We start from the raw sequence: 72,089 nt of genomic DNA, 5'->3' as shown, positions 1-72,089 counted from the left end.
CTGATGACACAGTTACTCCTGACATGAACATTGGTGAAGCAGATATTGTAAAACCTCATCAGACCGAACAGTCTTGCTCTAAAACTCAGCCAGCTGCCACCCACCAGCAACTGGAAAGTGGCAATTTCTTGCTTGAAGGAAAGGCAGTATCTACATGCAATGTAAATAGCTTAGTAAGTAAAGCTTGTGTATGTAAATGAAGTGAATTAATTATGACCCTAGTGATTTTATTCCTCTCCCCCTCTCACCCCCTCCCCATTCCATTTCCCCATTCTTTTCATCTTTTAAAGGTTCATTGAGTACAGCCATATGAGCATTGGTGTGCCTTACCATATACACACATGAATCTCTTCATATATATGCTGAATTTAGGGGATTGCTGAATGATAATTGAACAGCTGCCCTTTTCTCTTCTCAGCTGTGAGGTGTTGAGGACAGTTTTATAGAAAACCACCTTCACATTGAAATCTCACAATTCAAAGATTGAATTTGTGCCAATCTGTTCTACCTGCACAGCTTGAAGTCATGTTACCTTGACCGATCAAGAAAACCAGAATTAGTGAAGTTGTGAATGAAAAGTTCCAAGCAGTTCAATAGGCAGGCATGATTGTACTTCCATTTCCTAAATCCTTGTTATGTGTTACATTCTGGTGGCTCTTTAAGTTCTCTTTTCTGTTCATTCTTTGATGAATCCACAAGGTGGTGCTGTAGACAGTCCAGTCATTCTTGGATTAGTCATCTTGACACTCCTCAATGTATGATAAAATGAAAAATGACTAGATAAGGTCTCCAGCTTCTTAACAGCCTGCTAAATGTAAACAATTTACTTTTACAGACTCTGATAAGTGTGTGTGTGTGTTAGAGAGAGTGAGAATTATACTCATTTAACATTTTCTTTTCTTTTTTTTTAATGTCAGGAATCTGAATCTGTGTCATTGAAGAGCCACACCACAAAATCTGCAAGTGAGATGCCACTAAATAACACCTCGTTCTGTGTTGTGAAATCTGCAATGCCAGTGAGTAGTAACTTTTTCCCACAATTTTGGGGCATCAAGAAAGAAATGGTACAAATTTTAAAAATGTTGTTAAAGGAACCAAAAGCGACATGGAAAAAGGCAGTGAGTGTTTAAGGCCTGGAATGAACTATGTGAATGTGTGGTGGTTGGAGGTTCAACAAACACTTTCAAAAGAAGATTAGATGATCATTTGAAAAGGAGCAATATACAGGTTTGTGGGATAAGTCAGAAAAATTGTGGTACATTAACAGCTCATTTGGAGAGAGTGCAGACAGAATGGGCTAAATAGCCTCCTTCTGTATTATAACAGTCTTGAGAACTTGAGAAATATTCCACTGTGAAGAACCACTTTAAAAGTTCTGACTTTCTGTTTTGGCAGACCAATAATTAAAAAAAAATTCACTTAGGTCTCAAAATATACAAGTATACTGTGCACTGGGCGGCATGGTGGCACTGCAGTTAGCACTGCTGTCTCACAGCGTCAGAGACCCGGGTTCAATTCCCGCCTCAGGCGACTGACTGTGTGGGTTTCCTCCCACAGTCACAAAGCTGTGCAGGTCAGGTGAATTGGCCACGCTAAATTGCCCGTAGTGTTCGGTGAAGGGGTATGGTGGGTTGCGCTTCGGCGGGTCGGTGTGGACTTGTTGGGCAGAAGGACCTGTTTCCACACTGTAATGTTCCACACTCTAATCTAATGTTGATCATTGTCGGTGCTGTATCAGTCAAATGTGGCTCGTGGCTCAGTAGTCCTTATATGAGCTTAAACTGTGCTTGTTAAGCATGGGATATTATAGCCAAATCTAATCATTCTCTTAAACGTGATGTGTATGCTAAGTATATATCCACTATGTGGATATTGCACTTAAATTCATTGACTGAAATGGAAGGAAACATTTGACGTTTAAAAAGGCGATTTTAAAAAAACTTTTTTCAAGCGCACCAGCAACGCCATTAGAAAATCAAAAGTCCGTTTGTATAATTGGATTTGGAAACTAAATCAAAAAAAATTTATAGCAGGAAAAATGTGAAAACAGTTTAAAATGGAGAAAGCAAGAACCATAGCAATTTATGACCAATGGCATATTTTTGGGTGCCTTGCTCTCTGAGGGAAATTTCTCCTTGCAAGATAAAATTGTAAACTTGTTCATTATGAACACATTTATACATTTGTTGCGTGATTTCCTCCATTTCTGTCTTGGGATAGTACTCTAAAAGCTGTTTTAGAACAATTTAAAAATGTTTTATTAATAGTGTGGTTCTTGAACAAGGCAGGTCAACACTGGGAGGCTAGTTCCATTTTCCCAAAATCCATCATCAGCTTCTGTCTAATTCACAATCCTTGACCAGAAACTTTATTCAAATTAAACAATCTCACTTCAGAGGATAAATTATGGGGAAGGAGTAGAGAAATTGAAACTAGCATGAATCACATTGGGTGACAACACCAAGACTGGCTAGACTAGTTTCTCCCTTCCAACTGAAGGAGTTCACAGCAAACGAGGGGAAACCAATCTAATGTTTATGGTGGAGGTTTCTTTCACTCTAAACTATGAAATTAAGTACAGTAAGAATCTTGATACTACTGAAGCATTGCTATACACGGGTTTGATGCTTTTCTATGTGTAACTTAATGTTAGATGAGTTTTGGCATTCTAGGGAGTCTGGGTCATATTAAATGAGAAAAATATTGTTTAATTCTTAAGTACAGAGATCAAAACCAGTTTGAATTGAGGTGCCAGAATTTTCGCTTGGGCAACTATAAAATTTCAGTCCAGCTATTAGTTCGGAGTAGTTCATAATGTAATATTGTCCATAATTAGATCCAATCTAAGCAACCTTGCACAAGGTGACTATGAGGGGAAGAATAGATGTTATCCAATGTCTGTCAAATGCCAGACTTGAAGCAAATTATTGGTATTTTCCAATGAGAGCTCTGAATATATCTAATTTGTGTAATAGTTATTAAGAATTCTAGATGGGTAGAGTGGATGGCATTGCATTCTTCAGCATTATCCATTTAAATTCGATGAAACCAATTCAAAATCACCATCCTTTCTACATTGCTTGTTGTTTATTCAGATGATCTTTACCAATGAGAATTTTATGAAGTGTAAGGAAACAAAAAAGATTTATTCCCTTCAAAATATTAAAGTGAGAAAATAGAGAAATGATGGTTTGAAAACTAATAATGTAATGGATGGGTGTGAAGACTGAATTGATCTGTTGTTATTGCATTCACATGTAATTAGGTCTTCACTCCGAGCTTTTTATCCTTCTTAGTTTGAGTTCAAACTGCACCTCTGCCACCTCCAACCTTAGCATTCAAATTCCTTAGGAAGGGCAATTAAAAATGGAGATGCACATTACCAAAGTATTAATATACAGTAAACTGATTTAAAAAGCTATTATTTGAAATTAATTCAAATTTATAGTGTTTCTTCATTGTCTGCTGTTGTATTTAATTATTTATTTTTTAAGAGATCTGATTATTTATGTTTCTGTTAAATGTGTTGTTTGAATATCACCTTCTTGATTTTAATTTTTGCTTTTCTTTTGCTTTCTTCTTTTGTGTTTCATTTTATTCCCTCACATTTGTACCTGATTTTCTTACTACTTCATTCCTGTCTTGATCCTAACACTCCCGCCAAGATGCCACGCATTATCCTTACTTGCCCTTCATCTTCAGATGAGGAATTGGATCAGTTAACACGAGAACAAGATGCCTATGGTCCAGAAGAACTTGAAAACTCAGAGCGCAGTGACTATTCAGGCTATTTAAATAGACCATTTTATCCCCTCTAATCACTTGCTGTGAAGAGTAAAGATTTCCCCCAAATATTCTCCCCAAACATTCACCATCTTCAAGTAGACAAGATGGCCTTACTACTTATATACATAATTAGTTAAAGGGGCCCTTCTGCAGGAGGCAAAATGACCACTTAGCAGTAAATGGATGGTGACATTGCACTTCAATCATGGTTTTTGTTTTCTGGAAATTTGGTCGGTCACGTATCAAAGTAACAAAAATGGAAACTGGCAAATTAAAGCATGTGACTGCCTGAAACATGATAAAGTGCAGTGTATGCAAATCCCCACGTATCTCCTGGTCAGGAAACGCACTGCCTTATTTGTAATTGTGGAATATAGGCCTGGAAGATCCTTGATCCTTGTTTGTTCACAAATCTCAGGCCAGTACTGAGATGCATTAGTTGGACTCTGTTATCAATGTATCAGAGAAAATTTGTCACAAGTTCCTCTGATTGCTTACTGTCTAATGATGTTTACTGGAAACCTGTGGTTTGTAGCCATAAAGTGAGGACAAGATTACTTCTGACATTCGCTACCCTGTCACCACTGCCAAAAAGCCTGCCAAACTGAGCAAACTTACCTGAAGAATGGGTATTATAGAGATAGGGAAAAAGTTTGAGTTATGATAAATTCAGATTACAAGATAAACCTAGCAGTTTTAATCAATAAATCACAAGCAAAATATGAATGTAATGGGAATTATGGACTATTCCTAATTTCTTTCTTCCTAGGATATTGTTCCCTTCAAAATTGAATGTTGTCTTCTTTCAATAAAATGTAAATATCTAAAACATTGACTCTGCCTTTAGTGTGAAGTCATTTGAAAATGATTTCTTTTCTAATTAGTTTATGATTATCTCCCTGGCACCTGTACAGAAAGTTCCTTTCCTATAAAGCTGACAAAGATCTGTTTTGAGAGTTCAAGGCAGTATGGAATTGGTGCTATATGGTTTATGATTTCAAAATAAAGAAGCAAGGCCCTAACAGGAGGTAAACAGTGACATGTTGTAAAGTCAGGGAAGAAGAATCAAAGTGTATGGGATTATAAAATTGCCACCAGTGGAATTGAACTGCGATAGAGTCTTGACACTTGCACCACAAACACTAATTAAATTTAGGAGGAAGCTGAACTCATTCCTGTTTCACCAGGATATGGAAGAGGGAAAATCTGAAAAAAAATTAGTCAGCATGTATCCTGAAACAGGAGCTGGAGGAAGGAGCAAAGTGGATGGTTTGAATTAGCCTCTCATTCCTCTGTTCTTATGTTATGGTTCAAATTCAGCTAGTAACCAACTGTGTATACACAAACAGATATTGGCTGCACTAAATAGCTCACCAGATTTTTCTTTTATGAGTTCTAAGAATTATTTTCATTGCATAAAGAATGGCATGAAGTAACTGAGAATAAAGCAAAGTAAACGTCCTTCGCTCAAGGTAAATTTACAGGCCTGATATGCACCTGTGTCACACTGAACAGGCCCCAAAGTTCAATGTTCTGTTTTCTGTTGATTTAGCTGATGTCAGTGCCCCATTATAAGGGCAGGGAAACTGAACCTAGCAATCATTCTTCTGATTCCTGATGAAACGCGCATGTCTGCCTGTCGATCTTGAGTAAGGAGAGATTTGGTTTGAATTATGGTAGTTGATAGCCTGCAACCTGTCCTGTGAGTGAGGACAGTGATTCCCATTGGAACTGATCTGCACAAGTCACTTTGAATGATAGGACAGTCCAGGAAATTGTAAATATAAGATAAATATAAGAAAAATCTTTTGCCAACAGAAAATCCACTAATTTGATTCTGATCTTTAAATTGCTCTTGACAAAATAAATAACGTTATTCTTGAATGTAAAGACTAGCACATGTCTGTGTTCTAGATTTGGGCAATTACAATCCAAACTGCATCTATCGCCTTCCTTTCTGTTGTTCTTGGATGATACCTTTTAAATTTTTCACTTAATGTTTCAATAAAATATAAACATCAAAATAAAACTCTGTCATTTTATAAACTGATTTTTAAAATGACTTACTCTTAATTTGCATTTTTCATTAATATCAATAATGTGGTAAAAATGTATAATTTGCAAAATCATTACAAGAATGAAAGAATGGGGTTAACATCTAAAGATGCTACAAGTGAAATTCAGTTTGAAAATTTCTTTGGATTTTGTGTGAAATGAGAACTGACTAGGTTGCAACACCTAGATAAGAATTTAATTCATTCCTAAATCGTCAGGGATTTGCGTGTGGGATACGGAAAAATTGAAAATGGTCATGTCTGGATACCAACGGGGAGCAACCTGTTCCTCTGGTTTAAAACCAGTTCATAACACACAATGCATCCTAAAACAGATGTTGGCAGAGTTAAAAAGCTCACCAGATTCTTTTTTTGTGATTCTTAGAATTGCTTTTCATGACGTGAAGTAACTGAGAACAAAAGCAAGGTCTTTCCTGTTGGCAATCATACGACCCTAATGTGGAACTCAGCCAAACTGAGTACAAAGGACATAGCTGCTAGGCTGGGTTTGTGGCAGGTGATGAGGGAACTAAAAAAAGGGTAATACATACTTAACCTCTTGCTTACCAATCTCCTGGCTGCAGATGCATCTGTCCATGACAGTATTGATAAAAGTGACCACAGCTCACTCCTTGTGGAGACTAAGTCCTGCCTTCATGTTGAGAATAATTTCCTTTGTGTTGTGTGGTGCTAACGCTGTGCTAGATGGGATACACTTCAAATAGATCTAGCAACTAAATAGTGGGCATCCATGAGGCAATTTGGCCATCAACAGCAGCAGAATTGTACTCCAGCATAATCTGCAACCTCATGGCCTAGTCTATGCCCCAGACAACAATTATCAGTAAGCAAGGGGATCAACACTGGTTCAATGGAGAATGCAGAAGCGCATGCCAGGAGCAGCAACAGGGCATACCCAAAAATGAGATGTTGACCTGACGAAGCTATCAAGTAGGAATACATGTACGCCAATGACGTACACAACAAATGATAGACAGAGCTAACAATCCCAAAACCAACAGATCAGATCTAAGCTCTGCAGTCTTGCCATAACCAATCATGAATGGTAGTGGACAATTAAACAACTCATTGGAGAAGAGGCTCCACAAATATCTCCATCCTCAACTGTGGAAGAACCCAACACTAGTGCAAAAGGTAAGGTTGGAGCATTCACAGCATTTTTCAGCCAGAAGTGCCAACTGGATGATCTGTCTCAGCCTCTGCAAGCAGTCTCCAGCATTACAGATAACAGTTGTCAAACGATTCGATTCTCTCTGCAATATATCGAGAAACACTTGGAAGTGCTGGATACTGCAAAGCTGTGGGCCCTGGTAACTTTTTTAGTAATAGTACTGAAGACTTATGCTCCAGAACTTGCCGTTTCCCTAAGCTGTTCCGGTAAAGTTGCAACACTGGCATCTATCTGACAATGTAGGAAATTGCCCATGTCTGTCCTATACACAAAAAACAGGACAAATCCAATCCAGCAATCATCACCTAATCAATCTATCCCCGATCATCAGTAAAGTGATGGAAGATGTCATTAATAGTGCTACCAAGCAGCACTACTCCGCAATAACCTGCTCAGTGACACCCAGTTTGGGCTCTGCCAGGGCCACTCAACTTGTGACCTAATTTTGACCTTGGTTCAAACATGGGTAAAAGAGCTAATTTCCAGAGGTGAGGTGAGAGTCTTAGATCTTTGTATCCAGGGCACATTTGATCAATGTGGTGTCAAGGAGCCCCAACAAAACTGGAATTAATAAGTATTGGGGCAGACTCGTTGCTAGTTGGTCATACCTGGCATGTTACGTAGTTGTGGTTGTTGAAGGTCAGCCATCTCAGCTTCAGGACATTTTTGCAGGATTTCCTCAGGACGCTGTCCCAGGCCCAAACATCTTCAGTTGCTTTATCAATGATCTTCCCTCCATCATAAGGTCAGAAGTGAGGATATTTGGTAATGATTGCACAATGTTTAGCACCATTTGCAACTCCTCAGATACCAAAGTAGTTTATATTCAAGTGCAACATGATCTGAATAATATCAAGGATTAGGCTGACAAGTGGCAAATAACATTCGCACCATACAAATGCCAGACCATGACCTTCTCCAATCAGACACAGTCTATCACCATCCCTTTCCATTCAGTAGTGATACCCACTGTCAACATCCTTGGGTTATCATTGACCAGAAACTCAACTGGACTTGCCACACAACACAGGGGCTCCAAGAGGCCAGGTATACTGGAGCGAGTAACTCACCTTCTGACTCCGCAAAGTCTGCATTGTCTACAAGGCACACATCAGGAGTTTGATGAAGTACTTGCCTAGAAAGGTGCAGTTCTAATAACACTCAAACTTGACACCATCCAGGACAAAGCAGCCCACTTTATTAGAGGAGGGACTGGATTTGATGCCACTGATGCTCAGTAGCAGCCATGTGTACTATCTATAAGATACACTGCAGAAATTCACTGTTAGATAGCCCCTGACAAACTTGCAACTACTTCCATTTAGAAGGACAAGGGCAGTAGATACATGGAAACACCATAACTGCAATTCCCCTTTAAGCTATTCACTGTCCTTACTTGGAAACAGATTGCCATTCCTTCACTATTGCTGGATCAAAATCCTGGAATTCCCTCTCCAAGGACATTCTGCATTAACCTACAGAATGTGGACTGTCATGGTTCAGGAGGCAGCTTGTAATAAATGCTGGCCAACCAGCAATGTCCACATCCTACGTATGAATAAATTAGGAAAAAGAAAAGCCCAGATGTTCAACCTTTGGTCTATGCTGGTTAAACTGATTTCTGTGTAGTGGGGGGTGGGAGAAAAATGACAGCAATTGGCTACAGTGCCATTGGAAGGAGAAACTGAATCAGTGTATTTGAGTTTTTAACAGTAAATTTTGCTTCTTGCTGAACTCTGCACATATATGTGTGGATTTTGGATGAGGACAGTACTTGCTCCATTGTGGCCTTTGATGCTTGCATTGTCTACATTCTTCACGGTAGAGTCTCACACATTAACAATGGCCAATTGAGCAAAGGTAACATTCCCAATGAGGGCTGTGAATCTGAATTAGCCACCTGGGACTACTAAATAACCTAGACAGTTGCCATTTTAGAAACTGTTGACACTAGAAACAAATTGTCTGATAAGAGAAAATGTAGGCATTTTAACAAAACAGGCATTGATCATGCCTTGGCATGATTGTATTCGCTATATCTTGTGTGTTAAGCCAATACTGTTATCTTCACCTTGAAAAATTGGTCTTGAGCAACACCGAACTGTGGGTATCTACAAATATATTATCCTGAGGCTGCTTGTTCCTGAAAATAATTAAAACTTTTCAATTCCTTATGTACTGCAACAAATCTTTTGCTTACATCAGTATGTAGTTAGTTTTCAAATACATCTCTTCAGTATCATATCTTCGACCTCTCTCTTTACGTGACTTTTATCAATCCCGTTGTACTACAGCCGCCCTCCCAGAGTTGTTCTGTATTTGTTTTTTTAACAGTATTCCAGTAGTTGACTTAGTTGCATCATCATTGTAACCACTAAACATAATTACCATTATTGCTGTTATCCCATCAGCGCTCCACCACCACCAGATCTTCTCGGTTACAACACTCTGAAAGGCTGTTCTTGTTCACTCCAGTTCATAACTGCAGCGATGGGGTTGCACCACATTTCATTTAAATTATAACCTCTGTATATTGTCTGATGTAGTATAGTTTTGGCCATTCAATATTTTGTGATAATCATGCTCAATTTCACTTCTTGACGTCAGGTCAATATTTTTCTGTTCCTCCTGAATGCCCCTTTAGGTGGCTTGACACTATACCATCCTGGATGATCTATTTCTGTGATCACAATGGCCCCTGACTTCCTGTCACCTAAGCAGACACTTCCCAGGCTCTAAGGGTTAACTGGGTTTTCACCCGGTGTCTTTAATTTTTCTATCTTTGCTGTTTTTTCCCTTTTGATTTTTCTCTCGTTTTACTATCTTGTAGACTTGCAGAAGTTTTGCCTGGCTAATGGTTCTGTTCTAAAACTCATACATCTGTTTTTAACTTGTTCGTTGTTAAAAATTCCATTATTCAATGGGTTACTCTGAACTGCTTGATCCACTGCTGCCCTTGAGAGTATGAATGCTATTACTTATGTCTTTCCTGGAGTGGAGACAATGCCATTGTCATATCTTATCACTTTAAGATCGAATCTTTGTGTGAGTAGAGTCATTTTTGAGATTTTCTTTCAGCCCCAATAATGTGGTCTTTCTCAAAGTGCAATTTCAGTCCTATGAAGCAGTCTGTGAACTTTTAAATCTTAGTGTAACTGCTCATGCTTCTTTCCCTACGGCACATATCTCTGTTTAGTCTCAGTCAGAAAATTTGGCACGTAAAAGACTGATTTTGCACTTGAATAGGGTACATTTCATTGTTTATGCACTACAGTGGTAGAAATTCACTAATGGCCCTTGACTGACTTGAATGCACCATGATACCTTATTCTTGGATATTGTGTCTTGTGAAAGTAATTGTTATTCTGGAGAATTGACCTTTCTCATTTCATGACAGGCTACAGAACATAGGCCTATCACTTGAATAAATCCCTGATCCTCTGATTGATTGTGTTCCTCCTTCACTTTAGTTTGCTCTGGGATTTCATCCATATGGCAAATGATTCCAGCTGTTGCATATTGTAAAATGATTCCACATCTGTCAGATGTGGAAGGATCCTTTGGGGCCTTGGACGGAGGTGAGGGGTGTGGTGTGAGTGCAGATTTTACACTTCCTATGGTTGCAGGGGAAGGTGCTGACTGTGGGGTGCGGGCTTGTGGGGGGGCTTGGACCTGACAAGGGTGTCACGAAGGGAATGGATTCTCCAGAACGCTGATAGGGGTGGGGAGGGAAATATATTTATGGTGGTGGGATCCATTTGTAGGAGGCGAAAGTGACAGAGGATGATGCGATATATGCGGAGTTTGGTGAGGTGGAGGGTGAGGAACGGGGTGATCTGTCCTTGTTGCATTGGGAGGGGTGGAGTTCAAAGGTAGTGGTGCAGGAGGTGGTGGGGATGCGCTGGAGGACAATATCGACCACTTGGGAAGGGAAATTGCTATCTTGGAAGAAGGTGGCCACCTGGGAGTTTCTAAGGTGGAATTGGTCATCCTGGGACCAGATGCGACGGAGGAATTGGGAATAAGGAATAGCGTTTTTATAGGTGGGAGGAGGTATAGTCTAGGTCGCTGTGGGAGTTGGTGGGCTTGTAGTAGATGTCCGTGTTTCGTCAGTTGCCGGAGATAGAGATGGAGAGGTCCAGGAATGGGAAGATGTTCGAAATGGTCCAGGTGAATTTGAGGTCTGGGTGAAAGGTATTGGTGAAGTTGATGAAATCCCCTCTGTCTCCCCCGCTACAGAGAAAACAACCTGAGTTTCCGTCGCCTCTCCTTATAGCTCATGCTGGGATCATCCTGGTAAACCTCTTCTGCACCCTCTCCAATACCTCCACATCCTTCCTGTAATGTGGCTACCAGACTTGAATGCAATGTCTTTAGATTACTTACAATGTGGAAACAGGCCCTTCGGCCCAACAAGTCCACACCGACCCGCCGAAGCGCAACCCACCCATATCCCTACATATACCCCTTACCTAACACTACGGGCAATTTAGCATGGCCAATTCACCTGACCAGCACATCTTTGGACTGTGGGAGGAAACCAGAGCACCCGGAGGAAACCCACGCAGACACGGGGAGAACGTGCAAACTCCACAGTCAGTCACCTGAGGCGGGAATTGAACCCAGGTCCCTGGCGCTGTGAGGCAGCAGTGCTAACCACTGTGCCACCGTGCCGCCCTCAACATGCTGCAACATGGCATCCTGACTCTTGTACTCAATTCTCTGACCAATAAAGGCATGCATGCCATATACTGCCTTTACCACCCTACCGACTTGCCATTTTCAGGGAGCGAGGTATTTGAGCCCCAAGATCCCTCTGCATATTAATGCTGTTCAGGATCCTGCCGTTAACTATGTTTTTTCTTAACATTTGATCTCTAAGTGCACTTACCTCGCACTTATCCAGTTTACTTAATGACTTCGTTCCCACAGACTTTTTCCAGAGAATTCTAAAGATCAACCACCCTCCTTCCTATCTCAGTTCTAAGTAACATTTATTGAGACTATGTCCCATGATTCCAGACCCCACAGCCAGGGAAGCATTCTTCCTGCATATACATATACTCTGTCTCTGTTAAGATTTTTATACATTGCTGAGATCACTACTCTCCTTTTATAAACTTTCAGAAATATAGGTTCAGCCTACTTGACCTTAGGGGAAGGTGTTAGAATTGATCACTAAAGCATTTTTGAATGGACACTTAGAAAATCTCAAGGTGTTTTGTAAGAGTCAGCTTGATTTCATTAAAGGGAAATCCTATTTAACTAATTTATTCAAGTCCTTTCAGGAGGTACTGTACATTGTGAATGAAGGGAGCCAGTAAGGATACTATATTTGGTTTCTGGAAGGCATCTGAAAGATTAATGTGAAAAGTAAAAGCTTCAGTATATGATGTTACAGACCATGCCAGACTCCCTCAACATATTTCAAGTAAGTAGCCCAGACTCTAACTTTACTAGTTGTTTTAAGCAAGTGTAGTGCAGTTATTCCAGGAGTACTGCAGCTGACTAATCCACTTAGTTTTAAAAAAAACAGAATTTATTTACAAGATTACCGAATGTAACACAAACAAATGAGAACAGAATACGGAATAACTTAAACTACCCGAAAACCCAACAGATCATCCCAACTTAGTGATGCTGTTTCAAATACTTGCAACAATCCCCATAAACACTCCTTGGCACAAAAGGTAAAATCAAACACAGGGTCTTAGAGGAGAGAATTCAGAGACAGGGTACCAGCATGGACCTGCTGCTTTGGGTCCAGCAGCTTTTTCCATACTACTGTGCTAAAACAAAACAAAACCATGGAAGAACTGGCTCTTTCATTGTACAAGTTTTTTTTAAATCTTGAAAGCCTTTTATATGAGGCAGTGTCTGTTAGCTATAACCAAATTGGCCCTAAAACATTTCCAAACCCATTCTTTTTAGTGTCTGTGTCTTTTACAAACTCTTGAAAAAAGAAAGAAATGACCTTGTTGAAGGAGCAGCATCGTCACAATGGGGGTGACATGAGCAGGTTAGCAGATTGGCTGGCAGGTAACAGTATGCAGAAATGATTTTTATCTGATTGGTAGGATATGACAAATGGTCTGTGCTGGAGCCTCAACTTTTTCCAACTTAGATCAATGACTTGGATCACAGATGACACCAAGATAGGTAGGAATGTTTGTTGCAAAGGAAGTTGCACATGGATATGGAGGCGTTGAGTGAGTGGGCAAAGATCTGACAAATGCAATATAGTGCAGAAAGATATGATGATTTTCTCTTTGGCAGGAAGACTGTTTTAAAACTGGGAGTTGCCTTTTTAGGATAGAGATGAAGAAATAGAATGTGAGTTACCTGATTGGACCAGGTGAACAGCCCCAGTCAGAAAGCCCTGGCTGATAGATATAAACAGGAGTGTCAGAGGTTCTGCTGACTCTGAGGGAACTGGATCAGTGTCTATGGCTTTTTGCATGTATATGGAGGGTGACTTTATGTTGGTCAAGTTCTTTCAAGTTCTGTTTTCCTTCTCCCACTAACAGTCTGCATTACGAAAGAAGTCAGAATGGAAGTACACCTCCACATTCTAAAGGACCCCTAATCAAAATTTCCTTTCTGAAATGCAGAACTCATCTGTCATAAAAATAAAGGACCAGGGTGTCAAACTGCACAAAATTGCCACTTCTCAGAAAATCTGGCCCAATATTACAGTTTGTTTATTGTTGTTAGGTCAAAATCTTGGAACGTCCTTCCTGTTAGCACTTTGGATTCACCAGGCCATATTTACAGTAGTGGTTCAGGAAACCAGCCAATCACCACTTTCTCAGAGGAAATGAGGCCAGTTAATGCTGCTTTATCCAATGATGTCTATACTCTTTGAAAAAGCACATCCTGCCTAAAGTGGACCTTTAAAGAAAAATAGGAATTGCTAAAACAGAAGATTCATGTAATTCTTCATCTACCATCCTGGTGGTCATATGGTACCATAAGAATTGACTGGTGTACAACAATCACATCCTCTCAATTAGATTAGAACAGAGCCAGAAGTGATGTAAGGAAAATTCTAGTAGTGTAGAACTCTGGGAACTATTGGTGTAAAATCATCTTTCTCCTTACAATATACTACACGTTTCCACATCACCAAATTTCAGCTTAGTCATGTGCTGTTTTCTGATTTTCAGATCAAGTTAATCTAATCTCAGAAATAATTGAGAACCAGTAATATTGGAAAGTTGATTATCCCCAGGACTTAAAAGAAGAACACAGAGGAGAAATATCTCAAAATGTAGTCTTTCTTCAAGAAATTAGGTCCTTGAATTTTTAGGAGTGTCTTAGCAAGGAATCTATTGTCAAACCAAAGGCTCGTTGCTTTTCTTTGGCATGAAAATAAACATTATAAACATTAACCTTCCTTCCATTTGATTTAAGTAAAGTTCCAACTATTCTTCTTGGGGTTCTTCTGTCAAAGTAGAATTGACTCATTAAAAGTTTAAGCAAAAATAATTCTGCCATTTATAGTTGGTCTAAATATCTGCAATTAATAAAGCCTTTGTGATTTATTAGATGAAAGTACAAAGTTTAGGTACAGTTTTACACTGGATTTTTGTCTTTGAATAGTCAATCAATCCAGATGGCCAACAAGAGAAGTTGTCCTGAGCTTGAAGGCTACCTAGATCTGTCTTGTTCTAAATTAACTGCTGGGAAAAAAAGGATTTTAGCTCAATAATGAACAGTGAAAGTTCATGTAACTAGTACACTGGAAATCTATGATAAAGGCTGTATAGGCTTTGTACATGTGGTCCAAGTTACCAGTACCTGGCTACAAATTTACCCTCTCCCTGTTAGCCCTCTTTCCCTCCCCTGCAGCATATACAGAGCCAGTGCTGGCAGGCAGAAAGACTGACAGCACCAGCTGAACCAAGAATATGGACTGTCTTCATCATGGAATAACAACACAACTCAGGATATGGTTTCATTCCAGTGGTAAGCAAGTGCATGGGTCAAATTCAGATTACATGAGATGTTGTTTAGTCCTAGTAATATTGCTTTTTGAATACAACTGCCATAATTTGGACTTCTAAACGCAAAGGGCTTACAAACATCCATAATTTATATGTTAAAAAATGTAGTAACTGTAGCCCAATCCATCTAGCAGAAACTGGGTGATGGCACTTTATCATCAAACCTACCATCTTGGATCCCAACTCTTTCCTACGATTTCTGATTTTAATTTGCAGGTGGATGAAACAATGAGGCAAGAGGTGCAAGTCAGGGATCCATTCTGTCAGTACTCTCCCAAATGCATGCTCACTGAGTTCTGAGAAGAGATGCCGAGGTTTTCTTGCCAGGTTGAAGCAGGTCGACAGATAGAAAAGGCCCTTTCAAGGTAAGTGTGAAACTTTCCTTTATCTGCCAGGAAGAGCAGGAGAGTTTCTCCACACCTCACAAGTCAAGTCCTGGTTTCCCCCTGCACCTCCACCTCCCTTCCCCTCACTTACCTCTTGAAATCCTCTCCCTGTTACTTAGCTGTCAACTAGTCTCTCAATCTTTCCATTCCAACATCTTCTCTGTGAAAACTTCTTATCTTCTCTAGCTGGGAAGTTGATCAGCATAATTCGATAAAGTCCAGAAAGTATCCACACCAGAAATACTTCTCTCCCCATAGAGAAATTTGAAAAAAAATGGAATCCAACCATTTGTAGGTGTGAACAACTGTTTTGAGGGGCAGCAGCTTGATATATCCTTTTCCAATCCCAGGCTTGATTTTAGCTGCAGACTAGTTTTGGGCAGTATTTGACGGTGAGTTCTCCAAATTAAGGGCAGAAAATTTTAACACTCTGCCCCCATTTCATTCCTATCATCTGACATCTCCCCGCTTCAAGAAAGTCAGCAGAAAGGGACAGAGAATTGCATGGCTTGGAGGCACTCCTGCTCCTGCTGGCCTCTCAGGAAAGCAAGGATACTTACTTGTTTGGGCCTTCTCTGGCTTCGAATTCTTGTTCCTCTGCCTAGACCTGGCTGGAAAGGCATAATAGCTTTTCTCACTGGCTGGCCATTTAAGATGATGTCTTCGGGACTAACGAGTATGTGTATTAAGGATCCTGACACCTGTAGGAAATGTATTGGAATTGTGTAGAGCTTAATGGCATATTCTCCTCCCTTCCTGAATTAAACTTCATTTCATTGAAAATGTCAAGCACACTCAAATGTTCACCTGTGTCTGAGGTTAAATGGCATTTCAGATGATCTCTATTAAGTACCTTGATGAGTGTTGGCATTCTGTGATTAAAAACAATCTAATTCCTTATATAAGATTGACTGACACCCTTTTAGAGTTTTGATTAATCTAAGAATAGAAATGGAATGAGTGCTTCCTTTTATTGCTATATCAGTGTATCACTTATACCAGAAATTTATTCTGCTGGGTGTTTTACTATTTCTGAAGCTGGCAGCTTGGCCTTTAGCAACTGACTGTTAAAAGAAGTGGATGTTATAATAGTCTTAGGTTGAATTACAATCAGTAGTGTAGCTTCCAGTTGTAGCTGACTCGAATTAAAAACAGATGATAGTGAGTTTTGAGCTAGAAAACTCAGCAGGTCAGACAGCATCTGTGTGGAGAGAAATAAAGTTAATGTTTTAGATTCATGATATATATTTCTTTAGAACTGTTTTTATTTCAGATTTCCAGCATTTACAGTATGTTATCTTTGTTGTTCAATCATTTAATCACTTCTTCAGGGTGGTAGTGGGTGGCACATGCATCATCAAAGCTTGATTTTACAGGGCGGCCTTATTGTCAGTTTGCTTCAGGATTTAAGTCTTCACTGTACTTGAGGAAGATGAGAATTCCCAAAATAATTCAAGGTCCAGTTCACATGCAGTGATGCTCGAAACAGTGAAGAAATTATCTAAGATTGCAAAAGGATCTTGATCAATCGGTACGATGAGCCTTGGAGTGGCAGATAGAATTTAATTTAGATAAGTGTGAGATGTTGCATTTTGGTAGGATGAACAAGGGTAGGGCTTACACAGTTAATGATAGGGTCCTGGGGAGTATTGTTGAACAGAGAGACCAAGGAGATCAGGTTCATAGTTCTTTGAAAGTTGCAACACAGGTAGACAGGGTGGTTTTAAAAATTAGCATTTGGCACGCCTGGCTTCATCAGTTAGAGTATTCAGTAGAGATATAAACTGAAAGAGCTGCAGATACTAGAAATCAGAAACAAAAATAGAAATTGCTGGAAAAGCTCAGCAGGTTTGGCAGCCTCTGTGGACAGAAGGTAGCATCTGTTCTGAGGAAGAGTCACTGGACCCGAATCGTTAACTATTTCTCTTTACAGGTGCTGCCACACCTGCTGAGCTTTTCCAGTAATTTCTGTTTTTGTTTGTCATTGAGTAGAGGAGTCATGTTGAGGTTGTACAGGACTTTGGTGTACTTATATGCAGTTCTGGTCACCCTGTTACAGGAAGAATATTATCAAGTTGGAGAGACTGCAGAAAGGATTATAAGGATGTTACTGAGATTGGAGGGTTTAAGCTCTAAGGAAAGGCTGAATGGCTGGGAACTTTTTCACTCGAGTGTCGGAGGTTGAGGAGCGATCTTATAAAGGTTTATAACATCATGAGGGGCATAGGTAGGGTGAGTAGCAAAGATCCTTTATGGGGGAGTCCAAAACTAAAGGTCATATTTTTAAGGTGAGAGGAGAAAGATTTAAAAGGGATCTGAGGGGCAATGTTTTCACGCAGAGGTTGGTTTGTATTTGGAATGAATTGCCAGAGGAAGTGGTGGATGCAAGTATAATTACAACATATAAAATACTTTTGAATAGGTACATGAATAAAAAAGGTTTAAAGGAATATAGGCTAAATGAAGGCAAATGGGATTAGTTTAGTTTGGGAAGCTTGCTTGGATGAGTTGGTAATGATGACATGACTGTGAAAACCAAGAGATAATGGGATAGACCCAAATTCCCAATATACATGCGATTATTCTTATATAATTGCAGTTTGTTATTCTCCTCAGTTTCTGTAAATAGTTTTAACACAGTCTATGAATCAAGCTGATTTCTTATTGGTACTGTTGGTGTCTGTTTATCAGAATGATGATCCTTCCCTGGGAGTGTCCATTCCCTCCATTTGTTATCACAGTTCTATTTGTCACTGACAATTTCTTTCGTCAAGGTGTTGTGCACACGGTGTCTGATGGTTGATTTGTGGACTGGGTATGTGTTGCTTTCACATCTTGCAGTTGAGGAACAGCTACTCCAGTTGTGGTGGTGGTATATCTGATTTGTCACTTTATACCATGTATGATCAAGATAATATTTGCTCTGCAGAGGTCCCCAGTTGCCATGTTTTGAGAGCTTTGAAAATTTGCACTCCTATGTCTTATGGTCTTATGACTAACTCTCTAATGTTCAGTAATTTGGCAGTCTTGTCAAATAAAATTTGGCTTACTGCTGTTACTTTTTGATTTTGTCACATATGCCTGCAAATACTTCTGCCTTTAGCTTTTTTGCTATTGAAAGAGTCGCTTGAATGTGCTGTGAAATTAGTTGTTGTACTGGCCTACCCTCCATGCCTTCAGTAAATCTTTTTCTCCTCTTGAATATTCCCTAGTATACAAGTTACTGAATTGCTCAATTTCTTTGATTTTGTTTTGGTGACTTTCATTGCCGTCTCATTCCACTGTCCCCGCTCCCCCCCCCCAAACTTAGTTTGATTGGGGATAATGTTGAGATGGTGTTGAATATCTCATTCCTTTTTGAAGTGGCTGATTCTTCAGCCGTGAATCGAAACCAATGTTGGGAATGCCGTAACAGCTGTCTTACTTATATGCGTGCAACCTCCTCAGCAGTAATCATTGAAGTCATCTGGTCCACCTTCCAGTAGTCAGAATAGTACTCTGCTGTGACAAGGTAATCAGATCCTGCAAATGTGGATAGGTCTCTACCCAGCTTCATCCATAATCTTTCTGGGGCATGTGGCATCAGCAGCTCTCTGGCTTACTTAGCTTGGTGCTCATTATAAGCAGTGCATTGACTGATGTGCTTTTTGATGTTATCGCTAATATTGGCCAGTTGAGAATACTACTTTTGACTTGACTCAATTCTTTGGCTTACTTGGATGTACTTTCACAACTCTCCTTAGAACTCCTTCAGGATAATTATTTTATTTATTTCCTCTGTACACTTTTCTATCTTAGGTTGTCAATTCAACTTTATCTTCCAAATATGCTCTTATAGCAACTGGCGTGTCCTTGATGCTATTGTGCCATCTTACTATCAATAATTTTTGCACACTTGCAGTGGAACTTGGCTGTTAACTTCAATGTTCATGCTAGGTTGATGATTTCCAGAGCATTTGGAGGGGTTCCTTGGATTGGAAGATTTCACACTAGCATTCTCTGTTTCCTTCATTGGGACTACTACTTTCAAAAGCATGTCTGCAGTGTACAACTGCTTCCCTTGCTTCTATGTTTTGTTCAGATTGTATTTCTTGAAGGTGCTTTGGAGCAGCTAGTGGCTTGAGTTAATTCAGTTGAAGAGTCTTGTGGTCAGACTTGACAAATGCTTCATCTTTTCCAAGTAGGTATTGATAAAACTGTTCACATAAGAAGATGTTGGCCAGGCAGTCTTTCTTGATCTCGGTGTAGTTTTGTTCCATTTGTGTCAATGCCCTAGTTGCAAATGCAATCAGTTGTCTTTGCTGCATGAGGCTTGCTCCGAGTCCTATGCATTGGCATCACACTACACGGTGGCTCTATCATTTGTATCATCGTGTTTCAGCCAAAGTAATGCTGTCACTTGTGGCTAGACTTTAATGAGGTCTATTTCTTGTTATTGCTTAATACTTGCCCATGAGTTAGTATGATTTTCTATCCAATTACAATTTGGGTAAGAATTTTTACTAAGTATTTGATGAATCCCACAAATCATTCCACTGCTTTTAAATATGTTGGTTACCACAATATTGCTACAGATCTCACTCTTTTGGGAAATCTCATTAGGGGTAGGTAGAAATTTAGAATTTGAAACAAACACATTGGTCATGGTATAGTTAAATGGTGGAGCCGGCTTGAGGTGCCAAATGGTTTGTTTGCAACTACTTTGCAAATTTGTGGTGTGCTGCAACACATTACGAACCCTTTTTAGCGCATTGACAGTTAGTGCCACAAGTATTAGACTTCCCCCTAACTGCAATGAATGGTTTTTGCTTGATATTGGTAATCTGGATACCAGATCTTTATATGTGTTCTTGCAGTGGGCTTGAAGAGAAACCTGTCTTTTTGACATGTGGATGATGCCATCATGTAGCCTCACACTCACTTTCAAGGGCTTCATTTTTGAACTGTGATGTTGAGTTAATTAGCACAGGTCAATACAATTCATAATGTTGTGTCCATTTGACAGTTTCTGTTGATCTCCTTTTGCAATCATCATTCCAAAAATCACAAGTCGTACCTGTTAACCCGATCAAGATAACCTGTTATAAGATGTAGAGTGATTTGTAAGAATCTTCAGCTGATATCCCTCTTTTGTCCACCCATACCTACTTGTTGTGCTTCCTTCAGGCCAGTCACTTGTGCGCAAAGTGTATTCATGCTGGACATGCTCCCTATTCTTTTGTATGATGTTCCCTGCAGAATTCACATCCTGCTCTTTGTCCACAGTTGTCATACCCTTTGGAGCTTCAGTGCCTATCAACATAATGCAAGGTGTATTGTCTTCTGCATTGAATAGACTTTACCAACTCATTTATAACCTCCACACTTCTACAATTACCAGTTACTTTCCTGATAGTAAGCTTCTTTTCTCAGTAAATGGGCTATCATATAGGATCTCTTAAACCTAATATGATCGCATCTTTAATTAAATCATATTTTAGTTGTACAAATTCAAAGGGTTCTGTGGCCTAAGTGAATGAAGTCACATATTGATCAATGGACTTCTTTTTCACTTTGGGTTCTAATATTGAACATGTACTGTTCATAATTTAAGAACCTGGGGTTCAAAATGTGTATTCAAGACTTTCAAAACTTCTGCAATCTGTTCCTTCTGTTTTTCAGAACAATTTCAGATGGAATACAGTTTGAAACAGTTTCTTCCCAAGAGTGCCATGAGTTTATATACTCTCAATTGCTTTGGCATATTAAGCAGATCTGTTGCTATTTCATAATTATGCTATTGTACATGGAAAAACCTTTGCCATTTTTGCTTCATATCATCTTTCATTTTGATTGTAGCCGGGACAGGAAAAGTTGCAGTCATTATATCATACCAGTGTTGCAGGTATGGCCTATTTCTTTGCCTTTTTAAGTTTTTTTTTGTTGCTTGTAATTGCTTTTACAGCTCTGAATGTTTCTGTCCCTCTGTTATCAGATGTTCTTTTGTTTCTACAGATCTTCAATAGCTGCAAATGTGTTGCTGGTCAAAGCACAGCAGGTTAGGCAGCATCTCAGGAATAGAGAATTCGACGTTTCGAGCATAAGCCCTTCATCAGGAATAAGAGAGAGAGAGCCAAGCCGGCTGAGATAAAAGGTAGGGAGGAGGGACTAGGGGGAGGGGCGATGGAGGTGGGATAGGTGGAAGGAGGTCAAGGTGAGGGTGATAGGCCGGAGTGGGGTGGGGGCGGAGAGGTCAGGAAGAGGATTGCAGGTTAGGAGGGCGGTGCTGAGTTGAGGGAACCGACTGAGACAAGGTGGGGGGAGGGGAAATGAGGAAGCTGGAGAAATCTGAATTCATACCTTGTGGTTGGAGGGTTCCCAGGCGGAAGATGAGGCGCTCCTCCTCCAGCCGTCGTGTAGTTGTGTTCTGCCGGTGGAGGAGTCCAAGGACCTGCATGTCCTCGGTGGAGTGGGAGGGGGAGTTAAAGTGTTGAGCCACGGGGTGATTGGGTTGGTTGGTTCGGGCGGCCCAGAGGTGTTCTCTGAAGCGTTCCGCAAGTAAGCGGCCTGTCTCACCAATATAGAGGAGGCCACATCGGGTGCAGCGGATGCAATAGATGATGTGTGTGGAGGTACAGGTGAACTTGTGGCGGATATGGAAGGATCCCTTGGGGCCTTGGAGGGAAGTGAGTGTGGAGGTGTGGGCGCAAGTTTTACATTTCCTGCGGTTGCAGGGGAAGGTGCCGGGGGTGGAGGTTGGGTTGGTGGGGGGTGTGGATCTGACAAGGGAGTCACGAAGGGAGTGGTCCTTGCGGAACGCTGATAGGGGAGGGGAGGGAAATATATCCTTGGTGGTGGGGTCCGTTTGGAGGTGGCGGAAATGGCGGCGGATAATACGTTGTATGCGCAGGTTGGTGGGGTGGTAGGTGAGAACCAGTGGGGTTCTGTCTTGGTGGCGGTTGGAGGAGCGGGGCTCAAGGGCGGAGGAGCGGGAAGTGGAGGAGATGCGGTGGAGGGCATCGTCGATCACGTCTGGGGGGAATCTGCGGTCCTTGAAGAAGGAGGCCATCTGGGTTGTGCGGTGTTGGAATTGGTCCTCCTGGGAGCAGATGCGGCGGAGACGAAGGAATTGGGAATATGGGATGGCGTTTTTACAGGGGGCAGGGTGGGAGGAGGTGTAGTCCAGGTAGCTGTGGGAGTCAGTCGGTTTATAATAGATGTCTGTGTTGAGTCGGTCGCCCGAGATAGAAATGGAAAGGTCTAGGAAGGGGAGGGAGGAGTCTGAGACAGTCCAGGTGAATTTCAGGTCGGGATGGAAGGTGTTAGTAAAGTTGATGAACTGTTCAACCTCCTCGTGGGAGCACGAGGCAGCGCCGATACAGTCATCGATGTAGCGGAGGAAAAGGTGGGGGGTGGTGCCAGTGTAGTTGCGGAAGATGGACTGTTCCACATATCCTACGAAGAGGCAGGCATAGCTGGGGCCCATGCGGGTGCCCATGGCAACTCCTTTAGTTTGGAGGAAGTGGGAGGATTGAAAAGAGAAGTTATTCAGGGTGAGGACCAGTTCAGTCAGTCGAAGGAGGGTGTCAGTGGAAGGGTACTGGTTAGTGCGGCGGGAAAGGAAGAAGCGGAGGGCTTTGAGTCCTTCGTGATGGGGGATGGAGGTGTACAGGGACTGGATGTCCATAGTGAAAATAAGGCGTTGGGGACCGGGGAAGCGAAAATCCTGGAGGAGGTGGAGGGCGTGGGTGGTGTCCCGAACGTAGGTGGGGAGTTCTTGGACTAAAGGGGACAGGACCGTGTCGAGGTATTGGGAGATGAGTTCGGTGGGGCAGGAGCAGGCTGAGACAATGGGTCGGCCGGGGCAGGCAGGTTTGTGGATTTTGGGCAGGAGGTAGAAACGGGCGGTGCGGGGTTGTGGGACTATGAGGTTGGAGGCGGTGGATGGGAGATCCCCTGAGGTGATGAGGTCCTGGATGGTCTGGGAGATGATGGTTTGGTGGTGGGAGGTGGGGTCGTGGTCAAGGGGGCGATAAGAGGAGGCGTCCGCGAGGCGTTCCACACCCCCCACCAACCCAACCTCCACCCCCGGCACCTTCCCCTGCAACCGCAGGAAATGTAAAACTTGCGCCCACACCTCCACACTCACTTCCCTCCAAGGCCCCAAGGGATCCTTCCATATCCGCCACAAGTTCACCTGTACCTCCACACACATCATCTATTGCATCCGCTGCACCCGATGTGGCCTCCTCTATATTGGTGAGACAGGCCGCTTACTTGCGGAACGCTTCAGAGAACACCTCTGGGCCGCCCGAACCAACCAACCCAATCACCCCGTGGCTCAACACTTTAACTCCCCCTCCCACTCCACCGAGGACATGCAGGTCCTTGGACTCCTCCACCGGCAGAACACAACTACACGACGGCTGGAGGAGGAGCGCCTCATCTTCCGCCTGGGAACCCTCCAACCACAAGGTATGAATTCAGATTTCTCCAGCTTCCTCATTTCCCCTCCCCCCACCTTGTCTCAGTCGGTTCCCTCAACTCAGCACCGCCCTCCTAACCTGCAATCCTCTTCCTGACCTCTCCGCCCCCACCCCACTCCGGCCTATCACCCTCACCTTGACCTCCTTCCACCTATCCCACCTCCATCGCCCCTCCCCCTAGTCCCTCCTCCCTACCTTTTATCTCAGCCGGCTTGGCTCTCTCTCTCTTATTCCTGATGAAGGGCTTATGCTCGAAACGTCGAATTCTCTATTCCTGAGATGCTGCCTAACCTGCTGTGCTTTGACCAGCAACACATTTGCAGCTGTGATCTCCAGCATCTGCAGACCTCATTTTTTACTCACAGATCTTCAATACTCAACATTTTCTTTGCTTAATAATTAGGTCAGTTTTAAAGTGCTTCCCTGGAAGGTCAATGGAAGTTTGTTTTTCTTTATTGTTTTGTGGGATATGGGCATTAGTAGTTGGCCAGCATTTATTGCCCATAATTAGTTGCCCTTGAGAAGTTGAGAGTGAGCTGCCTTCTTGAACTGTTGCAGTCCACCTGCATTGGGTGGACTCACAAGATCCTTAGGGAGGGAATTCCAGGATTTTGACCCAGCGACGTGGCGGAATGACCATATAGGTCCCAAATCAGGATGGTGAGTGGCATGAAGGGGAACTTGAAGGTGATGGTTTTCCCATATTTCTAGTGCCCTTATCCTTCTAGATGGAAGTGGTTGTGGGTTTGAAGGGTGCTGCCTGAGGATCTTTGGTGAATATCTGCAGTACATCTTGTAGATACTACACACTGCTGCTACTGAGCATTGGTGGTGAAGAGAGTAGATGCTTGTGGACGTAGTGCTAATCAAGAAGGCTGCTTTGTCCTGGATGGTGTCAAACGTCTTGAGTGTTGCTGAAGCTGCACTCATCCAGGCAAGAGTCGAAAATTTGCACTCTGAACTTGTGCCTTGTAGATAGTGGACATGCTTTGTGTTACTTGCAACCGTCTTCTTGGCCTCTTGTAGCCACTGTGTTTATGTGGTGAGTCAAGTTAAGTTTCTGGTCAGCAATAACTCTCAGGATGTTGACAGTGGGGGTTATGGTGATGGTAACATCATTGAATGTCAAGGGCAGTCATTAGATTATCTGTTATTGGTGATGGTCATCACCTGGCATTTGTGTGGTGTGAATGTTACCCAAACCTGGATATTGATCAGATCGGATTGCATTTGGACATGGGGTGCTTCTGTATCTGAGGAGTTGTGAATAGTGCTGAACTTTGTGCAGTCATCGGTGAACATCCCCACTTCTGACCGTATGATGGAGGGAAGTTCATTGATGAAGCAGCTGAAGATGTTTGGATCTGGGACACTACCCTGAGGAACTCCTGCAGAGATGTTCAGGAGTTGAGATGACTGATCTACAACAATCATGACCATCTTCCTGTGTGTCAGGTATGACTCTAACCACTGGAGAGTTCTCCCCCTGATACCCATTGATGCCAATTTTGCTAGGACCTCGACACCAGACTTGTTCAATTGCAGCGTTGAAATCAAGAACTTTCACACTCCTATCACCTCTGGAATTCAACTCTTTTCTCCATGTTTGAACCTGAGTTGTAATGAGATCAGGAATAGAGTAGCCCTGGCAGAACCCAAACTGGGTGTTGCTGAGCAAGAGCGGCTTGATAGTATTGTTGATGAACACTTTTCATTGCTTTGCTGATGATCAAGAGTAGACTGATTGGCAGTAATTGGCCAGGTTGGATTTTGTCCTGCTTTTTATGTACAGGACATACTTGGACAATTTTCTACTTTGTCAGGTAGATGCCAATGTTATAACTGTACTGGAACAGCTTGGCTAAAGGAGCAGCAAATTGTGGAGCACGAGTCTTTGGTACTGTTGCTGGCATGTTGTCACTGTAGCCTTTGCAGTATCCAGTGCCTCCAACTGTTTCTTGATATCACATAGGGTGAATCGAATTGGCTGAAAGCTGGTATCGGCGATGCTGGGGAACACTGGAGAAGCCTGAGATGGATCATACACTTGGCACTTCTGGCTGAAGATTGCTGTGAAAGATTCAGCCTTATCTTTTGCACTGATGTGCTGGGCTCTCCCATGATTGAGGAAGGGGATTTTTGTGGAGCCTCCCCTTCCAGTGAGTTATTTAATTGTCCATCACCATTCACGATTGAATTTGGCAGGACTGTAGAGCTTAGATCTGATCTGCTGGTTGTGGGATTGCTTAGCCCTGTCTATTACTTGCTGTTTAAAGTAACCATGTTCAGAAGCATCACCAGGTTATCACCTCATTTTTAGATGTGCCTGGTGCTGCTCCTGGCATGCTCTCCAGCATTCTCTGTTGAACCAGGGTTGATCCCCTGGCTTGATGGTAATGGTTGAGTGGGGGATATGCCAGACCATGAGGTTATGGAATGTGCTTGAGTACAATTCTGCTCTTGTCAATGGCCCACAGCAAATCATGGCTGCCCAGTTTTGAGTTGCAAAGTCCATTTGAAGTCCTATTTAGCACGGTGATAGTGCCACATTTTACCATGGAGGTTATTCTCAATGTGAAGACGGGACTTCGTTTCCATATAGAATGTGCGGTTCTCGCACTTACCGATACTATCATGGACAGATGCATCTGCAGCTAGCAGGTTGGTAAGGATAAGGTCAAGTATATTTTTCTCTGTTGTTGGTTCCCTGCTGCTAACCCAGTCTAGCAGCTATGTCCTTTCGGACCCGACCAGCTGGATCATTAAGTACTGCTGCCAAGCCACTCTTGGTGGTGGACATTGAACTCCCCCAGGAGAAAGTGAGGTCTGCAGATGCTGGAGATCAGGGTGGAGATTGTCTTGCTGAAAAAGCACAGCAGGTCAGGCAGCATCCGAGGAGCAGGAAAATCGACGTTTCGGGCTGGAGCCCTTTATCCTGATGCCTGACCTGCTGTGCTTTTCCAGCAACACACTCTCAATATTGAAATCCCCCACTCAGTGCACATTTTGTGCCCTTGCCATTCTCTGTGTTTCCTCCAAGTGTTGTTCGACATGGAGGAGCACTGATTCATCAGCTGATGGAGGACTGTATGTGGTGATCAGCAGGAGATTTCCTTACCCATGTTTAACCTGAAACCATGAGACTTCATGGAGGCTGGAATCAATTTTGAGGACTCCAAGGATAACTCCCTCCTGACTGTATATCACTGTGCCGCCACCTCTGCTGGGTCTGTGCTGCTGGTGGGACAGGACATATCCAGGCATCGTGCCAGTGATGTCTGGGACATCATCTGTAAGGTATGATTCTGAGAGTATGACTGTGTCAGGCTGCTGCTTGACTAGTCTATGAGGCAACTCTACCAATTTTGGCACTAGCACTCAGATGTTAGAAAGGAGGACTTTGCAGGTTTGACAGGGCTATTTCTGCTATGGCCTTTTTAGGTACCTGATGATACATCCAGTTTCATTTCTTTCTTTGAGACTTTGTAGTGATTGGTACAACTGAAATGCTTCCTAGGCCATTGCTGTGTGTCTGGAATCACATGTAGGCCAGACCAGGTAAGGATGGCGGATTTCTTTCCCTAAAGGACATTAGTGAACTAGAGGTCATCAGTTGATTCTTAATTCCAGATTATTCAATTTTTAAAAATATTAAATTCTAATTCTACCATCTGCCATGGTGGGATTTGAACCTGGGCCCCTACTACCGGAGTCTCTGAATTAATAGTCTAAAGATAATGCCACTAGGTCAATGCTTTCCCTTGTGGAGATTTACAACAGGAGTGAGAAAACATTGAAAGACATTGGCTTGCTTTTGAGTTTAGAATTCTTGACTGCTTTTGACTTCGAAAAGCCAAGAGATTAGAAAGCTGTTGGCAGTTCAAAGGAGAGTTGACTAAAGTCAGATGTCAGTGTAGCCTCTCCTCGACAAAGAACATTGTTCAGAACCCATAAGGAAATAAGGGACCTTAGTTTCACAAACTGCATTTTCACTTTCGGCTCAAGTATTTGTGAGAAAGTCCAAATCTCAGTTGTGTGTGGATTCAAGAAAAAGATTTCACAGCTCACGAGGCAGAAACCGAGGGAAAAACTTCAGGTCATGCTACTGATTGATAGCAGCAAAATACTGTGAATGCTGAAAATTTGAAATAAAAACAGAAAGTGTTGGAGAACTCAGGAAATCTGTTCGCATCGGTAGAGAAAGGAACAAAGTACTTTAAGAGTCTTCAGAACTGAAAAGTGTTGGCACTTGTGTTCCTTATGCTGTAGACAGAGGGGAGGAGGAGCAAGTAAAACTGATCATAAGCATGCTAAGCGAAAGTCAAATGTTTGCTCATGGTGGTGAAAAGAAGATAGAGATTTAAAAATGGCTTAAATGCAAGTGTGAAAGGAGAAAATGGGTCAACTGTGCTGAGAGCAGTGTGTGTTGGGGGTGGGTTAGGTGCTGCTTGACCAAAGGATGTCAGAAATGTGAAAGATACAGAGGCCATGCTTTGAAGTTGTTGAATTCAGTATTGTGGCTTTGAGGCTGTAAAGGGCTTAAGTGTAAAATGAGACAAAAACACTGCAGTTGCTGGAATCCAAGGTAGACAAGAGAAGGCTGGGAGAACATAGCAAATCAGGCAGCATCTGGAGGTGGAGAAGTTGATGTAATGGGTGTAACCCTTCTCCAGTTCTGAAGAAAGGTTACACCTGAAACACTGACATTTCCACCTCAATATGCTGCCTGGCTTGCTGTGTTCTCCCAGCCTCCTGCTTTTCTAAGTGTAAAATGATGCATTATTATTCCAGATTCTACTGTGCTGTGTTGGAACACTGTAGCAGGCCCAGGACAGAATTGTTTACGTGGAAGCAAGGTGGTTTATTGAAATAGCTTATGGGTTGGTAGGGCTTGATCACCTCCCATTAGAGTCATAACATATCTTATAGCTCTCACACATTGCCAACTATTCAGTGAGGCAGGCATGTAGGACAAACGTCTATGCACTCAATGTATGCTTCTCTTTTGCTCTCTTATAGGCAGGATTAAGGTGGGCCATAACAGAAGACAAATAACAACATAGAACATTGAACATTACAGTGCAGTAGAGGCCCTTCGGCCCTCGATGTTGCGCCGACCTGTCATACCAATCTGAAGCCCATCTAACCTACACTATTCCATGTACATCCATATGCTTGTCCAATGACAACTTAAATGTACTTAAAGTTGGCGAATCTACTACCGTTGCAGGCAAAGCATTCTATACCCTTATTACTCTGAGTAAAGAAACTACCTCTGCCATGTGTCCTATATCTATCACCCCTCAACTTAAAGCTATGGCCCCTCATGCTTGCCGTCACCATTCTTGGAAAAAGGGTCTCCCTGTCCACCCTATTTAACTCTCTGATTATCTTATGTGTTTCTATTAAGTCACCGCTCAACCCTCTTCTCTCTAACGAAAACAGCCTCAAGTCCCTCAGCCTTTCCTCGTGAGACCTTCCCTCCATACCAGGCAACATCCTAGTAAATCTCCTATGCACCCTTTCCAAAGCTTCCACATCCTTCTTATCATGCAGTGACCAGAACTGTACAAATACTCCAAGTGCGGCCGCACTAGACTTTTATACAGCTGCAGCATAATCTCATGGTTCCGGAACTCGATCCCTCTATTAATAAAAGCTAAAACACTGTATGCCTTCTTAACAACCCTTCAACCTGGGTGGCAACTTTCAAGGATCTGTGTACCTGGACACCTAGATCTCTCTGCTCATCCACACTACCAAGAATCTTACTATTAGCCCAGTACTTTGCATTCCAGTTACTCCAACCAAAGTGAATCACCTCACACTTGTCTGCATTAAACTCCATTTGCCACCTCTCAGCCCAGCTCTGCAGCTTATCTATGTCTCTCTGTAATCTACAACATCCTTCGTCACTATCCACAACTCCACCAACCTTAGTGTCGTCTGCAAATTTACTAACCCATCCTTCTACTCTTCTACAACAAGCTGACTTCTGTAGAAGAAATGGTGCTTGTGGTAATTGGAGTGGCCATCACTGAGGCAGCGGTCAGTTATGATACTGAAATCACCCAAGGTGACCATATATTCCTGCCTAATGCACCCTCTCATATCTTATGTTACCACCATTCCACAATCCCCATGATTTGTAAGGTCCATGGGTAACAGGGCCTAATAGCTAAGTGTAACATGTATCTCTTGCTGCCTGCACATCCCTCAATTCAAACGTTTTATTTTATGCTGATACTTTCTTAACCATGAATTGCAGTCTGGAATGATGTCTGAGGCCAAAGACTCTGGAGAAGCAGAACATTGGGAAAGGAAAGCTATTTGTTAATCTGATGTTTCTAGCTACCAGCTCAGAAACTAGCATTGCAGCCCTAACGAGGACTAAAGTTGCCAGGAGACATCTACAACGCCATCTGTTTCCCCCAAAACAAGTCAGTTAACTTTCACCAGCCATGCTACAGCTGCTGGAGTAACTACTTAGGAGCAAGATGACAGGGAAGGTAGTGCAATGCTGATCTGAGGCTGTGGAAGAGTTTCTCTGGGACTGCTCGGAGTCAGTGGGCTGGACCATATTCAAGAACTCAGTAGCCAACCTAGACATTTACACAACCATTATCACAGACTTCATTTGCAAGTGCGTGGAGGTCTGCTTGCCAAAGCAGTCAATTCGGGTGTTCCTGAACTGGATGAATTGACAAATTCACTGCCTACTGAAGACCAGGTGTGCAGCAATCAAGTCTGATGATCCAGCCCTGTGCAGAAAATCTAGGTATGACCTCTGCAAAGTAGTCGGAGTTGCCAACAGGCGGTACCAGACCAAGTTAGAGGCCCAAACCAACTATATGGACACTGACTGCCTGTGGCAAGGCCAACACAACATAGCAAGATACATATTGAAGCAGAGCAAGATAGCAGACAAACACCACTCCCTCCCTGACGCACTCTATCCTTTCTATGCTCTGTTTGAGCAGGATGCTGGCAGCGCAGTATCACCTCCCCGACAGCAGGATGCTGGCAGCGCAGTATCACCTCCCCGACAGCCCCAGACACATCTGTTCTCTCCATCACAACTGCAGGTGGCAGATCGGTCTTCCTGAGAGTCAGCCCAAGGACAGAGTCTCTGGCCATGCACTTTGATCTTTGTGCTCCAGCTGGCAGAGATATTCATTAATGTCTTCAACCTCTCCTTTCTACGAGCCCAAGTCCCTACCTGCTTCAGAAAGACCACCGTTATTCCAGCACCAAAGAAAGCACATGCAATGTGCCTTAATGACTACTGCCCAGTAGCTTTGACCTCCATCATCATGAAGTACTTCGAAAGGCTGGTCATGGCCCACATCTAGCCTCCCAGCCTGCATCAATCCCCCACAATTTGCATACCAGTGAAACAGGTCCACAGTGGATGCCATTTCTCTAGCCCTACATTCATCCCTGGAACATCTGAGTAACAAGTACACCTACGTCAGACTCCTATTCATCGACTACAGCTCTGCCTTCAATACCATAATCCCCATCAGACTGATTTCAAAACTCTGAGTCCTGGGTCTTGGTTCTGCCCTTTGCAACTGGATCCTCAGCTTTCTGACCCATAGACCACAATCAGTGAAGATTGACAACAGCACCTCCTCCACAACAACCCTCAACTGGTGCCCCCCCCAAGGATGTATACCCACGACTGTATAGACAAATTCTGAATGAACATCCTTGACAGGTTTGGTGACAACACCACCATGGTACGATGGATATCAAAAAACAGTGAGTCAGAATACAGGAAGGAGATAGAGTGCTAGGTGTCGTGGTGCAATGCTAACCTGTCTCTCAATGTCGTTTAAAAAAAAAAGAATTGATTGTTGACTTCAGGAAGAAAGGAGGAGGAAATGTATCTATCTACGCCAATGGAGCTGAGGTGGAGAGGATAGTCTAGTGACAAGGGATGTGCTACACGATGCCCAAGTTGTGGAAGGAGCTGCAGACTACAGTTCAGGCGATTGCTCCAGTGGGTACAGGAGGGTTATCCTCAATCAGCCTAGGAAGCACTGTTTCTGCTACAGCACCCTGCTGGTCTGCTGTACAGTGTTCCTTGAGGCATTGTATCTCTCTCAACAGTGCTAGGCTAGACACGACCGGCTTGGGGAAGGAAGATAGCTGTCTGATAGGCAATGGATAGTTCTTGGTGCTGAGCAGTACCTTATCCCTGTATCAAAGATAGTGGTAAGAACAGGTTGGAATAGGATGAAAGAATCCAGACTGCTGCAAGAATAACAAGAGCTTAGCAGCATGATGTTCTGGTCGCACACTAAATGCACATTATGTGAGTGGTGTACTTTGTAGTTTTGCTACATCTCCCCATTGATGTGACATCCATAACGCCACGTGTATGCAGACAATGTAAATAAAGTAAGTAAAATTGCCATAATCCTACCTGACCACATGGCTGCTATCTGAGGGACAACTGGTATTGGTTTTACCTAAGTTCACCATGACTCAGGCGAGAGGAAAGGTTGACAAGGAGAGTCCTTCACTGTAACCTCAGCTGGTGCAGGAATTGAACACTTGCTGTTGGTGTCACTGCATCAAAAACCAATTGTCCATCCAGCTGAGCTAACCAACCCCCTGTAGAAATCTGCTGTCCCTGACAGAGTTATGTGACTACTTCTCTCTGTGACCTCCCTGGTGAAGTGATGGACAGTAATCTGTGATACGTTGGTGAGGTCTTTTTTTCCACTGGCATCATGTTAAAATGCAGTACTCCAGGCATATTGATGACCAGTGATAGTGTCATCTTTTCCTTGTATCAGTCTACATGTCTGGGTCAGTTCTCTAACCGTCTCCTTGGTGGTGCAGCCATTGGACTCATTCATCCTGGTTTGGGTGGAGGTGATTACTGAAATTGCTGTGTGGTCAGTGTTGTAAAAGATGCTGCAAGCTGGCATCTCATTTTGGTAGGATCTTCAACGGGTATATTGACCTCCAACAACTCGTGATAGTTGTCTGTGGGTCTTACTAGTATTAAAGGTGAAAAATTTAACCATTAATTGGTCTGTGGTTAGAAGAGATGCATAGAGTCATAGACTCATAGAGGTATATGGCGTGGAAACAGACCATTTCATCCAACTTGTCCATGCCGACCAGGTATCCTCACCTAATCTAGGCCCATTTGCCAGAGATGGCCCATATCTCTCTCAACCCTTCCTTTGAAATGCTGTAATTGTACCAGCCATCACCACTTCCTCTGGCAGCTCATTCAATACAGGCACCACTCTCTGTGTGAAAATGTTGCCCCTTAGGCCCCTTTTATATCTTTCCCATCACACCCTGAACCAATGCCCTCTAGTTCTGGACTCCTCCACCTCAGGAAATAGACCTTGTCTGTTTATCCTATCGATGCCCCTCATGATTTTATAAATTCCATAAGGTCACCCCCCAGCCTCTGATGGTCCAGGGGAAACAGTCCCAGCATATTCAGCCTCTCCTTATGGCTCAAATCCCCCAGCCCTGGAAACATCCTTGTAAATCCAGTACCCTTTCAAGTTTTACAACTTCCTTCTGATAGGAAGACCAGAATTGCAGACAATATTGCAAAAGTGGCGTAATGAACGTACTGTGCAGCCACAACATGACCTCCAACTCCTATACTCAATGTTCTGACCAATAAAAGGAAGCATACCAAACACCACCTTCACTATCCTATCTACCTGCGATTCTACTTTCAACAGACTATGAAACTGCATATCAAGGTCTCTTTGTTTAGCAACCTCCCCAGGACATTATCTTTAAGTGTCAGAGTCCTGCTTTGATTTGCTTTTCCAAAATGCAGCACCTCACGTGTATCTAAATTAAACTCCATCTGCCACTCCTCAGCCCATTGGCCCAACTGATCAAGATCCCATTATAATCTGAGGTAACCTACTTCACTGTCCACGAAATTTCCAATTTTAGTGTTGTCTGCGACACCAACTATACCTCCTATGTTCACATCCAAATCATTTATATAAATGATGAAAAGCTGTGGATGCAGCACCGATCCTTGTGGCACTCTACTGGTCACAGAACTCCAGTATGAAAAGCAACTCTCCACTGCCACTCTCTGTCTTCTACCTTTGAGCCAGTTCTGTATCAAAATGACTGGTTCTCCATGTGTTCCATGAGATCTAACCTTGCTAACCAGTCTCCCATGAGGAACCTTCTCAAATGCCTTACTGAAGTCAATATACAGCACATCTACTGCTCTGCCCTCATCATTCCCCTTTGTTACTATTTCAAAAAAACTCAAGTTTGTGAAACATGACCTCCCATGCACAAAGCCATGCTGACTATCCCTAATCAGATCTTGCCTTTCCAAATACATGTAAATCCTATCCCTCCGGATTCCCTCCAAAAACTTGCACAACATTGATGTCTGGCTCACTGGTCTATACTTCCCTGGCTTTTCCTTACCACCTTGCCTAAATAGTGGTACCACGTTAGCCAACCTCCAGACTTCCAGCATCTCACCTGTGACTATCAGTGATATAAATATCTCAGCAAGGGGCTCAGCAATCACTTCCCTAGCTTCCCACAGAGTTTTAGGGTACATCGGATCAGGGCCTGGGGATTTATTCACTTTGCGTTTCAAGACATCCAGCACCACCTCATCTGTCATATGGACCTTTTTCAAGATGTCACCATCTTTTTCTCCACATTCTTATATCTCCCATGTCCTTCTCCACACTAAACATAAGAGCAAAATACTCGTTTAGTATCTTCTGCCATCTTCTTCGGCTCCACACATAGGCTGCCTTGCTGATCTTTGATGGGCCTTATTCTCTCCATAGTTATCCTTTTGTCCTTAATGTATTTATAGAATCCCTTTGGATTCTTCCTTCTCCTTTTTGCCAAAGCTAGCTCATGTCCCCTTTTTGCCCACTGGATTTCCCTCTTAAGTATATTCTTACTGCCTTTATACCCTTCTAAGGATTCACTTGATCTCTCCTGCCTATACTTTTCATAGGCTTCCTTTTTCTTAACCAAAAACTCAATTTCTCTATTCATTCATCATTCCCTGCACCTACCAGCCTTTCCTTTCACTGTAACAGGAATATACTGTCTCTGTATTCTTGTTCTCATTTCTGAAGGCTTCCCATTTTCCAGCCATACTTTTACCTGCAAACATCTGTCCCCAGTCAGCTTTTGAAAGTTCTTGCCTAATACCGTCAAAATTGGCCTTTCTCCAATTTAGAACTTCAACTTTTAGATCTGATCTATCTTTTTCCATCACTATTTTAAAACAAATGGAATTATGGTCGCTGGCCCCAAGGTGCTCCCCCACTAAAACCTGCCCTGCCTTCTTTCCCAAGAGTCGGTCAAGTTTTGCACCATCTCTTGTAGGTGCATCCACAGACTGAATTCGAAAATTTTCTTGTATATACATAACAAATTCCTCTGTGTCTAAACCCTTAACACTATGACAGTCCCAGTCTATGTTTGGAAAGTTAAAATCCCCTATCGTAAGCACCCTATTATTCTGACAGAGAACTGAGATCTCCTTACAAATTTGTTTCTCAATTTCCCTCTGACTATTGGGGAGTCTATAATACAACCCCAATGAGGTGATCATCCTTTTCTTATTTCTCAGTTCCATCCAAATAACTTCCCTGGATGTATTCCCAGGAATATCCTCCCTAAGTACTACAGTAATACCCTTTTGATCCCTTATCAAAAACACCACTCCTCCTCCTGTCTTGTCCCCCTTTCTGTCCTTCATATTGTATATGTATCCTGAAACATTAAGCTGCCAGTACTGTCCATCTCTGAGCCACATTTGTGTAATTGTTATGGTATCCCAGTCCCATGTTCCTAACCATGTCCCAAGTTCTTCTGCCTTTCCTGGTACCTCTTACCTTGTCGTAAATACAGTTTAATTTGTGAGTCCTACCTTGTTCTCTGCTTTGTTCCTTCCTGCACTGACTGTTTGCCTCACTCCCTTTCCCAAGTGTACCAGTCTCAGATATATCTCTTTCCTCACTATTCCCCCCCACCTTCCTAGTTTAAATCCTCCTGAGCAGCTCGAGCAAATCTCCCTGCCAGTGTATTAGTCCTCTTCCAATTCAGGTGCAATCCATCCTTCTTGTTCAGGTCACTTCTACCCCAGAAGAGATTCTAATGATCCAAAAATGTGAACCCTTCTCCCCTACACCAGCTCCTAGTCCTAACCTCATTAGCTCGCAGCACCAGAAGTAATCCAGTTATTACTACCCTTGAGGACCTCCTTTTTAAATTCCTGCCTATCTTTCTATATTCTCCCTTCAGAATCTCATCCTTTTCCCTTCCTTTGTTGTTGGTTCCAATGTGTACAATGCCCTCCTGCTGGTCCCTCTCCCCCTTTAAGAACGTTCTGCACCTTCCTGGAGACACCAGGCATGCAACACACATTCTGATTTTTCGCTGCTGGCCACAGAAACATCTCTCTGTGCCTCTGAATAAAGAGTTCCCTGTCACAATTAATCACTTGGATCCCGACACACCCCTCATTACATTAAAATCTGTCTCGATACTAGAAATGTGGTTGTTCATGCTACATTCCCCTGAGACTCCATCACCCCCTGCATTTTCCTAAACAGCATACTCGTTTAAGATAGGATAGCCACAGAAGACTCCTGCACTACCTACCTACCCTCCTACCTTTCCTGGAGTTAACTCACCTACCTGACTGTATCTGGGGCTTTTCTCTCTTCCTATAACTGCCATCCATCATATCCCCTAGCTCTCGTAACTTCCTCATTGCCTCTAACTCTTGCTCCAACTGATCCTTGCGATCCGATAGGATTCACAACCAAACACATTTACTGCAGACATAATTATCAGTAACATCGAAATTCTTCCCTAAACTTCCACATCTTATAGGAAGAGCATATCACTTTATTAAAGACCATCTTTGCTTTTTCACAATCTACAGACCCAGAAAATAACACTGTCTTTTTGCCCTAGAAAACAGTGCTCCAGGATAACTTAGTACTTGTGATTTATATTTTTAAAAATGTAATCAAGAGACTGATTTCCATAAAACATATAATCAAGAAAGAACCCACACTATTCAGTACTACAGACTTATAGCAAGCTCACACATTAAAAGCTATGCACTTACCTGTTCCTGTGCTGGTTCTTCCAAAGTCAGCTGTAAATTTCATGTTTGTTAATTTTTGGTGTCTGATATCCAGGGATACATGAACCCAAACAGCAAAGGCAGTAATTGTGCAGATTCACTGTTGTGTCAGTTAGCAGGTTTCTTCCTCTCTGTCCCTCCTGACCATGTGCTTGCTTTCTTTGTCTGCCTTTCTTCCTTTTTAAAGTACCATTGTTTTGACTTTTTTCTCTCCAAAGTTCCAAAATAATGTGACACCATATAAAACAGTAATATCTGCTCCTGGAATTTGAGGAAATCACCTCCAACACTTCAAGAATGGAGCAGCTCTTACAGCTGCAACATTTTCCTCTCCTCCACCTTAGATTATCCAGAATCAACTTGAGTGAAAAAAAGTAGTCATAAGATAACAGGTTACATTAGTCTAAGGCTGGTTAACTACATTTCCATTGCATAAAATATATGGTTATTTCCTAAGAGGTAGTAACTCTGTCTATGCTACATGGCTTTGATTGTGAAACTGACTACCAGTTAACAACAAACTATAACAACTGACTAACTTCTCTTCGAGATTATAATTTATATATCAGTGGGCAGAGTTATTCCAAAATTTGAGTTAATCTTTTCAGATTGTCTGCCTTATATAAATGGTAAGGCCTTTAACTCCTGCTGGGAGTCACTTGCCTCATCCTTCCAGTGAGCATTTGGTCTTTTCTGCTGCCTCTACTCAATCTCCAGTGAAGCTGTATCTGAAGCAGAACTGCTGCTATTGCCCATGTGACTAGGAGTAAATGGTGTCCGTGTGACAACATTTCAGAATTTCACAATTACTTCTGCATGTCCAGCACCCCTCTTTGTTGATTTAAAAGCCTTCTTGCAGCTCCTCCAACAATGTGATACAGAATCAGAAAGTAGAGAGCCAAAAGCACTTCATCTGCAAGTTGGAGAATGATGCCTTCAAATGGACTTAGTGGTAAGGTCTCTGAAGTTGCAGAGCACATGTTTAGCTATGTACATAATGGACAGAGCATTAACAGCAGCGGGAAGGTCTAGAATGGCAGATTAGGATTGTCAGATTAGTATTGGGCTATTACAGATGTCATGGTCTCACTGTTCAGCACATTCATTGTGTACTGTAATGATAAATTTTGTAAACATTTGTTGTCTTACTAGCTGGGGGAATCAGTCTGTTGTGTCAAGGAACTAGCAATCCAGATACTTAAGTAAATATCCTGGGAATGAGAGTTCATTTGCCGCCATGTCAGCTGGAAGTTCAATTAATGACAATCTAGAATATAAACCTAGGCTCAGTAATGTGAAACTACCATCAATTGTAGTAAAATTCATCAATCTGGTTAACATAAATCTTTTGGGGAAGGAAATCTGCAATCTTTACCTGGATTTATGACTCTGGATTCCAATATGATTCAATCTTCCCTACTCTCTCTTAAATGACCTGACCAGTTAGTTAGTTCAGGGGCAGTTAGGGATTGGGAACAAACATTGGCCTTGCCAACAACATTCTCATCTCATGAAAGAATAAAGAAAATGTATTCAAGGGACGGCTAGATACAGCACTTAAGGCGAATGGGAGAAAGCAAGATTAGGCTATTGAGTTGGATGATCAGCCATGATTGTGATGGATGGTGGAGTAGGCTCAAAGGGCTGAATGGTCTCCTCCTGCTCCTATCTTCTGTCTTAGAAACACTCTAAACATGAGTGAACATTTCCAGGACTCATGATGGGTGATCATCAAACATAATTGATATTGGGGGCAGATGATCAGAAGCTTGGCCAAAGAGCTGATTCAAAGGATCTTCTTTAAGGACAATGAGAGTCAAGGGAATGAATTCAGAGCTTGGAGACTGGGCAGTTGAAAACATGGCCGTCAATTGAGGAATAAAATTGGGCACATGTGTGAGGACAGGATTGGAGAAGCACAAAGATCCAGGAGGGTTGTAGGGCTAGCAATCCTACGGAAATTGTGCAAGTGATGGAGTGATTTCAAAACAAGGATAAGAATTTTAACTTTGAGGCATTGTTGGTCCATGAGCCAATGTAGATCAGTGAGCTGAGTGAAAAGGACTGGCTGCCATTCCAGGTCCCATATCAAAATGACGAGGCTGGACAATCACCCAATTTTTTATCCATGCCCCACTGTGAATCATTAGACTTGATAAAGGAGGGGGAAAGTGTAAACAGAATGAAAAACTGACCTATCTCTGCTCTTTGTCTGGAAAATAAAACTCAAAACAATGGCCACTATAATCTACGGATCTGTGCCTCCATCTATTTGTAGCTGTGCTAACTGTATAAATAGAAAGCCTGTCTACACATCCGTTATCAGTTCAGCTGTCTGAAAGTTCTGTTGAAGAAGTTTCACAGTGCTGTGAATTCCAGCATGTAAATGACTTTTTAAAGATAACACAATGATGTAGCTGAACACCAAGTGTCTTGGAAGCACAGTGGAGCAAACAAGCAGGAGGCAGAAACTTCCACTAGTAAGACATTTTTAATTCGCTGCTGGTAAGAAAATAAAAATGGGCTTACGTTAGTCATGTTCTATTTGTATGATTGGGTTGGTTGGAAGTGCAGCTGTTGTTAAATTAAAAAAAGCCTTGCTTTGAGTAACAGAGCAGTGTCCTAATGGGTATCATTCATCTGTAGCCTGTGCCCTTGAAGATTCGCAGCTTTTTCTTTTTAGGCTCTTTGTTTGGATTGATATCATCTTAAAAGGGTAAGCCTGAATTATTGGAAGCTACTAGACGTTTTTAATAAAAATATGTTATGTTTGGGAAACAGTTTTAATAACTTCATAGCTCAACTATCTTCCAATGATGGGTGGTTAATGGAATTGGTTCTCATTGCTTTATACACAAAGCTACATGTAATGCAAATTGTTCTTCTCATGTGGGACAGATGATCTTTCCAATGCCATAGCATTTGATGTGTCAGAGGGTTGGCAGTGACGGAGAAAAATAATTCTACACTTAAAAATGATAAAATGATTAAGATATTTGATTTATTCTAGGAGGGGCTGAAAATCATGAAATATTGCAGAATTCTTTTTGTTTCTCTGGAGTACTGTGTGCTGTTCTAGTCACCTCATTACAGGAAGAATGTGATAGCACAAGGGGAGACACAGAAAAGGTTCACCAGGTTGTTACCTGGGATGAAGAAATTAAGCTTAAAGGAGAGACTAGATAGGCTTGGATTGTTTTCTTTTGAGCAGAGAAGACTGAGAGGAACATTAATTGAGGAGAATAAGATTGAGGGGTATGGACAAGGTGAGTAAGGAGCAGCTGTTCCCCTTGGTTGAGGGGTCACTCACAAGAGGGCATAGTTTTAGAGTAAGGGACAGGAAATTCAGAGGAGATTTGGGAAAAATGCATTTTCACTCAGCAGGTGGTGGGAATCTGCAATGCATTGCCTGGGAAGGTAGTGGAAGCTGGAAATCTTATAACCCTTAAAAAGAATTTGGACAAACATTTCGAATGTCATAAAATTCAAGGATAAGGGACAAGTAGAGAAATTGGGATGAGTGCACCTTTCCTTGTACACCAGGTTATAGTCCAACAGGTTTAATTGGAAGCACACTAGCTTTCGGAGCGATGCTCCTTCATCAGGTGATAGTGGAGGGCTCAATCCTAACACAGAATTTATAGCAAAAATTTACAGTGTGATGTAACTGAAATTATACATTGAAGAATTGATTGTCTGTTAAGCCTTTCATCTGTTAGAATACAGTGATAGTTTCACTTCTTTCATGTGTAAATCACAAAACCTTTTTTTAAAAAGTTGCATTCTCGAGCTAACTGTTAACAATGGTGATAGCTAGACAATATATTGAAGGTGTTGGCCCCCTGTGTTCTCTGTCTATGCCATGATGTTTAGATTGATTCTAATCTAAAAAGTGAGATAATGGAGTTTTACATAAATTCATGCAGCTTTTGAGCTCAGAGTTCTACATGAGCAAAGTACAATGTTACCCTGCAAATACAAATTCACCCCACAAAATATATGTGTGCATGTGGGTCTTTGTCTGTGTGTGTGTGTGTGTGTGTGTGTGTGTCTGTCTGTCTGTCTGTCTGTCTGTCTGTCTGTTTGGGTTGGGGGTTGTGAATGTGAGAAAGTGTATGTGTGTAGTGAGTCCAGAGTGTCTTATGTCTGTGAGGGGTGCATGTGTGTGTGTGTCTGTAAGGGTGTGTGTGGGTGTATGTGTGTGTAGGAGTGCCTGTGTGTGTGTGAGAGTTTGTGTGTGTATAGTGCAATGGTGGTTACCTGTAATGTGACATGAACCCAAGGTCCCGGTTTGAGGCCCTCCCTATGAGTACCGAACTTAGCTATCAACCTCTGCTCGGCCACCTTTCTCTGCTGCCTGTCCCGAAGTCCACCTTGGAGGATGGTCACCTGAAGGTCCAAGGCTGAATGTCCTGGACCACTGAAGTGTTCCCCAACTGGGAAGGAACAATGGGATGAATGGGCACCGCACAACAATCAACAGACAGGAGGGTTCCCTCCCAGTTGGGGGACACTTCAGTGGTCCAGGACATTCAGCCTCGGACCTTCGGGTGACCATCCTCCAAGGTGGATTTCGGGACAGGCAGCAGAGAAAAGTCGAGCAGGGGCTGATAGCTAAGTTCGGTACCCACAGGGAGGGCCTCAACCGGGACCTTGGGTCCATGTCACATTACAGGTAACCACCATTGCACTATACACACATACGCGCACACACACGCAACTCTCTCACTCTTTCTCTCACACACACACTCTCTCTCTCTCTCTCTCTCTCTCTCACACACTCTCTCTCACACTCTCTCTCTCACACTCTCTCACTCACTCACTCGCACTCCTACACATACATACACACAGACACATGCACCCCCTCACAGACTTAAGACACTCTGCACTCACTACACATACACGCATACACTTTCTCACACTCACAACCCAGACAGACACACACACGCACACGCACACGCACACACGCACACACAGACAAAGACCCACATGCACGCATATATTTTGTGGGGTGAATTTGTACTTGCAGGATTACATTGTACTTTACTCAAAAACTACATGCATTCATGCAGAACTCAGCTCAGAAACTGCATGAATTTATGTAAAACTCTGTTTATTTCACTTTTTAGATTAGAATCAATCTAAACATCATGGCATAGACAGAGAACACAGGGGGCCAATACCTTCAACATATTGTCTAGCTATCACCATTGTTAACAGTTAGCTCGAGAATGCAACTTTTTAAAAAAAGGTTTTGTGATTTACACATGAAAGAAGTGAAACTATCACTGTATTCTAACAGATGAAAGGCTTAACAGACAATCAATTTTGCAATGTATAATTTCAGTTACATCACACTGCAAATTTATGCTATAAATTCTGTGTGTTAGGATTGAGCCCTTCACTATCACCTGATGAAGAAGTATCGCTCCGAAAGCTAGTGTGCTTCCAATTAAACCTGTTGGACTATAACCTGGTGTTGTGATTTTTAACTTTGTACACCTCAGTCCAACACTGGCATCTCCAAACCTTTCATAGTAGTTATGTTGTTGCAGACTTGATAGGCTGAAGACCTTTTTCTGTGCTGTATGAATTTATGAATCAATGAATCTCTGAAGCTGCTCACTATAGTAATCAACAGTGAGGGAAACTGCTGACACATTGTGTATTTTCTTTCAAAGTCAATATTTTTAAAGCTCCTGTTTTTGTTTCAGATCTTCAGCATTTGCAATTCTTTGTTTTATTATGTTTAAAGCTACTGGTGAATTATGCTGGTGAATTTCTGCCTTCACACAGGTCAGATTTGGGGAGTTATAGCAGTGGTGTGCCTGGACATTTGTACTAGGATTTGTCACCCCGTGTTTCCACCTTTTTGAGAGCACAATTATGTCAGTGGATTCCTCCTCACTTGCCACCCCCACTCAGCGTGAATTGTGGGACTAATATTAGGGGAAGGCAATTTATTGAGTTCTCCTTTGTAAACTTGGATAGTAAACGAGTGCAGGAAGCAAGCATATTCATGGCAGGATTGCAAGGTGGTCACATAGAAAATCATCTCCCGACAATGCAGAAAGAGGCCATTCAGCCCCTTGAGTCTGTATCAACCCTCTGAAGAGCATCCTACCAAAATCCACTGCTCCCCCCCACTATCCCCATAACCCCACATTTAGCTAATGGCTAATCCACCACGCCTCCACATCTCTGAACTCTATGTGGCAATTTAGCATTGCTGATCCACTTAACCTCCAGTTCTCTTTGCATTGTGAGAGGAAATCGGAGAACTCAGCAGAAATCCATTCAGACACAGGGAGAACATACAAACCTCACAAACAGCCACCCAAAATTGAATCAAACCCTGGTCCCTAAGAGGCAGCAATGCTAACCACTGTGCCACCCTTGAGATTAAAGCTAATGGCAACTGATCTGCAAGGAATTAATTGTTGTTAGTGTATGGGATTTCCAGTAAGGGAGTAGCATTCCTTTAGCTGAGGAACTTGTATCACCATTGGCTAGCCCAATCAGTGTCTCCTGTTACAGGCTCCACATGTATCCATTCCACTGAGCAGGAACCTCCAGGATTGGTATTGGTTTGATGTCCACCCTTACTATGGGCTAACCAAGGTGCTGAGACTTGGAAATGTGAAAGATTGGATCCTTTAATGTGTTAAAAATGACATTGTTCATCCTAGAATTCTTTTCTGAATGAAAATTTATTGATAGTGAAACAAGTTGTTGGATTTTCCCCCTAATTTAAAGCAAAGCTATGGAAGCTGTCACTGCTTGATAAATGATGAATCTATCCTGTTAAGGAACAAAACAAAATTCAGGAAATCTACACATGTAAGTCATCATCTTAATAAAAGATTTTAGGTGGGATCTATTGCCAGGATCTAAATGCTGGGGAGAGAAGCTCCTTCCTCGGATCTACTAATTGGAAGGTGAACACATCTGGAATGCTTTCATCAAGAAACAGCTAATGGGTTTAATCACCTGTTAAGTGTGGACTGTATATTTTGAAAAGGTGCAAAGCCGGATACAGCAAAATAATCCTAGTTTTCTGAGACAAAGAGAAAGGTTGAGCCAGACATGGCTGCAAAGCAACAGAATGTGAATGTGAGAATGCTAGCAATAACAGCAGAGAAATAGCTAACATTTAACCATGAAAAGTTTGATGCATTGTCCTACACTTCACATTATATGAATTCTATTTATAACCATTTTGTTATCATACTTGAGGAATTGTCTGTATTCACTGACCTTGTACACAACCATGGCTTGATGCTTGGATGCAAAATCAGAAGTAGCCTAGAAACTCCATTATGTAATTATTAGGTTTAAGCTTCCAGAGGTCCATTTCAAGATCCATAGCCAACTATTGACTGTTTAAAAGTATACCCAATATTTCACATAAATGCATCAATTTTCACCTTCATTTGGGGTGCATTAATATATGTTATGAGCTGATTCTTGACATAGTCCAACACAAAAAAATTCAACTGTTTATAATTTGCACTGTGGCTATAATGAGCGATAATACATTCTATTTAAGTTACTTTATTTGACATGCTCTCAGCATTATTTTTGGAGAAGTGTTTGTAAAGTTCCATAGTGATTATTCTTGCTCACCTTCACTTTCTCTAACCCCTGGTCCCACCCCCACACTCCCATTCTACAGACACCAAGTTGTATCAAATGCCTTTGAATCATTTGAGAATAGCTTCTCAATGCTAAGTTTAGAATGAGATAGCTGAATAAAATATCTTACTGTCCTCCCTGAATCTTTGACATTTGAATATTGCATTTTAAGAATAGTTGTTAAACACTTGTAATGCTTTTTAATTACTTTCATAGTCAAAGAGCTGTTAAATATTTTGTTGGACCTTTAAGAGATTCTGCAGAGCAGATTTGCATACATAAGGTTAAAATTCGACTGGTTATATTGTACCAGTTTTCATGATGTGAAGCTACCAGTGTTATTACGTAGAGATGATTTTAAAGTTGAATGTAAGTGCTAGGGTTTCAGGCCTTGGTGACATTCATCTGAAGATGTTAATGTAAATGGAGACTGTACAATGCAAGCTATTTAAAGTCTGATTAGGGGCTGGGATTATTCCCATGCATTAAAGATATACCTATCCAATGCTGGATATCTAGGACTGATATCTGATATTTAGGACGGCACGGTGGTACAGTGGTTAGCACTGCTGCCTCACAGCGCCAGGGACCTGGGTTCAATTCCCACCTCAGGCGACTGACTGTGTGGAGTTTGCACGTTCTCCCCGTGTCTGCGTGGGTTTCCTCCGGGTGCTCCGGTTTCCTCCCACAGTCCAAAGATGTGCGGGTCAGGTGAATTGGCCATGCTAAATTGCCCGTAGTGTTAGGTAAGGGTGGGTTGCGCTTCGGCGGGTCGGTGTGGACTTGTTGGGCCGAAGGGCCTGTTTCCACACTGTAAGTAATCTAATCTAATCTAAAATGTTCAATTAATGACATTGAAACAAGACTTTTGTCTTTCGATCCTTTTCCAAATATGCCCATCTCACTGGCCCTAATTTTCTAAAATGAACAAGCTGGCCATTGTTCCAAAATACAGTCCAACACATTTATGTGCAGGCACGTATAAGTGGAGGGACAGGGGCCAGAAAGAGAATACTTTTGTCTAGTTTCTCCCACCCAGGCCTTCTCTAAGCTCACTTTGTCCAAATTCACTTTCCTGCAGCGTTACTCTAATTAAACTACTGACCATCAAACCTTCCTCCTGGACTGCCATATAACTGATATTATTGATTGCTTTCTCACTTCGAGCACTCTTTCCCTGTTCAAGTCCAAATCAACCCATCACCCATTCATCAAAAAACCAACCGTTGATTCTTTCTGTTCTTGCAAGCTACTAGCTCATTTCCTCTTGCCTCTCCAGAATCCTTGAATACGCTATAATCTTTTAAACTATACTCATTGTTTCTCAGAACTGCATATTTGATTCCCTTCAATCAGGTTCTGACACCCTTCCCTCCCTCAATTGTCCTGAAAAACCAATTTTACTAAAGTCAGAGAGCATCCTATATGATATCAGGTATTTCAAAATTACTTCATTGAGAATATGGCACTTTGGAAAGTTCAGGTTGCACTCCAGAGATTATTTCACAACAATCTCAACTGATAATTCATTGTTCACAGGCTGCTATACTGTTGTAAGTACCATCTTTTGGATGAGATGTTAAACATAGGATGTCTGTTCTCTCACGTGAATCCAGTTGTAAAATTGTGTAGATTCTAGACTCCTTCAAGCAATGTACCTTTAAAACAATGTGTAATGCTCCTGTATGAAGGTCCTTGCTTTCAGTCACTTCATGCTCAGTGAAATGGAGTCATTTGTATAGTCTGTTCAATGTTATGTGTAATGTAACACTAATTGTTTTGGTTCAGTGCTTATTGACTATGTATAAGTCTGACCTATCATAATTGTGCAAAAGTTGGCATTGTTCATAAACTTCAAGACATCTGTTTCAGCAAGAACCCAAGCTCTGTGATATATGTTATGTGAGTTAATATAAAAGGAAGCAGTCAGACCATATTATGAAGGCAATGGTGTTTGATCCAAAGTGCTACATCAGACATGGTAGATCCCCAGCCACTCTTTCAAAGAGTAGGGGAAGTAGCCCTGGTGACTTGGCCAAAATTTATCCCTCAATTTAAAAAAAGAGCTTGGGTTAACTAGTCATTATAATGCTGTAGTTTGTTTGAGCTTGCTATCTACAAATTAGCTGAGCCAACTCCTAAATTATAATAGTGACCATTCAAAAATACTGTTTTGTTAAAAAGCTGTTCAATGTGTACTGAGGTTGCAAAACTTCTATATCAATGTAAGTCTTTTTCTTTCTTAACGGTTACTTTTTCAGTTGGTCATGCATAAAATGTCCCTTCCAAATGTATGCTGACTATTTCTACGTTTGGTTCGTAAATGTTTTTCTATTCCATTTCTTAGTAAAAATTTCCTTCTGATGACCAACATTAAACTAATTAGTCCAGGTTCCCTACATTTGTGTTCTTTCTCTCTTTAAATATAGAAAGTACATTAGCTGTCAGTCAGTCTTTTGGCATTATTCCCTTGCCTAATGAATTTATACTGCAAATGTAAATAGTGGTCTGATATCTCTTTGTTTGCTTTTTTTTAATGAGAGTCAGCACAATTAATCCAGACTAGGGATTTCGCATTTTCTAATGTTCGACAATTTATAAATTATCTCTCCACTTTCCGTCTTAAATGTCTCAAATTCTTATATTTCTTATCATAATTTCATATCAGTTTTACTGAAGCAATGTATTTATTAAATACTTCTGCCTCTTCATCACCATTACCTGTGAATTTATCTTGTATTTTGATTGCATATAAATAATATGTGGCTATAAATTAATATTTAGAAAGTTGAAATTGGCAACAAAGTATAAGATTGATTTTTCTACTTGATGCACTTGCTGCTGTCTAAATGATATCCAGCATTTGTTTGTTGGAAGTCGTTATTAAAGAACTGCAATAAAAATTCATTTTACTTCAATTGAAGAGAGCCAGGAGAAAATTGCTTTTCACTCTTTATCGTGCTGTTACTTTGATATAATGGTGACACTGTTTTCTTCACCACACTTGTCTAATTTTGCATACCTACGCCATAACTTTTTGGTTGGCAACAAATTAGAATTAGAATTGTCTCACTTAATTCTTCTCTTGTAAACTTTAAGGTTTCCTCTATCTATCTTTTTGATTGTGATGTCTGGAACCTCCTGTGTTCCTCTCACTCTCCCCGCCCCCACCTCTAACTAACTCTAGTCCACCTTATTTTTGTTTGAGTCTGACACTGAAATATGAATTATAGACATTGTGTCAATACAAATCATTGCAGTTAACAAGTCATTTTGGTAGCTCCAATTTCCTTCCAATGAGGGAAGAATCGAGCTAACAAGAAGCATATCAGCCCCCACCTTCCAGTTCATCTGTTCAGTGATGAGGTCAAGTTTCAAAGTTTAGATGCCTGGACCATGTAGTTTCTCTTTGGAGGCTGTTACTTCTGTTTCTGTTGCCATGTTTGATTTAATAGGACAATGAATCTCATTCTTGTATCAACTTTGAAATGAATGAGGTACTTTTTGCAAGGTTTGTGAAGGTTTGTAGATAAGGTTGAGGTTTAGGGTCTAGGTTTGCTCGCTGAGCTGTAGGTTTGATATCCAGATGTTTCATTACCTGGCGAGGTAACATCATCAGTGGCGACCTCCAAGTGAAGCGAAGCTGTTGTCTCCTGCTTTCTATTGATATCTTTCTCCTGGATGGGGTTCCTGGTGGTTGTGGTGATGTCATTTCCTGTTCGTTTTCTGAGGGGTTGATAGATGGCATCTAGATCTATGTGTTTGTTTATGGAGTTGTGGTTGGAGTGCCAGGCCTCTAGGAATTCTCTGGCATGTCTTTGCTTAGCCTGTCCCAGGATAGATGTGTTGTCCCAGTCGAAATGGTGGATTTTTTCATCCGTGTGTAGGGCTACAAATGAGAGAGGGTTGTCTTTTTTTTGTGACTAGCTGGTCACCATGTAATCATAGCAACCCATGTAGTGTTGGGATACCCACAGTGTTCAAAAAAATTAATAATGGCCAAAAAGATGATTAGGTACCTTGGAGAAATTAATTCAAATCTAACCATCTATCTTTGATGCTCAGTGGCATTATACTTGCTGAATCTCCCACTATCAACATCCTGCAGTTTACAATTGACCAGAAAATGAACTAGGTTGGCTCTGTAAATAATGTGTCTACTATAGCAGGGTCAGAAGCTAGGAATTTTACGGTGGCTAACTTATGTTCTATTTCTTATCCTATGCTCCATCTACAAGGCACAATGTCTGTAATGTTCTGAACTTCATTCCAGGTTTCTGAAACAGCAACAATAGAAAAATAGTGATATAATACAAATCAGGATAATGTATAAATTAGAAAGGAATTTGCAGGTGATTCTGTTCCCATGCATCTACTAGCCTGGTCCTTCCAGGTGGTAGACCTTCAGGTTTAGTAGGGGCTGGTGATGGAATCTTAGGTGAGCTACTGCAGTGGTGTATATCTTGTAGATGACATGCAGTGATCCCACGGTTGGTAGTGGAGGAAGTAAATGCTAAAGGTAGTGGTAGAGTGCCAAAAAGGGAGGTTTGTTTGATTTGTACAGTATTGATTTTCTTGAGTATTGTTGGAACTGCATACGACCAGGCAAGTTGGGGGGGAGTAGTGTGCCTTATGTTGGTGCATAGGTTGGGAAGCACGAGATGAGTTACTCACCATAAAATTCCTAGCTTCTGACCTGCTATAGTAGACAGATTATTTCTTGGCTGCAAATGTGTTGCTGGTCAAAGCACAGCAGGTTAGGCAGCATCTCAGGAATTGATTATTTCTTGGGCAGATCCAGATCAATTTCTGGTCAATTGTAAACTTCAGAATGTTGATAGTGAAAGATTCCGAAGTATGATGCCATTGAGCATCATAGGCAGATGGTTAGAGTTGAATTGATTTCTCTCAGGTGCATCTTCTTTTTGGCCTTTATTGCATGTTGAAACTTTTTATCCTGTTATGTCTTTTTAATGTGATTATTTGTTCTTTCTTCAAAGTTGCCTTAAAATTCTGCAATCTCTAATTGTTACTGTGTTCTTGGGTTTAAGTCTTTTAAACTTTTAGTAAATCAATGCTGTTTTAATCTGTTTCATTGGAAGACTTTTACTTCTTTAAATAACAATACTCTAAGTTCTGCATTGTAACACCACTGTATCTCTGTACTATTTATACGATTCTCCCATCGTCTTCAATAACAAGTGCACTATAGTACAAAGCACCATTCAGGTAGAAGGAGAAAAGAGAAAGATGGTAGCTGTGAGAATAGCTTTAAGGCAATAGATACTGACCTCTCCAGAAGTGAGAATCCCAAAGGCTGTTTACCTACCTAAAGACATGGTTCAGGATATCTCTTTGAGGCTGGAAGGAATTCATAATTTGAGAGAAGGTGTTACTGACCAGAGCAGACCCCACAAAGTATATTATGGAGAAACCATAAACCCATCTATAGTTTTTAAAAAGGCAAGTATAAAGCCTTGCATTCTAAATATGATTCAATTGGTCCATCTCTAAGCTTTAATCAAAACACACTTTATTAGTTGTTGAGTGTGTGGTGCTGGAAAAGTACAGCAGGTCAGGCAGCACCATCAGGAAGGGCTTATGCTGAAGCGTCAATTCTCCTGCTCCTCAGATGCTGCCTGACCTGCTGTGCTTTTCGAGCACTACACTCTCGACTCTGATCTCCAGCATCTGCAGTCCTCGCTTTCTCCAAGCTTTATTCTTACAATACAGTTAAAATACTACAGAAGGAATTGGCATAACTTTAATCTATTGAAATACTTAACAAAACAATGTATTATTAAACCATTAATCATCATCTATTCCAATTTAGGCAGCATCCTATAAACACACTGTTGAGAAAAGCAATTCACAGTTATGATTCTCATGTGTTTTCTATCTTCAGTCAAGTAGAAAGAAACACCAAGAAAATCAATCTTCCCCTTTTGATTTTTAAGAGGAAGCCTGTCATCTAAAACTTCACTCTAGCAACAGAGAACGCAAGCTTTTAGCTCCTGCAGCCAGCAGAAACCTCCTCAACTAACTGACAGCAAAACCAAAACCTTCCTGTGTCTGTGTGAGCCTTGACCCCACCCAGTCGTGTTTCTATTTTAAAAAAACCCAGGGAGAACTCCCAGCTGTTTACCAACTGTCCATCTAAAGGAGACATTTTGGTACCTCTGTCACAACACCCTTCTGCAAGAGAAACAGGACAGATCACATCTCTTAAAGGCACAGCATGATCGCAAATAATCCAATTATCATGGTTAACTTACGTAACAATGATCAGTGAAGGTATCAATATGGGGGTGAGTAGCGATAAAGTTGCAATAGATTGTGTTGTGGAATCAGTATGGGTGGAAATGGGAAGTCGTTGAGAAAAAAATTCATGGGTGGATTCTTCTATAAGTCCCCAAAGAGTTGCTTCATTCTGGGTCAGAATATGGATCGGGAAATAATGGAGGCATATAAGAAGGACACAATGATTGTCATGGGTGATATTAATCTGTGTATTGCCTGGACAATCGGATGGATAAATGTGACATCAGAGATGAATTTCTAGAGTGTATAAGGAACTGTTTATTAGAACAGTATGTTGAAGAACTTACCATACAACAGGCTATTTTAGTTCCAGTAATGTGTAATAAGAATTAATTAAATATCTCATCATTAAAGATCCTCAAAAGACTAGCAATTAAAACAAGGTACAATTTCAAATTCAGATTGAGGGATAGCAGTCCAAATCTCAAATTAGTGTCCTCAACTTAAATACGGGCAATTGCAGAGATATAAAAAAACGTTTTCTAAAACCGGCTCTGATTTTTCAAGTCCTCATGAAACACGCTGTAAAATTTCCTTGGCACCTGTTTGTTTATGCATGAGACAAACTATTTTCTGTAAATTGAACATAAGAACTAGGAGCAGGAGTAGGCAATTTTGCCCCTTGAGTCCGCTTTGCCTTTTAATGCGATCGTGGCTGATCTCATCTTTGCTTCAACTCCACGTTTCTGCCCACTGTCCATAATCCTTCACTTCATTACTAATTAAAGATCTGTCCATCTCCTGTTGAAATTTACTCAATCAGATGTAAGGAAAATCTTTTTCACCCAGAGGGTAGTTGGGAATTTGGAACTCACTGCTTATAAGGGTAGTAGAGCCAGAAGCCCTAATAACATTCAAGAAGTATTTAGATGTGTACTTGCAATGCCAAGGCATACAAGGCTATTGGCCAAGTGCTGGAAAATGAGATCAAAACAGTTAGGTGGTTGCTTTTGACTGGTACAGACGACTTGGGCCAAAGGACCTCTCTTGTGTTGTAAATGTCTGACATTATGATAGTAAAATTTCACCTCTGTCAAATTATAGCTCAGTTTGATCTAATGCCAGCAGAGAAGATTCTAAACAATTGGCATGTTACAGTTCTGAGACACAAAACAGTTTGGATTACTTAGATATAACCAGTATGATGACTGATGTTTTGTGTTAAATAGTATGCTTGAGAACCATAATGTTCCATTGAATTATGGTTTGGTGGGATTGGGAAAGAATCTGACAAGAATGTAAAGGACGTTTAAGTGCATTCATCATTATTTGCAGGCCAACGCTCCAGCCATCTATGGCAAAGAAGAAGAGCATCATGTATTGAGAGTGCTCTTTTTAGTTTTTTGCAATAGAAGCTCAGCATGAACCTCAGAGTTTCAAGAAGTTGCAGTACTTGCCAGTATTAAATTGTATTAAACTTAACACAGAAAGTTGCTTCTGGTACATAATGGCTTAAGCACCCTTTTCCTGCAATTATTGTTCCAGCAATGCTGCTCAAATTGTTCTAGCAAGGGAACAATTAAATCTGCCCTTACTAACAGTAAATACTCTTGAATATTTTTAATAAATGCTTTTAGTCTCTAGCTCCTTTCTTTCTGTATCTAATTTGTTTCAAACTTGCCCTGTTTAGTTTTCCAGCATTCATCTTTCTCTGTTTTTGTCTTTCAATCTGTTTAGTTAAGGAGTTATACCATTGATCTCATTATTCATTGAGGTCCCAGATGCATGTTGAATTGTCACTGCCAGAAATTGATGGTGCAAACTGTTTATGGAATGAAAAGTGAGAAGGGAAAACTAAGTTCAATTTATGACATGAGGAAATGCACTCCCCTGGTAAGATCTGAGCTAATATCTCAGCCTGCATTGTGCTTCCAGAGAGGGACATAAAATAACAGTAGTGACCATTAAGCAACAAACTTTAGCTTTCCTGAAGAGAGGATGTGTTGGCATTACTTGGAAAATGAGGTAGAAAAATGGTAATTATTAAACGATGACAGCCAAGTTGTCATTTTTAAAAAATAAAATGTCCTAGTCAGTGTTAAGCATTACCTAAATTAAACCTGGCATTCTGTGGTCATCTGAGCAATGACGTATAATGTGGAGGTCAGTGTGTTGAGGAATGCTTTACAAGCAAATTGTTAGGCCAGGTAGATTTGACTGGAGGCATGAATATTAATTATGTGAAAGTATAATTTTGATAACTTCAAAATAGATTTTATTTTATTTCTCATGCTTCTTAAGTACACGTATGTCTCTATGCATTTGCATAGACTAAAACATATTCTCAGGTTAAGTGGTAAAGACGGAATAAATTTCTCATCTGAATCAGCTGGTGAATCATTGTAGTCTCTACCCCAGAGGGTTTTGAAAGCTCAGTAATTGAAAATGTTCAAGACAGAAATTATAAATTTCTGGAAGTTAGCATCATGAAGGAATATGCAGTTAGTGCAGAAAAGTGATATTGAGTTAGATAATCAGCCATTATCTATTGAATAGTGGAGCAGGCTTGATAGGTTTAATGGCCTACTCATGTTCCTATATTCCTATACACGCCTAAGACAGGGCATTATGATCAGTGACTATGTTGTCTAGTTGCTATTCAAAAGAAATGCAGTAGTTTCATTAAAGATCTTGCCATTGAGCCAGACAGCTTGGATGCCTGAATCTTTTCCCTGGCGTGGTTCCCACCTCTCTCCTGTGAAATGTGATCTCTGGCAGTTCCTGTGAAATTCAATGCAATAAAACATCCCACAGGGTAATCAATGATACATGGTAAATTCCAGGCCTAGTCATTTCTTACTTTGAACATTTTGTTTGTTTATCACCTTATAGGATCTTATAATTATTAAGAAGCAAGTCGAGAGGTGTTCTGCAATGAAGTCAGCGGTAAGTGTTAATGTTGGCTGAAGTAGATTCTTAAGCAGTTTATAAGTTTGAAATACTGTGGAAGGTGTGATCTAGGTAACATTGAGATTTACCCCTGCAGCCAAACCCTGAGCGTGCAGCTGTTCAATGTTCTATAAATGCCATTGATTCTCCTGTGCCGGCTTATAATATTCCAGATAAATGATATTGAGGATTCACTGCAGATAAATTCATCCTTAATGTAAGATGCTTCGAATGCACAAAGGTACTGCCTACTGAATCACTCCATATATAGTTATTTTTAATATTTAATGCTGGAAATAACATCAAATTATATTCTTTTTTTCACAAGGCTTTTTAGGTGGTTTCATTTAAAGGACTATTTTTCCAAGTAAAGTGCTCAGTGATGCATGTCTTACCCAGCGCAGACCAGATCTGAAAGCCAATTAATAGTGTGATTAGTCTCTAGTTACTGTTGACATTTATTGTGGAAGTTAGGATTACATTCAAATTGAGTACATGAAAGGACAATCTGTAGCAGACTGTTAATTCTGAAAGTAAGGTATAGTAATAACTATCTTGGAATTGATTATTGTATTATTATGTGTGTAGAGACCTAAATATTTAAAGAGAAGCTCAAACTCCCAATTATCACTTGAAAGATTTCTACCACAACATTACAATAAAAAAAGTAAGCATTACAAAATTAGATATGAAATATTAAATTATATTTTTGTAACAGTTAAAACCTAGATCAACAGGTCAGACCAATTAGAAATATAAACAGCAGCTAAATACAAAAGAATAGCTATGTACCTGGTAATTGTTAAAACAATTTTAAGTTATGGATTTTAGGAAGTCAGCTCTAAGACTTCTCTTTACCTCATTGTTATTTCTGGTAGATTTTATGCAATTGCAGGTGGATTATATAATTTGAGCTAATGCCTCTCCACTGTGGGTTCTGGTACACTGTACAGCACTTAGGCAAAAGTGAGGACTGGAGATTAGAGTCAAGATTACAGTGGTGCTGGAAATGCACAGCAGGCCAGGCAGCATCTGGGGAGCAGGAAAATCGATGTTTTGGGCAGGAGCCCTTCATCAGGACTTGCTCATTTAGAGTTGAACCCAGTAGCCAACCTTACCCTGCATTGTAGTCTCAGCACATCCTCTTTGCTGTTTGATTGAATGTCTTGTAATGATGGTTGATGAATGGAAGCAGATTGCTACTTCATTGTGTAAAGGTTTCTATTCTCCAGTGTATTTTCTAAAACTTCGAATGTCATAGCTTAAGTTAAGGCAAGCTCCAGTTTTGTAAAATAATTGCTGCACAATCTAGTTCACAATATTAAGTGAAGACTGGACTGAGACTTCACCGTTTAAACCCACTTTGTTTTGGCTAAACCCTTTCCACTCCGCTTTATTTAAAACTTAGTTAAAGATATATGTTTTGGCCGAACCTCTGGGCATTTGTGCTGATCTCTACCTTCCTTGTCAATTACGATCTGTGAAGCCCCTCTGGATAGTTTACCACAATTAACGAACAGGTTGTGTAGCAGTTATCACAACAGATTTCATGTAGATCAAAATTCTTAATTGTCTTAATATAACATTAGACATGTAGAGTGTACAGGCAGTCAGGACAAACATTGATATCCAACATAAATAACGAGCCATGTAAAAATAAAACAGAATCATTGATATCTGATTTAATGTATATGCCAAGGATTGAAATCAAATTCGCAATTTCTTATTCCTGTTGGTGTACATTGCCCCTTGATTAGATTCTCATTATACATGACTTACCCATTATCTTTATTGTACTCTAATTTTCTGTTATGAGGCTGGGAAATAATGTCGCAGGAAATTTAGAGCATTGCTGCAATATATTGTGTAAGTAAAGTGCCATCAGCACAGTGTAGTTGGTGGCTGTGAAAGGATTAATATTGAGCAAATTGGCAACAAGAATCGGACAAACAAACTTCTGTCCTGCACAATGCCGAACAAGCGACAACTTGACCATTGTAGGTTTTATTGCAATTGTACCCATCAGGTGAGTGCCCAGTCCATTTCCCACTTGAGAAGCTTTGTCAGATCAATGGTGAGCCATGTTTCACAGAATATCCATGCTTTGTCGTGCTCTTGTGGCCATACACTTGACAGAGCTAGTCCAGTTCGATCACAGTTAACTTCCTAATAATTGTGCAGCAAAGATCAACGAATAGTGAGTAGAAGTTCTGTTACTGAAGATGATCATTAACTGACAATTATGTGGCATGAATATTATGTCCTGGTGCAAACCCAGATCTTGTTTAAGTTCTGGTGTTGTCTGGCCTGTTTACTTCATTATGGAATGATATATACCTAAAGCTGGACACTGTGGAATCATCAGTTCTACACTATTCTTCAAAGAGAATGAAGGAGAGAGCATTAGAGAAACCAGTAATTCTGTAGTTCCCATCCATAACTCCCCTCTGCCCAACCCTGCTGTCCCCTAAACATCTGGGTCAATGTTGCACTGTAATGTTGTTGATTGATAATTATAAAGGAGTCTTAAGTAATCCTGATTCATGTAGCCACGACAGAAGGTGTAGCAATTTTGCTGGAAATTGAACTATTGGTAGGAAAATGTACAGAAAGATTTTTGGTCATTTATATCATAATTGCCCTGATTTGGACTGAGAGACTGTAATTTCTCCATTTGGTATACACATCTGACGTTGGGTGCAGATCCTGTACTTAGATGTACATTTCCTCACATGTTAAACCTGGTCAACAATTGAATCAGAGGTTCAGTTAAATATGACATCTCATTTCTGTCATTGTGAAAAATCACAGGTGCACTTGCAAGATAATGAACTTGAATTTATTCATTAAGCTACTAAAGGTTACAGATGGCACTTATTCACATTTCCTTAATCCGCCTTCTGGGGAACTATCTGACTTTATGATGTTGAATGGAGGGATAGTATTGCATGATACACATATGAAGGGAAAGTCAGTAGAAGTACATGCCATGAGATCACTGGGTAGTGCTTTATTAAAATGTTAGTGGCAAGGACCTAAAGTAAGATAGAAAGATCAATTTAAATAACAGCAAAAAGAGAAGCAAAATCGCAGTTCTGTTACATTCATTAGTCTAGTGAACAAATCAAGGTCTCTGATCCTGCAAGTGCTGCTGTCATTCTCACTCTGACCTTAGGTCCACTTGATCTGTTTACAGAGACAAGTTATAAATGGAGGGTTACAAATGCTATAAATAGTCACAAGTGAAATGAGCTGATTATTTACAAGAGATGACATTTCAAATGAGTCTTTTGTCAGGACCACATTATGTTATACCCATGTACCATTTATCTGTTCCTCCTATTTTAAAAAAAAAGTTTAAAATATTTTTCTTCAGAGCCAGATCACGCAAACATAACACTACTATAAAAGTTTCCATTCTTTACTAGCAATACAATATTGTCCTAGAAATATGGATTCATTGCATGAGGTTATTCAGCCCCCTTATGTCAGTTCTGGCTTTTTGAATGAGCTACCAAATTAATCTAATACTTGTGCTATTTCCCCACTGCCCCTGCAAATTTGTCACTTCAAGCATTTATCCAATTCTGTTTTGAAATTAATTACTGAATGTACTTCCATATTCCTTTGAGCCAAAACATTCCAAATTAGCATAACCTGCTCTGTTTGACAAATTTCCGATATCCCATTTCTGCTTTATGTTTCACATTTTCAGCTTCTCCCAACTCAGACTTCATGCAAAAAAGTAGAGCAAGAACCTGAGAAGACTTGATCAGCAACATCTCCATTTACAAACCCTTTTTCCAAAATGTTAGGTTCTTATGGCATTGCAGGATCTAACTTATAGAAGTACAAACATTGGTTTGTGATGATAGAATACAGGCTATAATGTTTAATGAGATGTATAACTCATGGGATATATTGTGATAAGAAATAAATATCCTGAATTTCAATGTAAATATTACCTTTTACCTCATCAGAGTGTCCTAATATGATTTGCATATAGGGGCCAGTCATTGTACTGCATTACAAGAGAGATGGAGTATAATTAGAAAAGTTTTGTTGCAGTTGCATTGAGAATTGGTGAGACCATACCTCGGTACTGTGTATAATTTTGATCTCCTTATTTAAGAAAAGATATACTTGCATTGAAGGTTGTTAAGTTAAGCTTCATTAGGTTGGTTTTTGGGATGAAGAGATTATCTGAGCAGGGAACATTAAGCAAATTGAGGTGGTGACTATAATATGGGAAACTGAATCACTTTATTTCTATCCTTACCTTATGCTCACATATATACACTTTTAGTAAGTAAGGGCCACCGGACTATGATCCAAAATAGAAATGGTGGTCAGTAGTGCCTCTCTCAACTAGGGACATTGTCATCCCACGTTTGAGCTGAGATTAACTAACTTCTATAACTTTTCAAATTATGGTAAAATCAGTGCCTCTATACTTTGTCATAAACCCACTTTATGCTGAAGCTTCTTTGGTATAACTTGTTTTTAGCATCTCAATTCAGTGTGTGTGATCCTTGGTTTTATCTGGTCACATTTTCTGTTTGTGGAAAACTCTTAGTTATTGCAACACTCTGCTCCCTAATCTTTGGTTTTTGTACAAAGGATGGCAGTACAGATTTCTGGTTGTAGCCCTCATTCTTTTGGCTAGCCTTATCACATTAAATATTTGAAAAGGTATCTCATGGAGAATAGTTTTGAAAGCTGTTAGGTGAAGTACAGATATTGATGACCGACATTCTGTGGAAGATGATTGTTCCCATGTAAAGGTGATGTGTACAAAATTGACTTCTGTAAATTACAATGCCAAATTGATCATTTTGCAGTGTTTGGATGGTCAAATTAAAAAATTAACAGTTTTTTTTAGTTATTTACCTTCATCACAATTGGGCAGAGGACATTTCAGTGAAAATGTGCACATTTTGTTAGAAAAATGAGCTTGGATAATTAATAATCTTATTTGTATTCTATAAATTCAGAATTATTTTTATTTCACAACTGCATTTCAAAATCAACTAAGGCTCTGATGTGAGATAGCCAGGAGGAGAAAAACATGCTAATGTGAAGTAACTTTAAAGATAGCAATACATCCAAATGTTCTGGAAAATACAGAGATCTGTATTTGTGTTACACTTACTCCTGATCACAAATTGCTCATTTTTCAACTGTACATTTATTGTGTCAGACTGATATTTTAAATGAGTTTTGCAGCTCAACTCCAAATCTCTTTAAATAACATTTGGCTGCACCTTATTAGTTGACTTCCAAAACTATCCATGTCAGCAACAAGCCTGGAAACTCTGTTTTTAAAACTTTGTATGACAGTGTTCCAACTCTTTACTTATTCAGATATACTTAGAACCTAATCATAATTTAAAATACAGTGATTCCTTACATAATTAGAGTAGCTAAATACTCATTTGGAGTCACCAGTATTCACACCCACAGTGTGACATTTTCAGATGAGGAATTCTTCGGGGCTTGCATAAAGCCCACTCAGTAATTTACAAAAATAGAACTTGTCAGTACAGTCCTCTTGTGCAGTCTCAGCCTTACTTGCACACAAATTATTATTCGTTGCATTCTGTATTATCTTTTTTTTCCTTCTGTGCTTCTGTTCAGCTGGGCAGTGAAGGCTATGCTGTGAGATCCACGCCGAGTCCTCAAGTTACAGAGCAGGTGAAAATTTGAATAAATGATTAGTTTGAAGTGATTTGCTTCTTGACTAATATTCTCTCCATTGCTGTGTTATTCTGTGGGATGTTGATCTATAGTTTGTTTACCTTGTCATGCATATAAAGAGAAATGAAATGTCATACCCAAGTTATAAATTGTAATGTTCTCTTTTTAATGGTTAACATAAGCTATTTAATCATTAACAAAATATTCATCAACACATCATATGGGTAGTGACCACCCTGGAACATGTTACCAGCTGGTTGCAAAAGTTTGTGATAAACTGACATTAGAGATAACATTTGGAATTGCTGGAAAAATGTATGATGTAAGTCAGCAAGAGTGTGTGAGAGAGAGAGATTCACTGGGTGGAATCGTTCATGACATTGAAGTTGTTGACTCATCTACTGCCTATTTCCAGAAATGTTTGTTTTATTTTGATTTGTTGTCATTGAATTTTCAAGAGTCCATTTAACATACCCATCACTTGTGATAACAGAGAAATGGATGGTTACAGATTGCTTGCCCACTGTCTGTCTTTTTCAATAATCAATGAAAAGAAATGTCAGATAGTAGTATAACGGGTGAACAATGTTCTGTCTATTTTATGCGGAATGTTTAAACCTGGTCAGAATGTTATATTTTGCTGACAAGAATATCATGCAGTATTAGGGATTATGGCATGATTATGTCTATTTTGGAGGCACTGTACAATTAATAATTGAAGGAATATCTTCCTTGTTGAGTTATGGAGCAAGTGTTGAAAATGAGGATGGGTGTAGTTGAAAATTTAGTTGGTGGTTGTCTCCTTATCTGACTGTGGATAGTGGCTATTACTGTTCTCTGTTCTTCCTTTAAAAGAAGATTTATGGTGAGTGAGCTTTCAAACATAGAACCCAGATTGTTTGGAACTTCTCTAAGTTTTATCTTAGTGCTTAAATTATTTGGGTTAGTTTTGTTCCATAGATGTTTCAGCCATGTGATTGTTCAACTTTTCCATAGCAGGAGCAGCTTTGCATCGTTTTGTTCATGTGTATGCTGCAGGAGATGTCCCTTTCCAGTGGTTGCCCCACAAGGCATCAAAGGTGGTTCTTAAGAGCTATTGGTTTTATGGCCTATTGACTGAAATCAAGATGTGATTAAAATAGGAGGAAGCTTTCCTATCTATTGTCTTCTAAAGTAGTTGATTTGAAATGGATTAGATTCAAAGAGAGGCAATAAGGATTTTGTGCAAAATCATAAATTGCTGGAAAAATTCAGCAGGTCAGGCAGCATCTGTGGAGAGAAAGCAGAGTTAACATTTCGAGTCCAGTGATCCTTCTTCAGAACAGCCCTTCTATTCTGAAGAAGGATCACTGAACCTGAATCATTAATTATGCTTTCTCTTCACAGATGTCTGACTTTTTGCTGAGTTTTTCCAGCAATTTATGATTTTGTTTCTGATTTCCAGCATCTGCAGTTTTTCAGTCTTTTAAATAGTGATTTCATTGTGGTTTTGTAAAAAGGACAGTTGTAGGAAAAAAACAGGTTTTGTATGGCACCTAATCCATGGCATTGGAAACAATAAAGGATTCCCTAAAGGTGACAGAGTTGGCTGCCTTAAAAGAAATTTCAGAACCAAGATCAATTGATTTTGGTGAGTTAACTGGAGGTAGCATTGCTGGATTGTGCTACACTTTGGGTTTAGAGGAACCACAAAAAGAGCTGAGTACTTCAGGACCTACAGTGTTGGAACTGGGAGATATTCAGCCATAGTTGAAGTGGCCAGACCGTGATGGAAGAATGAAGAAACTAATGGGAACAGAAAAAGATAGGAAAGAAAGATGGAATTAAGAAAACAGGAAATATAAATGAATTAGAATCTCAGGGAAAGCAAGAGAAAACATGAATGTAAGCTAAAAATGGTGCAGTTTAAACAAGAGATTTCAGATGTTGGTGCAGGCTCTGATGGAGAGAATCTGAGTCATTGAATTTGAAGTATAGTAAAGAAATGTTTAAATTTGTGTAGCCTCTACCAACATTTGAGAAGACAGCCAGGGCAAATGAATTGTCTGAAAAAGGACTGAACATTGTTTATACAGATTGATAAGTAGAGCACAGGAAATTTATACTTTGCTGCTAGAGGAGGTGTTTTTTGGCATTATGATGCAATGAAGAAAACTGTATTGGTTATAGATAAGCTGGTGCCTCAGGCATATAGGCAAAGGTCCCAGAATTTAAGAAAGCAGCCTGAGCAAATCCATATTGAATTTGAAAGGGTTAAGCAAAGTAATTTTTAGAGGTGAAGAAAAGGATTAGAATGTACAAAGCTCTTGGAGTGATTATTTTCTTAGAGGAATTTACAAACTCACTACCTTTCACAATAAGAAATCATGCTAAAGAACAAAGGGTTGCAACTGTTAGGTGGCAATATGACTGCCTTTTGAGAATTAATCTGTAAAACTACTGTTTTTTCCATCACCCTCATATATTCGACAGGCGTAGAAAATGGGAGAGTGAAAGTAGGGCAAGTAACCAAATGAATAGCTGGAAATGCCTCAAGGTCTCCTCATCAGATCCAAAAGGAAAGTACTGAGGATGGAGGGGAAATTAGAAACCAAGGTGTTTCCAATGTAACAGGGAGGGACAGATTCAGTTGGAATGCTGCAAGTTGAAAGGGTTTATTGGAGTTCATAGGATTGAGTCTGAAAAGGAAACTCAGAAGGAAAGACCATGGATCAGATGGTGAGAATGAGTGCAGAAGAAATCCATGGAATAGGTGAGAGACATGAAAGGTTTTTATGTAAGGGAAAGAGTCAAAGAAAGAATTCAAGTCCATTACTATTCTGAGATTGATTGGGGCTATTCAAACACTTGCTGGTGAAGCATTTTGTTTTCCCTCTAAAGAATTCATTCAAAGTCAAAGTGTTGGCAAATGGAATAGGTGGGGAATATAACCCACTTGCATTGTACAAAATCAGTTTGGAGAATGACTTGTGTTTGGAGTAATAGTAGTCAGGAAAGTTTCAAAAAAAGACCCATGGATGGAATTGATTTAGTTTTAGGGAATGATTTGGCAAGAGTGGAAATTGTAGCCTCACCTACAATCATGAAGAATCTCGTTGATACTAAAGGAACCGGTACTGTGAACTTTCCCATTATGTGTAGTGATGGCGAAGTAAGGGCCATCATCAGATGTCACTGTAGTACCATAAGCAGATATTTGGGTAGCTGCAATTCCAAATAAGAATGCAGATAGTTCAAAGGACATGGCATGTCTTTGGTAATTGAGGCTCAGGAAGCAGATCCAGCGTTATGCATGTTAATGAAGACCATTCACACTGAAGCTGAAGCTGAATGGGTTCCAGAGTACTACTGTATCAAAAAGAGTTTTGTTGAGGAAGTGAAGACATCTCACGGATCTATAGATTACGAATGGATGATAATTCAGTGAAAATGGTGCTGTCCAGATATTGCAAGAAACACATAAGGTTCTTATGGCAGGACATGTAGGATTATGGAAAACACTGGCAAGACTTCACAATGATGTTGTATGGTTATGTCGAACATGTCATACATAGCAATTGGTAGGAAAACATCAATACGTAATCAGCTGAGTGTGCTAGGTCCGACCATCTTCAGCTGCTTCATCAATGACCTTCCCTCCACCATAAGGTCAGAAGTGGGGATGCTTGTCGATGATGATAATTTTCAGCAGCATTCATGACTCCTGATACTGAAGCAGTCCATGTTCAAATGCAATAAGATCTGGACAATATCCAGGCTTGGGCTGACAAGTGGCAAGTAACAGTTACGTCACACAAATGCCAGATTATAATCATCACCAATAAGAGAGAATCTAACCACTAACCCTTGACATTCAGTGGTGTTACCATCACTGAATTACCCATGATCAACATCCTGTGGATTATCACTGATCAGAAACTCAACTGCACTCACCACATAAGCACAGTGGTCATAAGAGCAGGCCAGAGGCTAGGAATGCTGCAGTGAATAACTCACCTCCTGACTCCCCAAAGCCTGCCCAAAAGCACAAGGCAGGAGTGTGATGGAATACTCCCCACTTGCTTGGATGAGTGCAACTCAAACAACATTCAAGAAGCTTGACGCCATCCAGGAGAAGACAGTCCATTTGATTGGCACTACATCCATAAGCATCCAATGCCTCCACCACTGATGTTCAGTAGCAGTAGTGTGTACTATCTGCATGATGTACTGCAGAACTTCACCACAGATCCCCAGACAGCACCTTCCAAACCCACTGCCACTTCTACCTTGAAGGATAAGGGCAATAGATATGTGGGAATACCACTACCTGCAAGTTCCCCTCCAATCTTACCATCTGGGATGGCTACTTACCATCCTGACTTGGAAATATATCACCGTTCCTTCACTGTCACTGGGTAAAATTTCTGGAATTCCCTCCCTGATGGCATTGTGGGACAACTCGCAGCAAGTGGACTTCAGCAGTTTAAGAAAGCAGGTCACCACCACCTTCACCAAGGCAACTAGGGACGGGCAATAGATGCTGGCCAGCCAGCAATGTCCACCTCCCACAACTGAATACATTTTTAAAGATCAGCATCTTTGATACCTGTACCAAATTAGTGTTAGTGGATCATGTAGGACCATCACCAAAACACAAAAACAGGATACTAGGATTTCTCACAATCATGAACATGCCCAGTCGATACCCAGAGGTTGTTCCTGGTGAGTGCACTTCTTTGGCTGACTTAAAGTATTCTGTTCCCAGTGTTCAATTTAGGGGAGGCTAACTGTAATCTGATCCAACACCTCTCAGACACACCTGTGAATCAGACCAATTAGAAAAATAGGACAGTTACAGGATATCATGCCAGGAGCTTTGTTCTGTGACTGGCTTTCCTTTCCCTAACCCAGATCTGCTCCCTCCTGTAATGGCTTTAAGAGGTGTATTTTGCTCTTTTATATGGGAAGAAATTTTTGAGCCCTAGTTACTGAACTATCCATTCAAAGCTAGTAAAGTAAACTTTTGTGGCCCTTGAGGCTTTTTTAAGTTGGAAGAATAGAAACAGCAAGAATGGATGGAGTCAGGTTCCCTCAGAACCAGGGTTTTAATTTAGCTTTCAACAATTTTCTAAGGTTTTGAAGCTGCCATACATCTCTCCCTGCTACAGTAAAATGCTTGAGTTCTCTCTGTTTGCCAGAATTTTCTCCTGGTGTTCTTTCCTCCTTGACTGGAGAAACACTGCAAGTGAGACAATGTTTTACTGAACTTGCCTTTGCCAAGAGTATGTTTGTGGGATGTTACTATTTTGAATAATTGCTGTTTAGTTATTAAATAATCTACTACTCTTTTAAGTTTTCCAACAGAGTTAAAGTTATACCAATTCTACTTTCTTTTGTTTGTACTTTACTCAGTTTTAAGTAAAACACACTTTATTTTTATCCCTGGTTCATGTGACCAATTGAATTCTATCTGGAACACAGTACTTTACATATGCCTTTAAATAAGATTAAAGTTAGGGTTTATGCTGTTTCCTTGATATATTTGCAGGGGGTTTGGTCTGGTCCATAACAATGCAAAAGGGAGGATAAATGATCCTCTTTTAATTTTGCAGGTGGTAGAGTCATAGAGACATTCAGCATGGAAACAGACCCTTTGGTTTAACCCGTCCATGCTGACCAGATATTCCAACCCAATCCATTCCCACCTGCCAGCACCCAGCCCATGTCCCTCCAAACCCTTCCTATTCATATACCCATCCTCTTAAATGGTGCAATTGTACCAGCCTTCACCATTTCCTCTGGCAGCTCATTCCATACACTTACCACCCTCTGTGTGAAAAAGTTGCTGCTTAGGTAGCTTTTATATCTTTCCCCTCTCACCCTAAACCTATGCCCTATAGTTCTGGACTCCCCGACCCCAGGGAAAAGACTTTGCCTATTTATCCTATCCATACCCCTCATAATTGTAAACCTCTATAAGGTCACCCCGCAGCGTCTGACGCTCCAGCCTGTTCAGCCTCTCCAAATAGCTCAGATCCTCCAACCCTGGCAACATTCATATAAATCTCTTTGGAACCCTTTCAAGTTCCACAACATCCTTCTGATAGGAGGGAGACCAGAATTGCACGCAATATTCCAGCAGTGGCCTAACCAATGCCCTGTACAGCCACAACATGACGTCCCAACTCCTGTGCTCAATACTCTGACCAATAAAGGAAAGCATATCAAACACCACCTTCACTATCCTATCTACCTGTGACTCCACTTTCAAGGAGCTATGAACCTGCACTCCAAGGTCTCGTTGTTCAGCAACACTCCCTATGACCTTACCATTAAGTGTATAAGTCCTGCTAAGATTTGCTTTCCCATAATGCAGCACCATGCATTTATCTGAATTAAACTCCATCTGCCACTCCTCAGCCCATTGGCCCATCTGGTCAAGATCCTGTTGTAATCTGAGGTACCCCTCTTCAATGTCCTTTACACCTCCAATTTTGGTGTCATCTGCAAACTTCCTAACTGTACCTCTTATGCTCGCATCAAATCGTTTATGTAGATGACAAAAAGTAGAGGGCCCAGCACTGATCCTTGTGGCATTCCACTGGTCACAGGCCTCCAGTCTGAAAAACAACCCTCCACCACCACCTTTGAGCCAGTTATGTATCCAAATGGCTAGTTCTCCCTGTATTCCGTGAGATCTAATCTTGCTAATCAGTTTCCCATGGGGAATCTTGTCGAACGCCTTACTGAAGTCCATATAGATCACATCTACCACTCTGTCCTCATCAATCCACTTTGTTACTTCCTCAAAAAACTCAATCAAGTTCGTGAGACATGATTCCCACACACAAAACCATATTGACTATCCTTAATCAGTCCTTGCCTTTCCAAATACATGTACGTACTGTCCCTCAGGATTCCCTCCAACAACTTGCCCACCACCAACGTCAGGCTCACTGGTCTATAGTTCACTGGCTTGTTCTTACCACCTTTCTTAAACAGTGGCACCACGTTAGCCAATCTCCAGTCTTCTGGCACCTCACCTGTGGCTATCGATGATACAAATATCTCAGCAAGAAGCCTAGCAATCACTTTTTTAGCTTCCCACGGAGTTCTAGGGTACACCTGATCAAGTCCTGGGGAGTTATCCACCTTTACCCATTTCAAGACATCCAGCACTTCCTCCTATGTAATATTGACATTTTTCAAGATGTCACCATCAATTTCCCTGCAGTCTACATCTTCCATATCCTTTTCTACAGTAAATACTGATGCAAAATACTCATTTAATATCTCCCCCATTCTCTGTGGCTCCACACAAAGGCCGCCTTACTGATCTTTGAGAGGCCCTATTCTCTTCCTAGTTACCCTTTTGTCCTTAATGTATTTGTAAAAACTCTTTGGATTCTCCTTAATTCTATTTGCCAAAGCTATCTCATGTCCCCTTTTTGCCTTCCTGATTTCCCTCTCAAGCAGCTCCTACTTCCTTTATACTCTTCTAAGGGATTCACTCGATCTATCCTTACATATGCTTCCTTCTTTTTCTAAACCAAACCTTCAATTTCTTTAGTCATCCAGCATTCCCTATACCTACCAGCCTGTCCTTTCACCCTAACAGGAATATACTTTCTCTGGATTCTTGTTATCTCATTTCTGAAAGCTTCCCATTTTCCGGCCGTCCCTTTACCTGCGAACATCTGCCCCCAATTAGCTTTTGAAAGTTCTTGCCTAATACTGTCAAAATTGGCCTTTCTTCAATTTAGAACTTCAACTTTTAGATCTGGTCTATCCTTTTCCATCATTACTTTAAATCTAATAGAATTATGAAATGAAATGTTAAATATAATAAGCATAAAGGGGGTTAAAACAGACTTCAGGAGGACATGAACTGGTGAAATGGGCAAATATATAGCTGATGAAATTTAATGTAGGGAGGTGAGGCATTTCGGAAGGATGCTTAGAACCAATGTAAACTAAACTGTACCATTTTGAAGGGAGCATAGGATTCAACAAACTTGCATCTGTAGGTACCTAATTTTTTTGAAGCTGGTTGGACAAATTAAGCTTGCTAATGAGTTATTGGTTTTATTAATTGAAGGACAGTGGAGATAAGCAACAAAATTATGTTCTAATTTTGTGGAACACTAGCTGATCATTAGCTGGATTATTATCTTCAGTTCTGGGATGGTGCTATGAGTGAGCAGTTTTAGTTATATGGAGTTTTGGAGGAGCTGCGCTTGTTCTCTTTAAATTTGGGATGGAGGGATTTGAAAGATGCTTTCAAATTCATGCAAGGTTTATTGGAGTATATAAATGAGAAACTGTTTCTAGAGGCTGAACAATCATTATTCAGAACACAAGTTTAACTTAGGTAAAGAAGTAGAGATGAAATGAACAACTGTTTAATCATTGGTGTAATTGAAATGCACTGCATCAAAAATTGTGGAAACATATGCAGTAGTCCTAGAGATTTCAGCATGGAAACAGACACTTCAGTCCAACTCATCCATGCTGATCAGTTATCCTAACCTAAACTACTCCCATTTGCCAACACTTGGCCCATATCCCTCTAAACCCTTCCTATTCATATACCCATCCAAATGCCTTTTGAATGCTGCAATTGTACCAGCATCCGCCACTTCCTCTGGCAGCTCATTCCATACACGCACCACCTCTGCTTGGAAAAGCTGCCCCTGAACTCCTTTTTATATCTTGCCCTCTTGTCCTAAATCTATGCCCTTTAGTTCTGGACTCCCCCACTCTAGGGAAAAGACTTTATCTATTTATCCTATCCATGTCCTTCATGATTTTATAAACCTTTGTTCATCCATCAACACATAATGAATGAAGATTTACCAACCTTTCCCAATGCCATGGCTGTTACCAAGTAATTGATTTTCATAATAAAAATCTATGCTATTGGAAAATGCAAATCCAAAAAGGTGTGTCTACAAATGTTTGTGTCCCGTATAAATAAATATATATGCTGAATGTTAAAAACTAATTTCTTACTTTGGGTTTCATAAGAGTAATTTTAGAAGTCATAATCCTGTTCTGTCCCAAATGCTCTTGAACTTTTAAATCCAGATCTTTTCTTTGACTACTTATTGTCATTTTTAATACTATATCAGTTTTCTATTCTTTGAGTGTCTCTCTTGTACTTCATTTTAGATTGGGAAGGTTACATTGATTATGTTTGCTTGCGTCGTGTCTGTCCTTTATTCACCATCAGATGTGATATTTTGCTGACTTCTTTTAGCTATGATATGAGAAAATGCCATGAAGCCATTAAAAACAAATCTAATTAACATATAATCTGCTGTTCTTCATTGTTATCATCAACACTGTCAACATCTTTGATAGGACAGAAAAACTAATTTAAAAATTATTTGCTTTTTTATTTATATATTAAATTCATAGGTCCATGTTAATGAAACAGCTCAACCCCTGGCTTTCACATTTATACCATCTGTTCGAAGACTTCCTGTTCACATTCAGGTCATCAATACCACCAGATCCTCACCTTGTCCTAGAAAGCAACAAAAAGCATCCTCAATAATGAATGAGGTAATATCATAACTTTTGACATGCATCCTTTTCTTCCATGAAACAGATGATGTTATTAAGTGACTTCCTCCACCAATAGAATGCAAACTATGATGTCCTAATACAGATTGTTTGTGCTGCCCTCTTAATATTAATAACAATGAGTATCAAGTCAATGCTCAATGCCTTCATAGCCTTGCTGTCTTGATGTATATTTAGATCATCTTCTCCCACACTACATTGGGTGACTATTTTCCTAAAATAATTACCAAACTGCATTTATCATATTTTAAATGGTTTTACGATGTTGAAAATCATATTACTATTACTGCATGTCCTCATGATTTGAGGGGAGCTAGTGTTGGACTGGGGTGGACAAAGTTAAAAATCATCGAGTAAAAAGTGAAGTCTGCAGATGCTGGAGATCAGAGCTGAAAATGTGTTGCTGGTTAAAGCACAGCAGGCCAGGCAGCATCCAAGGAACAGGAAATTCGACGTTTCGGGCTAAAGCCTTTCATCAGGAATGAGGAAAGTGTGTCCAGCAGGCTAAGATAAAAGGTAGGGAGGAAGGACTTGGGGGAGGGGCGATGGAGATGTGATAGGTGGAAGGAGGTCAAGGTGAGGGTGATAGGCCGGAGTGGGGTGGGGGCGGAGAGGTCAGGAAGAAAATTGCAGGTTAGGAGGGCGGTGCTGAGTTCGAGGGAATCGACTGAGACAAGGTGGGGGGAGGGGAAATGAGGAAACTGGAGAAATCTGAGTTCATCCCTTGTGGTTGGAGGGTTCCCAGGCTGCCCCCACCCCACTCCGGCCTATCACCCTCACCTTGACCTCCTTCCACCTATCACATCTCCATCTCCCCTCCCCCAAGTCCCTCCTCCCTACCTTTTATCTTAGCCTGCTGGACACACTTTCCTCATTCTTGATGAAGGGCTTTAGCCCGAAATGTCAAATTTCCTGTTCCTTGGATGCTGCCTGACCTGCTGCGCTTTAACCAGCAACACATTTTCAGCAAAGTTAAAAATCACACAACACCAGGTTTTAATCCAACAGGTTTATTTGGAAGCACTAGCTTTTGAGGCACTGCCTCTGCACCAGGTGGTTGTGATGAAAACCACCACCTGATGAAGAGGCGGTGCTTCTAAAGCTAGTGCTTCCAAATAAACCTGATGTATTATAACCTGGTGTTGTGTGATTTTTAACTTTTTATATGTTCTCCGATAACTATTGATGTGACTTTTTAATAGGATCAGAGCTTATTCACAAATGGCTGTAATTAATAGATGTTTCAGTTCTAATATAATCTCACCTGCCTCCACATACTCTGTTCCTCTGTTCCCCGCCTGTTCTTGTGGTTGTCTAAGTGCCTCTTAAACTTTGCTGTCGAATCTGCTTCTATCACCTCCCTGGTCCTGAAGCCCCTTTAAAATGCATCTTTTATGCGCTAATGTTCTGTGTTGTGGATTCATTATCTCATAAACATTATCATCTGAATCTAGGAGGAAAACAAACCAATCTATTGAAAACTTTTCTTGCAGACTTTGCATATCACTGAAGAACTGCCCTCAGCTGATGTTACGATAACAGATACCATTGATAGAAGAACTCCTGTGCAACAGGCGGAGATAAGCCAAAGCTGGTCGAATAAGGGAGGGGATGTTCCTGCTGAAGAATCTGGATCGTTAGAAGGGATTTTCAAAGCTGAACTTGTATTCTTAGCAGATTCATATGGAACTGATAGGGATTGTTACTCAGGAGAAAATGAAGCAGAAGTCGATCTTTCAACAAAAAAATTACCTTTGTCAAGTCTGTCTCCAAATTCATTTGTTGATGACAAGAATGGCTCTATTCAAAAAGAGCTAGAAGTATATGAATCAAAGTCCCCTATGTTACAAGATGCTGAGCAGAAAATGAACAGGGCTCTTCAAGAGCCATTCTTTCAGGCAAGATAACATTTTTATTTATTCATGTTCTGTTATTTTCATTTAAATGAAATTGAATATTCAACTGTTTCATATGCTGTCACTGAGTCAAAATTGTGGAACTCCCTTCCTAACAGCTTTATGTGTGTACCTATACCCCAAGGACTTCAGTGGCCCAAGAAGACAGCTCAACATTTATGAAAAGCTTCGCCAGTAAACCCTTATCCCATGAAAGGTTTTTTTGAAAATTCAAAACTTTAACTATTTGGTATCTAAGAGCAGTGATTGAAACATTAGCAGTGGAAAATGCACAGTATTGCTTGGGAGCAGTAATTCATGGAAAGGTATGGCAGTTTTGAACTGTTCACAGTGTCAGTCAAGTTCCATTAAGTTAAATCAAGTTAAAATGACAGGTTGACTCAGTCCTTATTTCTTCTGCTTTTATTTCAATATTTTAATACAATAAACAGGGACAGGATCCTCTGACAGTTACTATTTTTTAAGCAAATCATTCCTCCTTATACATTCAAATGTTCCACTTTTTCCTTAACTCCATGATTGATTATAGGTTTCTGTATTGTTTTTATGGTGCATCAATCTCTCCTTGACCAATCCCTCTTTTGGTTAGTAGTAAATGCATTCTCAAGCTCCTGATTTATTCTAGAGCTGAGTTAACTGGCAACCTCGTCTTCAACTAAAACATTATTGTATATTTCAACCATCCTTTCCCTCTATTTTTTAACTAAACTCCATCATTCCCATGTCTGAACACTTCTCACAGTTTTAACAAAGATTATTTGGGAGTAGAACTTGCGCACGGAATTAGTAGATGGAGCATGGAAATTGAGCAAGTTATTAATGAACACATTTGGGAACTGTACAAAGTGTTGGAGTTTAGTTGTGAAATCAGCATTAATGGACAATTACATAATGGACAAAATAGAAATCAATGATGAATGGTTAAATTAATAGAGGGAAGTATGCCTAAAATCACAAGAAATTTCTTCACCCAGAGAGTGGGAACCTATGGAATTCAGTATTACAGAAAGCAGTCAAGGCCA

At 40.7% G+C, this 72,089-nt stretch overlaps 1 protein-coding gene across 1 annotated transcript; it reads left to right on the top strand.

The window, feature by feature from the left end:
* Nucleotides 1–39,485: 39,485 nt before the first annotated feature.
* On the top strand, nucleotides 39,486–71,058 carry LOC132835919 (muscular LMNA-interacting protein-like). The gene is made up of 5 exons (XM_060855033.1): nucleotides 39,486–39,544; nucleotides 53,828–53,881; nucleotides 59,522–59,578; nucleotides 68,984–69,130; nucleotides 70,645–71,058. Exons 2-5 carry the CDS (start codon nucleotides 53,870–53,872, stop codon nucleotides 71,056–71,058), a joined length of 630 nt encoding a protein of 209 aa, XP_060711016.1. The 5' UTR covers nucleotides 39,486–39,544; nucleotides 53,828–53,869.
* The last annotated feature ends 1,031 nt before the right edge of the window (nucleotides 71,059–72,089 follow it).

Source organism: Hemiscyllium ocellatum, chromosome 3 (genome assembly GCF_020745735.1).
Source record: "Hemiscyllium ocellatum isolate sHemOce1 chromosome 3, sHemOce1.pat.X.cur, whole genome shotgun sequence".
In the NCBI taxonomy this organism is placed as follows: domain Eukaryota; kingdom Metazoa; phylum Chordata; class Chondrichthyes; order Orectolobiformes; family Hemiscylliidae; genus Hemiscyllium; species Hemiscyllium ocellatum.
This window is presented reverse-complemented; position numbering and strand designations above follow the sequence as displayed.

Coding starts and splice junctions, on each gene's coding strand:
- LOC132835919 (XM_060855033.1), top strand. Junction 59,579..68,983: donor GTCCTCAAGTTACAGAGCAG/GTGAAAATTTGA, acceptor TTAAATTCATAG/GTCCATGTTAATGAAACAGC. Junction 69,131..70,644: donor CATCCTCAATAATGAATGAG/GTAATATCATAA, acceptor CTTTTCTTGCAG/ACTTTGCATATCACTGAAGA.